This window comes from Papaver somniferum, unplaced genomic scaffold, assembly GCF_003573695.1.
Source record: "Papaver somniferum cultivar HN1 unplaced genomic scaffold, ASM357369v1 unplaced-scaffold_118, whole genome shotgun sequence".
NCBI lineage: Eukaryota > Viridiplantae > Streptophyta > Magnoliopsida > Ranunculales > Papaveraceae > Papaver > Papaver somniferum.
Window position 1 is genome coordinate 11120870 of NW_020620825.1, and position 72089 is coordinate 11192958.

The 72089-nt window shown below is 36.1% G+C and overlaps 3 protein-coding genes, 1 long non-coding RNA gene and 1 pseudogene across 5 annotated transcripts; 2 read left to right on the top strand and 3 right to left on the bottom strand.

The window, feature by feature from the left end:
• Positions 1 to 38: 38 nt before the first annotated feature.
• Positions 39 to 3262, bottom strand: LOC113330396. Of its 2 annotated transcripts, none has more exons than XR_003350239.1 (3): positions 3145 to 3262; positions 2857 to 2930; positions 39 to 655 (listed from the first exon to the last, which is right to left on the bottom strand). It is a non-coding gene; the product is annotated as an uncharacterized LOC113330396 (long non-coding RNA). The 2 variants fall into 2 exon arrangements; XR_003350240.1 differs by lacking the exon at positions 39 to 655 and adding an exon at positions 698 to 1403.
• A 5677-nt stretch (positions 3263 to 8939) lies between these two features.
• On the top strand, positions 8940 to 10295 carry LOC113330493. The gene is made up of 3 exons (XM_026577298.1): positions 8940 to 8959; positions 9369 to 9598; positions 9763 to 10295. The coding sequence occupies exons 1-3, from the start codon at positions 8940 to 8942 to the stop codon at positions 10293 to 10295; spliced, it is 783 nt and encodes a 260-aa protein (XP_026433083.1).
• Positions 10296 to 15647: 5352 nt separating this feature from the next.
• LOC113330494 lies at positions 15648 to 39822 on the top strand (annotated as a pseudogene).
• A 2668-nt stretch (positions 39823 to 42490) lies between these two features.
• Positions 42491 to 43847, bottom strand: LOC113330495. Its single transcript, XM_026577299.1, has 3 exons — positions 43304 to 43847; positions 42783 to 43066; positions 42491 to 42694 (listed from the first exon to the last, which is right to left on the bottom strand). The coding sequence occupies exons 1-3, from the start codon at positions 43845 to 43847 to the stop codon at positions 42491 to 42493; spliced, it is 1032 nt and encodes a 343-aa protein (XP_026433084.1).
• A 688-nt stretch (positions 43848 to 44535) lies between these two features.
• LOC113330582 (probable apyrase 1) lies at positions 44536 to 48783 on the bottom strand. Its single transcript, XM_026577395.1, has 9 exons — positions 48041 to 48783; positions 47756 to 47884; positions 47590 to 47646; positions 47317 to 47409; positions 46550 to 46755; positions 46293 to 46384; positions 45462 to 45679; positions 45159 to 45348; positions 44536 to 45062 (listed from the first exon to the last, which is right to left on the bottom strand). The coding sequence occupies exons 1-9, from the start codon at positions 48335 to 48337 to the stop codon at positions 44947 to 44949; spliced, it is 1398 nt and encodes a 465-aa protein (XP_026433180.1). The 5' UTR covers positions 48338 to 48783; the 3' UTR covers positions 44536 to 44946.
• Between the last annotated feature and the right edge of the window lie 23306 nt (positions 48784 to 72089).

Genomic DNA, 72089 nt, shown 5'->3' on the forward strand with positions numbered 1-72089 from the left:
AATCTTGTATAGTTTAGCTATTAATTTGGATTGTTTACAGATATTGTACTCTCTCATGAATGAACAAGTAAGATACAGAGATATCATCCCTTTGGAGATGCGAAAATCAACTCCATCCAACGATTTATGTTGATGTTTCTGGTTTTCTTCTTCTTTGCGATTCTAATATTTTGTATAATTCTGCAGTACATATCGATATGTACTGAGTAAAACCATAGTACATATCAATATGTACCGAGTATCAGAACTACTGAAAGACTGACATTAGAAACTATGGATCTCCATTTTACAAGGACGTCATTGTGCAACTTCTGCAGGAATGATGAGAGTGCAATAAATTCCCCCATATTGTTAAGTGCACTATCAAAATGAGTCGCTTTTGCAAAGAAATGAGGGAGAATGTTGATGCAGTCCGGAGACTACTAGATAGAACAAATTCTGCAGTAGATATTTATGTCCACAAATTTTGCGAGTATTTCATTCCTATAAATAAACTGTGCATTTATCTGAGACATAACATGAGTTCTGCGGGCATCTGACGACGGGACAACATCCACAATGCTTCCATCTGTTATGACCACAGGTCGCAGATTCCTTGTTCTTACTACCACCACCAATCTGCCACCCACTACTTGGATATATTCAGAAAATTCAGCTGCAAAAACAAAACAATATCTAAATAAATTAACCAGGTAACTTTAGAAAATAGATGTCTTTCTAATGGTCACTCTCATATAGGTTCATAGCTATTGTAAGATATAACCCCTATAATAGGAAGAAATTCATATATTTGAAATCAATTTTTGAACAAAATCCCAAAAAAAATAATTAAATCAAAACAGAAAATTGCAGCACGTATACACATGTATTGAAGATATTGAAATATACTGAGTAAAACAAACTAGATAACAACTGCATATTAGTAAAACATAATCAGTTTAGTGTTACTTATAGATACATAGAAACTATATGAAAAATCTAATTCAAGACAAACATGATGCATAGAACCAAAGACAGTTTCTAAAGTGTGACCAAAAATAAAGGGTAAAATGAAACTATATTTAGTTCTGGAATCAAAATTGTCAAGCAGTGTGCAAGGGTTTAAGCTAGAATACCCTTAGAGTTTGAGAGGTTAATGGTCTAAATACTCACAGTAGCACTTGGAAGGATGTACATGGTATCACATCATTCTATTGAGAGAGCATGCATTATTTTAGAAATAAATGGATACTTATAACATATCAGACAACAGAAATTTATAGGACACAAAGAGTCAAAGCTTAGCATTGACACCGGTACATATCGATATGTACTGGGTAAAATATGGTACATATTGATATATCTGTTAGAGTCTACAACACCACCCTTTAGCTTCTTTTTCTTCTATTGGTTCTTTTTTTTTCCTGCAATTACAAACTGCGTTAGACCCAAATTTTTACCACATTATAAGCAAAATTTGCAAACTTCTTTAAGTTGATGAATCTCATATGATATAGCAGAATAATTTTACGACGCTGAAAACTCAGGAAGGCTACTAAAAAATATGGTATATCAGTTAAATCTCTTTAACAAGTGGTTTCAGTTCAATAACCTACAACCTTAATATTTTTGAGAATAATCACTCTACCACTAATTCAAATGAATATCAAAGTACATATATACATGTACTAAAGACAACAAGCTTTTGTGCACCAGTTGTTTCTAAGTTCGGCTCTACTACCACCTGCCTAATCATCAAAAAATTCTTCCATTGAACATGTATATTGCTTCTACCCACTCACCAGTTAAACCCCCACATTCCTACTAACGAAAATCCTATGAAACTCAATTTCAGGTAAACATAACCTCAATGATACGACTGCATATTATACATCAAGGTAAATATAACCCCCGTCTTCCTAATAACAATAATACAAAATCATTAGTTTCATTTCCTTAAAGGTTCATAGCTGCTGTAAGATATAAGCATAAATTCATGTCTGTAAACAATTTTTCAACAAAAACCCAAAATTTTCAAAATTAAAACAAAAAATTGCAGTACGTATGAATATGTACCGAAGAAAATAAGAAACGAAAGCCTAGTAGATATTGATATGTTATGAGTAAACACCTAGTAGATATCGGTATGTACTTAGTAAAAACTAGTAAATATTACATTACATATATACATGTACTGGGGAAAACAAAAATATCTACTGAATTGACAAAACACAATAGTAAAAACCTAATAGATATGTAGTTTGGAGGTTGAAATGAATGACAAACTTTCCAAGTGAGAATATTATATTCAGTACATACACATATGTATCATTTGATCATACATACGAATGCACATGTCTGGATCTGAAGGAGAAAATCTCAATTAGTTTTTTTTTTTACTTATTCATATAAGAACTGCTAAAAGCAACTCTTTCGGAACCAAAATCCACTACAAGCAAAATATAAAAATATACACATGAAAATGCACAGAGATTCTCAAATTAACAAATCCAAGCATAACAAAATCATTTAAAAAAAATTCTTCACATCCAATAACTTGGACAAGATAAACATATTTTAAATGAATGGCTACAAAAACCAAAATGGACAAACTCGGACAATTGCACTGAAAAAACAACAACCATTATACATATCATTGTGTTATTCTCAAAGTCGTAAATGCATCAAACTAGCAAATAATGATCATAAATAGGATTCATATGTTTGCATGTCATTAATTACGAAGTAAAAAAACCCCATCGGAATCCAATTGAGCATAAGAGTCTAAAATTTAACTGTAAATGAAAATTTTGAACAAAAAATTTTGAAAATTGAAGAAGAAGGTGATCAAAACAGAGGAAATGAAAAGATTATTACCTGAGATAATAAGGGAATTCATCGAAAGTAACATTACTATGTTTTCCATCAAGTCTTCGCGGATCTTGTTGGATCTGTTCAAATGATATAGTATTATTGGAAGAAGACAAATTTGATGAACTAACTAAAAAATTAAAAAATTTACACAAAATCTATGAGAACGTTTATAACAAATCTCCGCTCTAATTTCAAATCAGATAAATGAACCAAAAAAAAAATCAATTTTGATTTTTTTGTAAATCCTAAAATGAAATTTCTAGAACAATTCATTTTGAAACAACAATATACCTGAAATCAAAATTTGAGAGATTAGTGGAGGGCTTAGCTTTTTCACTGTTGTTGATGAGATTTTCTGATTTTTTCAGTGAGAAATTTTCCTCATTTCATACCCGGAGGTTTCTTCAAGAGCTACAGAGAAAGTAAAATAGAATTTGGTTATGCATCTTATTCTACGGAAGGGTAGTTTTGGCTTTTGAAAAATGCAATTTATATCACTCACACGTGAATAGGACTAAAAGATAAGTTTTCTGGTCCAAAAATATGTTTTTGGACCAGCGGATAATTTTGTTCTCGTGGTGGACTACACAATAATCGGTCTTGAGTTTTTTGGATTAACTAGTAATTCCTAGATAATTTCGGGAGTGGTTTTAGACCCGAATTTGGTACTTTGGCCTGCCCATGACTCAAATCACTCAGCTAATGAGGGTCAATATATGGGCGAGATGGTGTTTGGACTTTGGAGGCCTATCGGGTTTAATCCCGTATAAGAGAGCTCCATTCAAGCCTTCCCATGACCCGAATGAACCTGGTAAGTGGGATTGTCCATTGACTTCTACAGATTCAGTGATCTCATTCGTTAGATAAATCCTCGAGTTCAAAAACAACATCGAATAGATCTTCATCCTCGCCATCGATTATAGGCAACACTGGTTCTTCTTTACCTCATTCTGAAGCTCGTGTTTCAGCTGTACAAACACAAACTCAGTCTTGTTCAAAATCTTAGGAAGAAGAGATAAATGGTAGGGTCAATTTCCATAATGCCTTCAATAAAAGATTGGGTATTGATTTTGAAAAGCTGGTATCAAGAGAAATATGCAGAGACATGATAGTCAGTATGCACGAGTCTGAGAAGCAACCACACAGTGATGCTAACCAATTCGATGGACTGGAAAATTTTGATGAAGATTCTGAAGTGGGTGATTGGTCGGAAGAGGAAGCGAGAGGTACAATCTCTGTTTCTAATGATGTTTCTAATAATGTTTCCCCTAATATTATTGATCGTACAGATTCAATTTCACTGGATGATACTTCTAGGTTTCATAATGTTGTTAATGGATCATAAAATTATCTCGTGGAACATTAGGGGATTGGGTGATGAGTTGAAGATTGCTGCAATTCGTAATGCTATTAGAAGAAATAAGGCAACAATCGTAGCTATTCAGGAAACTAAGAAGGAACAAATTGGTTAGGCATTGGTAAGAAATTTGTGGGGTAATAACGGTTGTGATTATGTGTACTTACTATCAGAAGGACGATCTGGAAGGGTATTAGTGATGTGGAACAGATCAGTCTTGGAAATGGAGGATAATCTTATTGGGGCTTTTTCTGTTGGGAAAATTAGGCTCAGGCCCAACCCATGGATAACCCATAATATGAGGCCCTTAATTAAAAAAAGTTTAAATCTAGGCCCCGAGTTTTTAAAAGACCTTGATACCCTTATGCATATTGTCAAGCCCATAATTAAATAAAATTTAAATCTAGGCCCAAAATTATTAAATCTAGGCCCGAAATTATTAAAATACAGTGCGAAGGTGTAAACAGAAGTTACACATGCATATGGCATGTGTAACCAGAAGTTACACATCCTTATGATATGTGTAATGCAAAGTTACACTTGTATATATGCAAATAAATAGACATCAAAAAAAACACAAAAAAAAAGTTATTACTTTAATATTCATTTACAATAATTTCTTAGCATGTGTAACTAGAAGTTACACACGCATCTGTTTAGTGTAATTGAGAGTTACATATGTGTCTATCTAGTGTAACTGAGAGTTACATATGCATCTGACTTGTGTATTCAGCGTCAACTCCAGTTCCAGCGAGACCATTACCACGTTTAAGCAATTAGCTTTTATGAAGTTATCTAAAACCTGAAATAGAACAACAAGCAATCAGTATTTATACGATTAAAATGAACAGTACATAAAACAATGTATATTTCAGTTTCACAAGCATCTGACTAGTGTAGCTAGCGGTTACACATGCATCTGAATTGTGTAACTAAGAGTTACACATGCATATAACATGTGTAACTAGGAGATACACATTCATCTGGCTAGTGTAGCTAGCAGTTACACATGCATATGACTAGTGTAACTAGGAGTTACACATACATATTGATATGTGTACCCAAAATCAGTATGTGTAAGTAAAAGTTACACATCTAATTAACATGTGTAACTTGCAGATACACATGCATCTGAATTATGTAACTAGGAGTTACACATGCATCTGACTTAGATATGTCAACATAAAATCAGCAAATCCATCTCTAAATGAATAACACTAGCAAAAACGAGAGGTGACTATCAAGCAATTACCAGTCATAAAATAATACAGTTAACCTTGCAAGTGAATGAGAAGCTCTTAATTAAGATATCACTGCTTCAGCAGAAAGACGTTGTTAGCACTGTATTAACAGAAAGACGTTTTACAGCGCTAGTCTAGATGTACCTAAGCCATTTTCATATTATCGATGACGAAGGACATTTTAAGCAACAGAAAGTAAAGCTTCAGACAGTAATTATACTGGCAGAATAATACAAACACCTGGGAACCTTGTGCTAGCACATTAATATCGCAAAAAATGATCACACAACTGATTCAGCAGGGTATAGATATGAACCCAGGAAAAAAAATGCATGTGTAATCAGTAGTTACACATGTAAACAATAGTTACACATGCATATTAGCATAAGTTACACATACAATCATCATGTGTAACTAGAAATTACACATCTAATTATTATGTGTAACTATAAGTATAACCTGCATCTAATTAGTCTAATCTGCCATCCACTACTACTCCCTACTACTAGGACTTGATGTTCTTTTCTCAATTTCATAAATATAACCACTATAACATATCCCATCATTATACATTGTTTGAGGCATGTAATTGAGATCTAAAATGTGGTTTTCAAGAATTATCATCTCATATGAAGGACAAATGATTAAGTCAACAGGGTTGAGCTTTTACCTCTGAGGTGGCAACGACACACTATTCCCAGATATATGAATCCCATGCTTCTTATGAAACAATTCATCACCCTGAAAATTGCAGCACAGTAGTCAGTACCAGACAATACAAGATCCCTAAAATTTTCAAAGTGAAAACCAAAATCAATATCCGAATGTAAAAGCAATTCAGCACAAGAAACATATTCATCAAGCTCGCAAATGGAAATCAAAACATGTATGCAACATATAATGCGCATCAGAAACTCTTGGCGGCATATTATCCATCAAAATTTAACAGCAAAAAGTATATAACAAAGGCATATCCTCACCTTAGCTCCAACATCACCACCACCACCGGCTCCAAAACCTGCACATATACCACCACCCACTTATTAGCCAGAGGAGATCCTTCATACAAAGAATTTCACTAACACAATAATGTTACTCAAGATGAACACGCTAACTGAAACAGTTGGGTTTCATGGTGCTTATCAGGTACACATGTAATGGCTTATGCAAAACGGCAGTTACACTTGCATTATGGCTGTGTTAATCTCCAGTTACACATCCATATGCTTGTGTACTCAGAGCATATAAATTATCTTCATCAGCGCTAGAAACCAAGGATATCACATAGGAGTTGCTCAATAAATAAGATAAATGACACTTACAACATATGTGTATCTCAGCTTTAGCTTTCTCCTTCTCATTAAGCATTGAGTCTAATGATCTGGACTTGACTATGCTTCAGAGTCGCTTTTCTGCATTAGAAACTGCGAAACATTAAAACATATAAATCATTAAACTGAATATCCTATGCAACCACATGATATCATTTTTGCTGTCCAATGCATAATATGTAATAGTTATATTTTCTCATTTCATGTCATACAAGTTTCGCAGAATACGACATTACACAAACTTCCAAAAGAATTTACTTGCACGAAGCTATGGGACTGAAAAAGGATAAAACCATCTAGCAAGTGGAAGAATCATAAACTCCATCTTGAAGTTTTCTTGAGTATATATGTGGTTTACAGCATGTGTACACTAGCAGTTACACATCCATATAGCTTGTGTAACTACTAGTTACACATCCATATAACTACTGAAATACAAGCTCAGCAAGACCAGTGACAAAGAAAAAAAAACTAAGCATTACAACAATGAAAATAACCATGTAATCTAGAGACTCTAAAGCTACTACTTATCCAACCAACATAGCTCAAACCATGAAATTTTATGCTACACATCTATTACAACACTATGAAAACACACCAACTAGAATACCACTTGTGTTTCAAGAACACCATGTACTGAACAAATTTACTTGTTATACGAGCTTCAGACACTAATACGCCAGAGCAAAGAGCAGAAGCTGACTTATTATAGCTTGTGTAACAAGCAGTTACACATGCAATGGATTGTGAACCTGCAGTTACACATCTATATGGCTTGTGTAACCTGCAGTTACACATCCATATGGCTTGTGTAATCAGCAGTTACACTTGTATATGCCTTGTGTACTCAGAGCATATATGTTATCTTCATCAGCGTTAGAAATAGGGATCAAATAGAGCTACTTGCGTTCTTAAACAGTGAAGACTACTCAATAAATAAGATCAAAAAACACTTGATCAACTGAAATCCGGCATACTATACGTATATAACTAGCAGATGCTAGTGCAACTTCTTTTAATTCTGCGCAACTTAATTTATTAGGTGAAACAAGACTTTAACCAACACGACGGGTAACTCATGAATCAATGATGTACATTAGACAATGGGTATTTACTACTAAGTCAAACTAAAAACTGCCATGTTTTTCCACGGAGACAAGAATTTATCATTCCACACATGTGTTCACATGTTAGTATGAATAATTACCATCAAAGCCTAGAAGAGGGTAAGTCACCACATAAGCTCCTGATTTTGCTACAGCTCCAAGAAGAAAAGTTCACTGTATCACATAATAACAACATTAGGCACTTGAACTAGCCTAAACACAAAGATGATAATTATAATATTATCCAATTGACATAACACAAAGGAATTTAGGAAGTTGTACACATACATTTATCTCCGCAATAGAGTTAAAATCATTGAATTTTAATTGTTTCTCCAAATCAGAGTTGTTTTCACTTGCAACTACAAAACCTAGCTTCAGCAACATCTGCTCCTCCTTCACCCTATTAATCAAAGACTTGATAAGTTTCATTTTGAAATGAGCATTATGTATCAGTTTCATTTCAACTTAGAGATAACATATAATATCTGCGAGATTGTGAGATAGCATTATATAATATTCAACTTAGAGATATCATATAAAACAAATCTGGATCGAACTTAAAACAATCAATCAATAACAGTTAACGCTAGGCATGAGCTCAGTTTGAAAATCAAAGTAAATAAAATTCGTATCAAATAGATGGGTAACAGAGATAATAATTCACTGATTTTGAATCTGAAAACCAAATTTCGATCGAGATAAGAGATTAAGATATAGATCGAACTTTTTTCAAGAACCCTAAAAAATTCTTATAATTTTTCTTGAAATTTGTTAGTGATTTTCTCTCAAAAGTAGATTATGATTAAGGTGATATTATAACAGGATTACTCTGGAAATCAAACTTTCAAGAACATATACAGGTAGATATTTGCTTGAATCGCTTCGAAAATCGAAGTATAAAATTCGTAACAACAAATAAACTTATCTGCATGTCGATTTGATTCTGTAGATGAATCTTCAGGTGCAGTTGATCTTCTTCATCTTCCATATGATCTCTCTATATCAGATGTGGTTGACCTTCGTAACAACTGAGACTACAGAGGAATCGATGGAGAAGATGAAAAAACGGTGAAAAAAACCTAAAACTACTTCATCTTTGTTGCAGTAGAAGATCTAAAAGAAGAAGATGAAAATGAATCTCATAAGAACCCTAGAATATTTTTTTCTCTGCAAACGAGAGAGATAAAATGAGAGAGAAAGAAATTTGGAAAATGAAAATATCTACCGACATTCCTATTGTATTTATTGCAAAGGGTAGTTTTGTCAATAAAAAAATACATTAAATAAAATTATGGGCCAGATCCGAAGAGAATTTGATATTTCGGGCCTAGCAATATCATTTTCCTAAAGTATGGAGTTGATAGTGGAGGATCCATTTTGTGGGGCTTCTAAATATTGAACCCATATAGTAGGGTGGTTATAGTATTTTTCACTTTTCTGTTTCAATTAAATTTAGAAACTTGTCTGATAATTTCAGTTGGAACTTTACAGCAGTGTACGGTGCAACTGACCCTGCAGATTATGAAAAGTTCTGGCAGGAGGTTGATGATATTCGTTTGATGTTGACGGATCCTTGGTTGATAGGTGGAGATTGGAATGCAGTATTGTATCCCAATGAAAGAAATAACTCTGGTGGCTGTACTAGGAGTAGAAGGTGTTTCAGGAAATTTATTAACAATCACAACCTCATTGACATTCCTATGTCAGGTGAATGTTATACATGGATGAATTCACAAAATCCACCTATTTTGGTTCGGCTTGACAGATTTTTTTTTACTGCGGAATGGGAAGAAAGATGCATATCATTGGTGCAATACAGATTAAGAAGGCTGATATTTGATCACGCACCAATTCTTTGGACTGTAATGCAGGTAACACTTATAAGCCTCCATTTAGGTTTGAATACTATTACTTGAGTCATCCAGATTTTTTGGAGAACATGAGAGTATGGTGGAATAACCTAACTTTCTTTGGAAGTCCAAGTTTCAATCTAGCTAAGAAACTACAGGCACTGAAATTTTTCATTAAGAAGTGGGGAAGGGAAACTTTTGGTTCTTTGCAGATTGAAGTAGATAACTTGGAAAAGCTTATTGATGTTTACGATAGTTTGGAGGAGATAAATGCTCTGAATGAGGATGATTTTACATCTAGAGAGACTACAAAAGTGCAACATAACAAAGCATCTTTAAACCTTGCAAGGAAGTGGCACGCAAGAACAAAGGGACAGTGGCTTGCAGATGGTGAGAGAAATTCTAAGTTTTTCCATAAGAATGCATCTTACAATCAAACAGTGTATTCAATAAATAGTCTCTTGATAAATGGTGTAATCAGTCATGACAAAAACCTTATCAATGAAGAGGCTAAGAGGTTTTATGAGAATGTTTTTACTGAAAGTGTTGGTTAAAGGCCAACTTTTGATAATCTTGTTCTTCCTTCAATTAGTGTCCACAACAGCATCCTGTTAGAAAGACCGTTTGAAGAAGAGTAGGTAAAGAAGGTGATTTGGGGTTTTGGTTCTAATAAGTCGGCGTGTCCGGATGGATACACAATGGAATTTTTCAAGGAAATGTGAGATATAATTAAAGGTGATTTGCTAGCAGTAACGAAGGAATTTGAAACCACTGGAAGGCTTGATTGGAGATTAAATTGCACAAATATTGTGCTAATACCAAAGTGTGATGGGTGTAGATGGGAAAAAACGAGCCGCCGGTTTTTTGGGAAAGCGGAGAGTCGAGCGTGCTGTCGAGACTCCTCAGCATGGAAATATGTTAATCCTCACACAGATGCACCGCTGCAAAGGGGGTGCTTAGATTCGGGAAATCAATTTGTATGACTCCGGCCTAAACCAAGACAATGGCCGTTCCAGAGTCAATTCGGTCGCAAAGAGGGAGATAGGTTGATCTGTAGGAGGGAAGCTGAGAGTTGTGTGGGATCAGTGATGATCAAGGATTGTGGGTGTGTTGAAGTCTTCTGCAATATTGCTGAACTGCTGAAGTTGAGTTCTGTGAATAAGTTTATATCGAGTTGTTGACGGATAATGATGATAATCGATGATTGATGATATTCGATTGATCCTCGATGATGTCCTCGATTTAGACTTATTTATATTGCAAGAATGATGTACCACTGATCCCTGTAAGTGTGACGGTTTCTTGAGTGAAAGAGTGGGAAAGTGGGATATCGTGGTAAAGTCAGTTCCATGTCGTACGGAGACTTGACTGATCGTGCACGCACTACTTTGCTAACTCCTTCCACCGTTTACACGACTTACGCACATTTCTCATTGTGGATGAATCCAAGTGCCGTAGACCGCCAGACCAAAACCCTGAGTGATATCCCCCATTTGTGACGTGATTGAGATTTCACGAATCGTGGAGTCTGCAAGGCAGACGTGTATTAGTTGGTCAGTTGTTGACTGATTTAGACTGTGAGTCTAATTCTGTTGAATCGAGCATAAGTGGTGAATGCTCGGCGATTCATGGATTTAACATGTAGTTCTCTGAGATGTTAATGAATTACTGACTAGAGACTGAGCAAGTATTGCTCAACTCGACGAATTTCCGAATATTGAGAGTTTGTCGAGCAACTGAGCAAGTATTGCTCAATTCAACGAATTTGATAATTTTGGTGTGCAACTGAGCAAGTGTTGCTCAATTCACCAAAACACTGAATATTGATAATTTGACGTGCAATTGAGCAAGTGTTGCTCAATTCGACAAACTACTGATGAATTACCGAACATTGATGGTTGGATCAATATTCGAGCAACTGAGCAAGTATTTCTCAATTCAAAGAATTATTTACTGGTGCCGTGATCCAATAAAATATTAATCAAAAATATTTGTGAATTACCGAATATTATTAATTTGGATGTTGATTGCTGAATCAACAAAATTTTGTGTTTGAATTTGCTCAGAATGGTGATTCGTGGAGCGTTTGTTCGTAACCCTAATTTTTTGATCAATCCTTCAACAATTGGTGAATTGCTGAAAATTGGTCATGAGTGAAGAGGGACCGACCACATGGGATGATGAGCGTCCATGTGATGCACATTTCTCGAGTGAGCACGCATCAGGGTTCTCAGTTTGAGAGTTGGTGAAAGAACGATGATTAAATGTAGGTTTCATCATTTATTGAAATATTGTTGGATTCAGCGTTAGGTGACAAACCTAGGTATGAGAGATGAGGACCGAACAAGAGAGCATGGGACCGGCTCTTGGTGGTCATGGGACCAGTTGTTGGTCATTTGAAGGGTTCTCCAGTTGGTTGGAGAGAGTTCGGGCCCAGTATGAGCAATTGAACAAATTAGGTCAGAATTATGAAAACATGTGGGACCGGTTTTGTGCAAGCCCTAGGAATGACTCTGGTCGGTCATGGAGGCATGCACGTGTTTCCATGGTGTCCGTGTTTCCATACTGAGAGTTTCAGTATTTCTGATACGCGTTCGAGCAACATAGTGAATTTTCAGAAGAGTTTCATCTTGACTGAGAATTCTCGATTTTTGTTGGAATGAGCATGTTTTCTCAATTCATCAATATTTTGAAAATATTAAAATAAAAGTGTTTTAATATTTAAATTTGCCGTGAGAGGCTAGCCAGTCGTGCGACTATGTTGGCTTTTGGTTTTTCGTGATTTGAGCAATATTTGAGAAAATATGGAGAAATCATGAATTTTGCTCAAACCCAGGAGTTTCATGAATTGAGGAAAATAATAATTATGCATGATTAGGGATTGCAAGGTGTGGGACCGACCATGGCTAGGGCATGGCCGGCCGGCTAGGTTTCCCGGTCCCGCACACCTTTCCCTATTTTATTATTTTTCATGAATCCTTGAAGTTATGGAGAATCCACGAGTTTTTGTTGAAACGGAGGAGTTTCGTGAGATTAAGGAATAATAATTATAAAAGGCTAAGGATTGTGAGGTGCGGGACCGGTAACGGCTTAGGCATGGCCGGACGGTTAGGTTGCCCGGTCCCGCACACCTCTCCTTATTTTATAATAATAATATTTCGTGAATCCACCAAGTTATGGAGAATTCACGAGTTTTGCAAAAACAAGGAAAGTTGCTAAAACCAAGTAGTTTTCGTGAGTTCACGAAATAACAAAAAATAACGGGAGAGGCACAGACTGACCATGGCTAGGGACCACCATCCGGTCGGCTGGTGGGCCCTGCCTTGGGCGCCTCTTATTATTTTATTAATATTCATTGTTTTCTCCTGTTTTGCGAAGGATTACTCATTATTTCATATTTTTTGGACACTCGTTCGTGCATCCGGGTGCTCAATCGTGCATCATTGTCGAGTACACTCGCACCATTTTTGTGGGGCTTACTCAGTGATGGTCTGGATGCCCGGTTGTTGGGTATTTCTTACTGATTTATGAAATTCAGTGGAGAATAATTCATGAAACTGAGGAATAAGATGAGTAGTTATTTTATTATCAATCCATAAAATCATCAGCGGATTGGACTATGGATTCAGAATAATAAAATGATAATTTCATCACCATCTCATGGAATCGCAGATTTGACCATAAAATCGGAGTAATGAAATGGGCGGTGATACCACCATTTCATGGGACCGTGGTGATTCGACCACGAAATCGGAGTAATATCTATTACCATTTCATGAGATCAGCCGTGGATTCGACCATGAAATCGGAGTAATAAAATAAGTGGTGATATTACCATTTCATGAGATCAGCCGTGGATTCGACCATGAAATCGGAGTAACATCTATTACCATTTCATGAGATCAGTCGTGGATTCGATCATGAAATCGGAGTAATACATTTATCTATTACCATTTCGATCATGAAATAGGAGTGATGAGATAAGATAGATTATCTTCTAGGAATTCAGTGGTGAATATGACCTAGAATTTAATCTCTTGCGTATAGTCAGTAAATCAGCGAGTGTTCTTAATGTCCCAAAGACGTTTTGCCCTCTCAACATTTCATGTATGGAGGACCGCCTGAGTCTATACACGGGTCTCTCTACATAGTCGGGAACCGTGAGTATCACCGTACTGAAGACGTTATTGCTCTCAATCTTACGGAGAACCGCCCAATTGTTCTTCTATGTAGAGGAAAATTCCTCTATGTAGTCAGGAAACAATTAGTGTCACCGGTATCCTGAAGGCGTTAAGCTCTCAATCTTACGGAGAACCGCCCAATTACGTTATTCTACATAGAGGCTATGATGAAATGCCCGGTGTCGAACGCTCCGGAGAGGCCTTTCGAGCGACATATGCATCATAAAACACGAATCGTCACATGGATCTCTGAAGCCGTGTCAGAAACATACAGTATCATGATTTTATGGTTTTGACCTTTGTTGAAGATCCCCCATCTACAATGGGGCGACAAGTATGCACAACTTCAGGCCAATAAGTCTCATTGGTGGCATTTACAAAATAATCTCCAAGACACTTACTGAAAGATTAAAAGTCGTGATGCCTTCCATAATATCTGAATTTCAAGGGGCATTCGTGGACAGCAGGCAGATTACTGACGGCATTCTTATTGCGCCGGATTGATGCTAGAGAGAAAACTAATGTGCCTGGTTTGGTGGTGAAGGTGGATTTGGATAAAGCGTTCGACAACATCAGCTGGTCCTGTCTAGATTATACTTTATCAAGGTTTGGTTTTGGTATGGTTTGGCGTAATTGGATTAAATGGTGTCTATCTACTGCAAGATTCTCTATGGCTGTAAATGGTACAACTTTAACAATGTTCAGAAGTGGCAAGGGCGTTAAAAAATGTGACCCTATTTCTCCTTTTCTTTTTATCATGATTGTTGAAGTGTTGTCTGTCATGATCAAGAAGGCTGCAGATATGGTGATAATTGCTGGTTTTAAACCATCTGAAAATGCCTTTTCTATCACACATCTTCAGTTTGCATACGATTTAATAGTATTTTTAGATGATAGTGTGGAACAGATACATAATTTAAAGAACATTTTATTGGCGTTTGAACTGATTTCTGGACTGAAAGTAAATTTTAAGAAGAGTGTTGTTGCTGCAGTAGAAAATGCTCTGAATACAGCTGAATGTGCATTATTGTTTGGTTGCCCTATGACTTCCTTTCCGATGAAGTATCTAGGAATTCCACTTGGTCATAAGTCAAAAGAAGTTGGAGTTTGGGATATCATTTTACAGAAGTTCCAGAAGAAATTGAGCATTTGGCAAAGAAGATATTTAACCAAGGGAGGTAGACTGATGTTAATCAAACACGTGTTATCTAGTTTACCCGTCTATTATTTATCTTTGTTTCAATTACCTGTTTCTGTAGAAAAACTGATGGAAAAGATTGTGCGACAGTTTCTATTGGGTACTTATAACAACAAGCCAAAGAAGGGATGGGTGGGCTGGAGTAGGATTTCATTTTCTAAAGAAAGAGGAGGAGTGGGAGTTAAGAAGCTAAGGTTGATGAATAGATCTTTATATGAAAAGTGGATATGGAAGTATGGAATGAAGAAAAAGCTTTATAGAGAAAAGTAGTCAATCACAAGTTTGCAGTAAATCCAAAAGCTTTGTATCCTTCATCTTCCGGTAAGCCAGTGGGGAAAATCTTATGGGCAGGTATTTTAAAAAGAAATTCAATTGTGATTCAAAATTCTGCTCTTAAGGTTAATAACGGAGACAAGGTCTTATTCTGGAGGGATAACTGGTTAAATGGTCACGCGCCAATGTCTTTGTTTCCTACATTATTCAAACTTAGTAGGATTAAGGAAGCAACTATTTAGGAAATGTTAATGATGTCTAGTGATTACAGTTGGAACTTTGCCTTTAGTAGAATGCTGAATGATCAGGAAATTGAAGATGTGGCACATCTCTTGAATCTGATTCCGTTTATTAACAGCAACAGTGGTAGTGACCAAAGGATTTGGCTGGCAGGTAATAAAGGTTTCTCTATGGCTTCATGTTATAAGACGTTAGAAGATGATGGTTTGCTAGTTTTTCCCATATAAGTGCGTATGGAACCCGAGAATCCCACAGAAAGTCAGCTTTTTTGTATGGACTCTTTGTTATGAAGCAGCACCTACTTTAGACTCATACAGGAACACTATAATGGTCAATGCTTGTTTGTTGTGCAAGAAGGATGCAGAATCAAACCCTCATATTTTCTTACATTGTGAAACTACCAGATTGGTTTGGTATTGTTTTCTGAACTTTTATAATCTTAGTTGGGGTTTTCAAGCTTCAGTTAGAAACACAATCTGAGAATGGAGGAAAAAGAAGATAAATAGTTCCACACTATAAGGAAGGGAATTTGGGATATTTTTCTCTTTGCAATTTGGTGGGCGATTTGGATCGAGAGAAATCCAGTTTGTTTAATAGGAAATACAAAGATCTGGACACTATTATTGACATTGTAAAGGATTATGTGTACAATTGGTGTACATGCACAGATATTTTTCAAGGATTCTCTTTCGACATTGTTTTAAATAACTGGGATGCGGTAATGCGATAGTTGGTTGTTGTTTTTATTTTTTCGAAAACTCTACTATAATTGAGTTTTCTTTTGTTCTCTCAATCATTTTACCACTGTCTTAGTGGTGAGTTGATTTTTCTCTTAATATATTGCCCTTTTTGAGTCAAAAAAAAAGTAATGCTGCCACACTATGAATATATATCACTCGAGTGGCGGAACTGGAAATTTGGTGTAGGGATGAATTTGTGGCTGGACCATTTGTAGACACCTGGCTCAAACGTGTTAGTTTAGACCTAATTCAACACCTCAACCGAAATAAGTAGTGAAATAAATGGTTATTTGGGGTTTTGGGGGTGGTTCAAGCCAGAACAAGCCTGGCTGTAGTTCCGCCCCCTCGAAGCCTTCTCGTGCAGGAAACAAACCCAACCCCACACTCTCGAACCAATTACCTAATTGTGTAGGTGCTGTAAGTATTGCACCAACAGTGACCTCGTCGATTCTTGATTAAGAAGAACTTCATAACAGCCTTCTTGATTAATGTGTTATGTGAGATAACATTTGGCTTCAGAATTTAATCGAACACTTTAGGTGCCAGATAAGTAAAAAAAATGACGTCTACAGGCTATACAGACTGCTCTAAGGATGGTGGACATGTTTTCAGTAAATCAGAGCTCGATGTACATCGAAGTTGTCTAATTGGGTTTTAAAGTGAAAGAACCGATCCAAAAAGATAGTAATTTAAGTTTGGGTTTTAGTTTTAAACTTAGGGATCATATTGGTAACAAATGGGAGTGCCCATACTGTCGTAACCAGGCTTATGCAGCACACGCAATTCTCACATAATAAAAGAACTATTTTTTAGGGTACCATGGTTTTTTTGGGTCCATGGGCTTATTAAGCCAACCTCCCTATACTTATAAGGGATGTCCTAAAATTAGGTAAATACACATTTACCCTTTATTTTAATTTAAATCAAAACTAACCTAATAACTATATAAATCAAATCATATGTATCTAATCTAAGTGAATCTATTAACCAAAATCAAAAACAAAAACAGAGGGGAATCGAAATTTTTTAGTTTTGAAAAAAAAATTATTCTCTTCTTCTTCTCTCTTTCCTTGACGTTCCTCGTTCGATTGAAAAATGAGTATTAACCATCAAAATGAGTTGAAAATGGAAGTTGCAGAGAGAAGTTCGGCTAGGAATTATGTGAAAAACTTTATCGAACTAACCGAACCTAATAGAAATGATGAACATGAAGAACAGTTTTGCTATTTCGCAAAAATAATTCCTAACCGAACCTTAGTTCGGTTACATCGCAAAAAACATTTCCCAATCGAACCTTAATGGTTCGGTTAGTTGCAAAAAACATTTCCCAACCGAACCCTAATAGTTCGGTTAGTTGCAAAAACCATTTCCCAACCGAACTTTAGTTCGGTCATTTCGCAAAATATTTCCCAACAGAACATCAGTTTGGTTACGTTGCAAAAAACATTTCCTAACCGCACCCTAATAGTTCGGTTATGTCGCAAAAAACATTTCCCAACCGAACCTAAGTTCGGTTAGTTGCAAAAAACATTTCTCAACTGAACTTTAGTTCGATCATTTCGTAAAATATTTCCCAACCGAACATCAGTTCAGTTACGTCGCAAAAACCATTTCCCAACCGAACTAGTTAATTATGTTAAGGGGTAATTTTAGTTAACCTAATGATACAACTATTTTCTTTTTGATTATTTAGTTTAATTTTTTTTTTGATTTAATCTTGCACTAATCACTAATTATGTTAACCTAATGATACAACTAACTTAATTGAAATGGGTAATTTTTGGTATTAATATAAATATTTAGATAAGGGGTGACCTAGATTTACTTCTAATGTCTTACCCAAAATAAAACAATGGTCCCCCCAAAAAAGGATGGTCCCCAAAAAAACGTTCTAATAAAATGTCTTGTTATATCTACTTTGTTATCTACTTGAAGGATCACTTGTTGGGTGCAATAAAAAAAAATCAAATAAGCAAAAGTTATTGATACTTAGCTCATTTATAATGGAAGTGATCGATTTGACGAAACGGACCGGCTTCCCATATCTCCGTAACAGTAACAAGGCAAGACTTTAAAAAACAGATTGAATCACGTGTTCAATACGTTGTCCTTAAGACATTAATGCCCGGCTACACTCAAGAATGATGTTATAGCCCTCACCGGACGGATATTTCCAGGATAAAATACCCTAATACACCTACTACTAGCATATATAGTAGATGCTCAACTTGAGTTTGGTAACTTCGAAAAACCCTTAAGGAAAATCGCGAACGCTAAAGAAAACAATATAAAATATCTTCCCTTGGGGGTCTCTCTAAATTATAAAGAAACCCCTTTCCCATAGATTTTACAAAAGTAGAGAATTTGTTTTATAATGGAATAATACAACTTAAAAAGAGGAACTCCCCGATGTGGGACTAAAAAGTTTCATTCACAAAAGAAAACAATAAGTTATTATTTTTCTTAAAAACTTTAAAAATCAATTTTCTATGAATTGTTTTCCAACAATCCCCCACATGAATGAAAACCTCAATTAAACATGAAAAGCACAGATAGATCTTGGTAAATCAACAATCCAACCTCACGATCCTGCCTAACCGAAAAGACATACGGACCGCCTGTGTGTTGAAATCATACTAGTCATTTTTACGTCCTCTCTCTCACACAAAAGTGTGTTGACCCCAGGGTCATACTATGGATTGCATAAATCATAATAGTGTAGAGAGATTTCATCTTTAGTTTCTCACAGGTGAGACTAAAGGTTTCTTTCACCAAAATGAAAAAGCATGAACTAGTGAACCCTTAGTGACCCTTAGGTCCTAAGTTTCAGTAATACCAAAACCATCAAAATGAAAATCACATACAAAACGTAGGAAATACTATTTTAGGAAGAGGTGTCCATGAGGTCTTGAATATTTGCATAGTGATATATTACCAGAACTACTTGCTAGAGACAGTGAACGCGATGTCTTGAACTTCCAGCGTTTGATGTAATTCGCAATAACAACCACGGATGATATCTCCAAGGTTGCTGCCAAGCTCGTGCTGTTTTGTCCAATTTGGCCTGGACATATCATATTTCTCATAATGCTCTAGAGAATCAAAGCTCATATTCTCATAGGAAGCGGCCCCACTTCCTCATTCAGATATGTGAGTTTCATAAAGTGTGTTACTACTACACCCCACTTCAATCTTAAACTGAAACTATATAACTTATCAAGACTTCTTAAAAGTTATCCTTCACATGCAGTCACACTATCACGTCTACACCATAGGGAAGGGACAGAGAATGAAATTCTCTGATAGTGTTTACCTTTAACCACCACAAATTAGTTGTCTCATTTGAAACCTTGATCTTGGGATCTCCAGTCATCAAGGTTGCGTATCCTTCATGGAAAATTTAATTTATGAGCTTAAGCCCCACCCCCTCGATGCATTTTTAACTATCTCTTTGTACAAAACCTTTAGTCAAAGATTGTCTGATATTCTCCTTGGACTTTATCCAATCAATGGAAATAATGCCGATTGAGATTAGTTATTTTTAGATTTATCTATTATAGCTTGGCTAACACAATGTATAGATATAGATGGCACAGGCCTATGCCAGAGAGGAATGTCTTCTAAAAAACATCTTAGGCAGTCGGCCCCCTCTCGTGCTTTATCTAACGCAATACTCTCATATTCCATGATGAATTGAGCAATATATGTATGTTTGAAAATCTTCCAAAAAAAAACCCCTCCTGCTAGAGTGAAAACATAGCCACTCGTAGACTTGAACTTATCTGAGTCAACTATCCAGTTTGCATCACAAAGTCCCTCAAGGACAACAAGATACCTTTCATAAATCAAACAAAAGGTAATAGAGTATTTTAGGTACCATAATACTCTACTAAGTGCATCCCAATGCTCTTTTTCTGGACTACAAGTATATCTACTTAACTTACTCACAATATAGGCAATGTATGGACTCTTACAGCTCATTAAATTCAGCAAACATCTTATAACTCTTGAGTATTCAAGTTAAGATACTCCATTATCCTTATTTTTCTCGAGTCTACAAGAATAATGGTATGGAATACATGCGGGCTTACAATCAGACTGATTGTATCTTTTAAGTACAAATTCAACATAATGAGAATGACTAAGGCTATAAATGTTTGATTATCTTCTAATCCTCATCCCTAAGATTACATCAAAAGGGCCTAAGTATTTCAAGTCAACGTTCTCGTTCAGTGCATGCTTTTAGTGGAATTAATCACATATATCTTTGTATCAAGTATAAGCATATCATCAACATACAAGCATACAATCACATAGGCATCCTTAACAAGTTACTTGTAACTATACTTGTCAGATTCATTAACTTAAATCCACTACACATTATCACATGATCAAATTTTCCATGTCACTGTTTACGTGTTTATTTGAAAACCATACAAATATTTTTTCAACTTACAAACTTTTCCTTCATAACCTTTCACTACAAAGTCCTCAGGTTGGTCTATGTAAAATTTTTTTTATCTAATTCACAATTTTAGAAAGCTGTCTTAACATCTATATGATATATCTCCAAGTTTTTTATGGCAGCAATATCAATTAGCATCTCAAGAGAAGTAATTCTCGTCACAAGTGAATAAGAATCAAGAAAATCTACACCTTATTTTAGATTATAGCCTTTAGCTACCAACTTAGCCTAATATTTTTCCACAGTTCCATCTACCTAATGTTTCCTCTTAAAGACTCATTTACATCCCATGGTCTTACTCCCTAAAGGCAAACTATAGCAAGCTCCCAAGTCTGGTTCCTACGGGTTGAGTCTGTTTCACTAAATGAAGCTTCTTACCAGAATGGGGTTTCAGTAGATGTCAAGGATTCTTTACAAGTCTGGGGATCAGACTAAGCTAGGCATGTTATGAAGTTGGCTTCATAAGAAGTCTCAAGTCTAATTGTTTTACTTATCTTAGAATCAACCTCAATTTCATCTTCCTTTAAGATAAGTTCTGACTATTTTAAAATAAATCTAGAGGATCAACAACACATCTCCAATGAGGTACATGTTTAAGAATAAACATGTTCAAAGAACTCAGCATCCCTAAATTTTGTAATGATATTCACAACGAAGTCTGAAAAAACAGAACACACAACCAAAAATCTATATACAGAAGTGTACTTAGCATACCCTATATGAAGACAAAACTAACATTTTTGGTTTCTATCTAGTTCTCTTAGGAAGAGGAATGACAACCTTGATAGGGTGTATAATACATCGTATTTAATATCTATTCGTTATGCTTTCTTTGTTATTTTTCTTGTAAATTATGTATTTTACGCGTGTTTTGAGTTCTATAGGTACTCTGGAGTCACACGGATGAAAAGAAGAAGAAACCTCCCAATTTGAGCAAAATGATAAAAAGGTCATTTCACAAGCAAGTACTATTAGGAGCCTGGCTAAGGTTAAAGGGAGACTATCCTTTGGAGAATGACTAAAGACAACTGGCTAAAGTTAAGGGGTGACCATATGTTATAGGCACCCAGTATGGGGTGGTTCTTATCCCAAACCAACCTATTATACCCTAATCCTAAAATTTCGTGAGCCTCTCATTCAATCGCCTGCACCTGAAATTGAGAACGAGAGAAACGGAGGCACAACCATGGTGGATTCAGATACAGAGAGAAACTTAAAAGAAGATGGTTGAAGGTGATGAAATTCAGAGCTACAGAAAATGGTGATGCTTAATGAAGTCGAATTGCAGTAGAAGATTGATGAACCAAGGAAGGTTGGGTTTGATTTGAAATCAGGAAACTAGGTTTTGATGGCTGTAGTGGAATCGAGAATGGGTTTGATGGTGTTGTTGGTGGAACATGAAATACAGATGGGTTTGAATTGATTCCGCGAGAAAGAGGTGAAATTGAGAGACTGAATTGATGATGATGTTAATGGGTTTGAATCAAGAAAAGGGATCTGAGATTTATAGAAATCGAAGATGGAAGAATCTGTTTGAAGAACAAGAAATTGTTGTGATGGGTTAATGGCAGAAATTGAAGTTAGGGTTTTGCAGAGAAGTTGATTTTGTGTTGCTGTTGTTGAGAGGCAAAGCCACAGATTAGGGTTTGTGGTTACTGGAATTGAATATTATGATGGAATTGATGAATTCAAAAATTACAGTGAGATATGAAATGGAGAAGGGTGAAGACGAGGTGTAAGGTTTGATGCTCAGACATGGTGGTTCTGCAATAGGGTTTAGTCTGAATTCAAGGATTGGCTGACACAAAGAATGGACAAAGATATGAAGACCTGTTGCTATTGACGAAAAAGAACAAGGCTATTATCGATATGCAATTTTGGATGGAATTGAAATCAAGTTCTACAGGAAGATGGGTTTTGTGTTGGTGTCTGCAGTGAGTTGAGCTGAGATAACAAGGGAAGAAGTAATAGATAGTAATGTTGATGTTGTTGAAGCTCTGTTGCTAAATGGATTGAAGCTATTGATTAGATGTACATGGTGGATGAGTGCAGGTGAATGATTGTGGCCTAAGGCTGCTGTTGATGAAGGTTGTTACTGCAAATGAAGTTACAATAGATGTATGCTAGGTTTCTTAACAGGAGAAGACCAAAAATAATAGGCCTGAAATTGACCTGGAAATACACCTGAAACAGAGGAAAATATGTCGGATTTTCTACCCTGACGAGTCAACTCAGTGATGCCAGCGATCCAACTCAGCTGAGTAAGACCAGTTAGCCAAGTAAGATGCTGATTAGAGACTGCTAGTCTAACTGTTAACTTTAACAGAGCTGTGACAGAATATTCCGTATACGGAGAAGCATCTCATGTTGTCGGCAGTGACATTTCAGGTGAGTTCCCGGCCGGATTCCGGTGAATTTAAGGATATTTCCGGCGACCAAAATGTGCAGAATGTTGTGAAGAGTATTCTAGACTCATGGGTTTGAAGAATTGGGCTTGGATTTGGAAAGAGAAGATGGAAGATTTGAGAAAGACTTGGATTTGGAAGTTGAGTTACAAAGGGAAATGGATTCTATTCCTTGGAAGATTTGGAGAGCATTGAAGCCTATAAATAGAGAAGTTCTCTACTTTTCTACATATTTCCACACCTCTACACACACAACACTTCTCTTTTCTTTATTCTTTGTGTGAACTCCTTAGCATGTGTAGCTAATTTTATTGATTGAGGATGAATTCCTAGTTCTTGACATGTTTTGAGTTTTGTTTTAAATCTACTTTGAAGTTTTCACATTATTATCGTTTGTTTTTACTAATAGGAATGTTTAAACATTCGTGGTTGATTGATAGGTCATTTAGGATGCATACTAAATTGATTTGTTAATTGATCTAAATCTAGTGAAAGTTAGGGGATAAGTAATCGTTTCTTGACTCTTTACACAAGTAGCAAACACGAGACCTTGCGGAGGGATTCCGTGGAGCAATTTTGTGTGAAAACAACGCTAGAAAAGGACCAAGCGAACCGAGTTTAATTACTAGTACTAAACCTAAATTCATAAATTTTAATGCGTTCGGGGAATTACATCTTGTAAGCGAACCTCAAGGTGGTTTTTTTGAATAGAATCTGATAACTAAGCGGACATGTTACTCAATGAAATAAGGAGTTTTGAGGTTAGCTAAGCGAACCTGCTATCCTACGGTTGGTGATAATCTGTGACTAATAACATGTGGATGAAAAACATGACTTGAATCATTGTTTTGCAACGAAGAAGGATTCCTTGATCTAATCTCTCTTATTGATTTCAAATTTATCTTTGAATTGCTTTGTTTATTTTCTTTTGCTTTATAAACCCCCCCCCCCCCCCCTTTTGTGACAACTAAACAACTAAAACCTCTTGCTCCTCGTGGGACCGAACTTGTCTACACTATATTACTTGTTAATTAGGTAGAAAAATATTAATTAATTTGTTGTGGTTACGACATGCATCAATATTTGGCGCCGCTGCCGGGGAGCAGCGGACGATTTTAGTTGTTTTTATTTTTCTTTTTGCTTTATTCTTGCTTTGTTGGATTCTATATCGTATCTAACTTAGTTTTTTTTTTTTTTTTGAGAATCTTATTTCAGGTACCAGTTTTCCATGTATGGTGGACAAGAGCAAGCATATTACAACAATCCATACGGTTTTCAACCTCAACATTATTGCAACTTCCAACCATCCTTAGGATATAGACTTTATGGATATTCTCATACATATCAACAACCTTATGACGGGTATGTAAGTGAACAATCACTAGGAGGAGAGGATAGTTATGCTTCTAAATCTATGTGTGATCTCCTTGGTGTAAGGCAATCTAGTTTGAGGGAACTTGAGAGAAGGTTCTATCTATTGATCGATGAAGGCCTAGCATCGGATGAAGCAATTCTTGAAGCTAAAAGAGCTTTAAGAATGGAGCGTGAAAAACGTTATTATATGGGTTACGATGATGATTTTGAACCTTATGAAAATTATTGTAACAAGGATAAAGTTATTCCAACTCCGGATCATAATAACGATCCCTCACCTATTCAAAAGGAGGAGATTGGGTGTGACTTACCTATTGTTATAAATGGTGTAACACCCTCACAAGAAGATCTTACCATCTATACCGAAGAAGATTTTATGAGAGAAGAATGGCACGATTCCGATGACGAGGATGTTGAAGAGGAGATGCTCGAGAATGAAACCGAATTGAATGATATTGTGGAAGACCCAATTGAGCTTGCAAAAGATTTTAATGAAGATAATGATGCCGAGACTTTGGTTAAGGTAGAAAACGACGAAGAATGGTTGCAAGGTTTGATAGATGACCATGATATACAAGAGGTAAATAATTCACTTGACTTCTTTAATGATGAAGAGGATTCCGTAATGCAAGAAATTGTGCGAGGTTTGTCTAACCCTTTGCATATTGATTCTTCTCCTCTACCTCTTATTGGTTTGAATGTATGTGCTTCGAAAGTATTTTTGAATGATTTTGTTTCTAGATATCCACCATTGGAAACACTTGATTCTAACACTATGCAGGTTTTCCGAGAGAAATACATGGAAGTTCCCAAATTTTATGTTCTTTATACACTTCCAAGTGTGGACAAGACTAAGTGTGGGGTAAATTTCTATCGAGCGATAACATTATTATTATTTTCTTGTGCTAACATTTGTATGGAGTTGTTGTTTGCAAAACAGGTACCATGGGTGGATCCCCAAATTTTCAGATTGTTAGTATATGGGGAATGAATCTTACAAAAAGCTAAGTCGGGTCGTCGACTTTAAAACAAGCGCTTAATGGGAGGCAACCCATAGGTTTTGTATTTCTTATCCTTTTACTTTTTATTTTCTTTTTGTTGTTTATTTATTTTTCTTGTTCCATATCATACTAGGATTTCCCACCTTGACTTTACTTGGACGATTCAATTACATTGAGGACAATGTAAGGTTTAAGTATGGGGGAGTGGTTAAGCATATTTAAAAAAAATTGCATAAAACCTCCAACTTTTAGAGATTTTAGAGTCACTAGCATACTTCTAGGTATGTTTACATAGAGAATTCTGACCGACATAACTGAACTTGGAAGTGTTAGGGAACTACGTTCGGATTTCTTGCTTGTTAGAGTGTTAAATAATGGATTTAATCATGCCGGTGATGCAGATTAGGAGCAGGGAGACATGCATTATTAGAGTTGCTGATCAATCATTAGTGGAGACTACCCTATTTATATCATGCGAGGCACCGACCAGATTTCTTTATAAATAACTAAAGAGCTTTCTTTTGAGTGTGTGTCACCGTACGTTAATTCCGGGTAGAATGGTGAGCTACCCAACCTCCCACCAATAGAAGCACTACTTTTTGATCTATTGAGTGCTAATTTTGTCAATCATGAGGATGACGTCTATAGATGAAAGCCTCCTTCTTGTAGTTCGATTTGCAGTTAGCACCATTCTCTCTCTCGACAACAACGGATCCATAGAAACACCATCATCATCAACAAGGGAGCGACATCAAAATCTACCAGGAAAGTTGAAAACGTTCAAGGTTTACAAGCAATAGAACAAGAAAAGAGTAAATTTCATATCCAAGTAAAGCAACATATAATGAGCGGATTTTTATATATACATGTTGAAGACTTACATATAAGGAGCGTAATTTTGTATCCAAGTTGAAGACTTATTTACAAGAGCAAAGAAAAGCAAAAGGTGAGGATTAATGAAGTTTATGATTTCGAGACGATACAAGTTGTGAAGAATCAAGCGGTAAAATACTTTTCCCACGGCCATGGTTTGTTTTATTGTCACTTTGTTTTGTATTTTATTTCTCTTTAACAAAAAAAAAAAAAAAAAAAAAAACTACAAGAGAAAAATGTATCAATGTTTTTATTTTTTATTCAATAATACGTGGGGAAGGAAAAATATATTAAGAATTTTCAAGCGACAAGGATTTTGAGGAAGAGAATTACAAATTGTTAAGGAATTACGAAGTTCAAGTGTTTATCATCATAGTTGAAGCCGAAGACCAAGACCAAGAAGATGAAGACGAGGAGTGGAATGCGTTTCTATTGGATGCCGTGGAGTGGTGTTATCATCATTGCAATCGGATGTGAAGGTGCGTAAGTAATCTCATCCTCGATAATAGTAGTTGATTTATTTTCCTAGAGATCGTCAGAAAAATGGTTTTTCAAAATATTAAAAGATGTGGGTTTTTTAAATATTTCGGAAGTTGTCCTTCCCAACATTCAACGTGTTGCAGGAATTCTCTCTTCATTCCTACCTGCAGACATGTGAGACCCATAAAAAAGTCGTCTTATTGAGTGCAATTATCAGAAAATCCTTTTTGGTGAGGCAGGAGTCGAGGCGAAATGCTTATTTATCGCCTCTCAAACATGCGTTCTCTCATTATGGTGTGGTTATTTCTCACTCAACATTTAAGAATGAGAATATGTTCTTTAGTATTTCTAACTTCTTATTACTAGCATGCAGAAACTCTATGTCTTCATATCTCTTTGGATGCTTGCCACGCTGGAAAGCTTTGAAATTGGAGTGGATTTTAGTTTGATTTGCTCGAGGAATAACAAAGTCTAAGTGTGGGGAATTTGATAGGGTGTATAATACACCGTATTTAATATCTATTGGTTATGCTTTCTATGTTATTTTTCTTGTAAATTATGTATTTTACGCGTGTTTTGAGTTCTATAGGTACTCTGGAGTCACACGGATGAAAAGAAGAAGAAACCGCCCAATTTGAGCAAAATGATAAAAAGGTCATTTCACAAGCGAGCACTATTGGGATCCTGGATAAGGTTAAGGGGCGACTATCCTTTGGAGAATGATTAAAGACAACTGGCTAAAGTTAAGGGGTGACCATATGTTATAGGCACCCAGTATGGGGTGGTTCTTATCCCAAACCAACCTACTATACCCTAATCCTAAAATCTCGTGAGCCTCTCATTCAATCGCCTGCACCTGAAATTGAGAACGAGAGAAACAGAGGCACAACCATGGTGGATTCAGATCCAGAGAGAAACCGAAAAGAAAATGGTTGAAGATGATGAAATTCAGAGCTACAGAAAATGGTGATGCTTAATGAATTCGAATTGCAGTAGAAGATTGATGAACCAAGGAAGGTTGGGTTTGATTTGAAATCAGGAAACTAGGTTTTGATGGCTATAGTGGAATCGAGAATGGGTTTGATGGTTCTGTTGTTAGAACATGAAATACAGATAGCTTTGAATTGATTCCGCGAGAAAGAGGTGAAATTGAGAGACTGAATTGATGATGCAGTTAATGGGTTTCAATCAAGAAAGGGGATCTGAGATTTATAGAAATCGAAGATGGAAGAATCTGTTTGAAGAACAAGAAATTGTTGTTTAATGGCAGAAATTGAAGTTAGAGTTTTGCAGAGAAGTTGATTTTGTGTTGCTGTTATTAAAAGGCAAAGCCATAGGTTAGGTTTTTGTGGTTACTTGCATTGAAGATTATGATGGAATTGATGAATTCAAAAATTACAGTGAGATATGGAATGGAGATAGGTGAAGACAAGGTGTAAGGTTTGATGTACATGGTGGATGAGTGCAGGTGAATGATGGTGGTCTAAGGCTACTGTTGATGAAGGTTATTACTGCAAATGAAGTTATAATAGATGTATGCAAGATTTCTTAACAGGAGAAGACCAAAAACAATAGGCCTGAAATTGACCTGGAAATACACCTGAAATAGAGGAAACTCTGTCGGATTTTCTACCCTGACGATTCAACTCAGTGATGCCAGCGATCCAACTCAGCTGAGTAAGACCAGTTAGCCGAGTAAGATGCTGACTAGAAAGCTCACTCTCTCCTCCCTTGACCCCATTGACCGTTAGAGACTGCCAGTCTAACTGTTAACTTTAACAGAGCCGTGACAGAATATTCCGTCTGCGGAGAAGCATTTCAGGTTGCCGACAGTGACATTTCATGTGAGTTTCCGGCCGGATTCCGGTGAACTTAAGGATATTTCCGGCAACCAAAATGTGCAGAATGTTGTGAAGAGTATTCTAGACTCATGGGTTTGAAGAATTGGGCTTGGATTTGGAAAGAGAAGATGGAAGATTTGAGAAAGACTTGGATTTGGAAGTTGAGTTACAAAGGGAAAGGGATTCTATTCCTTGGAAGATTTGGAGAGCATTGAAGCCTATAGCTAGAGAAGTTCTCTACTTTTCTACATACTTCTACACCTCTACACAGACAACACTTCTCTTTTCTTTATTCTTTGTGTGAACTCCTTAGCGTGTGTAGCTAATTTTATTGATTGAGGATGAATTCCTAGTTCTTGACATGTTTTGAGTTTTGTTTTAAATCTACTTTGAAGTTTTCACATTATTATCGTTTGTTTTTACTAATAGGAATGTTTAAACATTCGTGGTTGATTGATAGGTCGTTTAGGATGCATACTAAATTGATTTGTTAATTGATCTAAAGCTAGTGAAAGTTAGGATATAAGTAATCGTTTCTTGACTCTTTACACAAGTAGAAAACACGAGACCTTGCGGAGGGATTCCGTGGAGAAATTGTGTGTGAAAACAACGCTAGAAAGTGGACCAAGCGAACCGAGTTTAACTACTAGTTCTAAACATAAATTCATAAATTTTAATGCATTCGGGGAATTACATCTTGTAAGCGAACCTCAAGGTGGTTCTTTTGAATATAATCTGATAACTAAGCGGACCTGTTACTCAGTGAAATAAGGAGTTTTGAGGTTAGCTAAGCGAACCTGCTATCCTACGGTTGGTGATAATCTGTGACTAATAACATGTGGATGAAAAACATAACTTGAATCATTGTTTTGCAACGAAGGAGGATTCACTGATCTAATCTCTCTTATTGATTTCAACTTTATCTTTGAATTGCTTTGTTTATTTTCTTTTGCTTTATAACCCCACCCCCCCACCCCCCCCACCCCCACCCGCACCCCCCCACCACCCCTTTGTGACAACTAAACAACTAAAACCTCTTGCTCCTCGTGGGAACGAACTTGACTACACTATATTACTTGTTAATTAGGTGGGAAAATATTAATTAATTTGTTGTGGTTACGACACGCATCACTTCTACATAAAAATCACCTTTCTTATGAAGACTACACTTAGATTTGTGTTTGATGTTCTTACCTTTATCATTTTTAGAAGACTTGTCTTCATACACATGCGCCTAGTATCCATGTTCCTTTTCAAATTCATGTCACAATCTTCATTTATACTCTAACCACAGACACAATAATTCCCAATCACCTAATACACCACAACTCACAAACCTTAGTTCCAAATCGGAAAATAAAATATGAGTTTTGAAGATAACGTCTAGATCCACAAACTTCATTTGAATCACCATTTCAAAAAAAAAAAACTCATGGTGACCCCTTTAAAACTATAGTTTAGTCAACAACAAATTTCTGCTCGTCAGAATTTTTCAGAAATGTTTCTCTGTTTAGTAAAATTTCAAAAAAATACTTTTACAACTCCAAAAATTATGAAATGTTGTGTGGGTATTACATTATATCAAAAGGGTTCATCGAAATTCCTTCTAGTTTATGAGAAACATTTGAAACTCTACAACTGACCAAAAACTAATTTTTTGTTTTTCACTCCACAATTAACATTCATGATAATGACAAATTCTAATGTCTTAAGATTGTTGGGTGCAAAAAAAAAAAAAAAAATCAAATAAGCAAAAGTTATTGATACTTAGCTACTTTATAATGGAAGTGATCGATTTGACGAAACGGACGAGCTTCCCATATCTCCACAACAACAACAAGGCAAGACTTTGAAAAACAGAGTGAATCACGTGTTCAACACGCTGTCCTTAAGACATTAGCGCCCTGCTACAATCAAGAGTGATTGTTATAGCCCTCACATGACGGATATCTCCAGGATAAAAGTTATTGATACTTAGCTCCTTTATAATGGAAGTGATCGATTTGACGAAACGTACGAGCTTCCCATATCTCCACAACAGCAACAAGGCAAGACTTTGAAAAACAGAGTGAATCACGTGTTCAACACGCTGTCCTTAAGACATTAGCGCCCGGATACACTCAAGAGTGATGCTATAGTCCTCACCGAACGGATATCTCCAGGATAAAACACCCTAATACACCTACTACTAGCATATATTGTAGATGCTCAACTTGAGCTTGACAACTCCAAAAAACCCTTAAGGAAAATCGCGAACGCTAAATAAAATAATATAAAATATCTTCCCTTGGGGGTCTCTTTAAATTATAGAGAAACCCATTTCCCATAGATTTTACAAAAGTAGAGAATTTGTTTATATAATGGAATAATATAACTTAAAAAGAGGAACTCCCCGATGTGGGACTAAAAAGTTTCATTCACAAAAGAAAACAATAAGTTATTACTTCTCTTAAAAACTTTAAAAATCAATTTTCTATTAATTGTTTTCCAACATCACTTGTTACCAATCCATTTAGCGAGGTATCATTTTCTTTCCTAGAAAAGGAGGGAGTATCTACCTGAAGGGTCGTGATTTTAAAAAGAACAATTAATTGGGGGATACATGAATTATATGGGGATATTTCGCTATAGTTGCCGGAATGGTTTTTAAAAAGGCATTGTCTTGTAGATTTATATATAACTTTTATAAGGCATTATCTTCTATATTTATAATAACTCTTTCTTCACACGTACTTTCTAATTTGGGACTAATAGTGGTCAAATTTGTTGAAAGTTCCCAGGGGTTATCTTCTAGCAGGTTTATAACGGGGCTCTCTATAAAACTTGAAGTCTTCAATGACCCTTAAACTAAACGATAGTGCAACATCAAGTGCCTTAACAATCTTTGAGATACATGTAAGAGGATCGAATCTTCGGCTTTGCTTCAATTCTCTAAAAATTGTGGATAGAAATCGGTGTTACTCATAAAAACACTTCGATACTGAAGTCAGAGAGAGAGTTTTAAGCAGATGAATTGTGGAGAAAATGAGTAGAAATTATGTATATCATGAAAGATTCATTCTTATCTTGTCAAGATTTGTATATACAATAAATCTTGAAAATCTATGTTTATCTTCACAATATTTGTGTATATTTTGGAAGATCCATATCTATCTTATCAGGGTTTGTATATATCCTAGAAGATCTATGTCTATCTTGCCAATATTTGTAGTTATCCTAAGATACCTATATCTATCTCTTTAAGATTTGCAGCTATCATAAGAGATTTATTTCTATATTTTTAAGATTTGTATTTATCTTAGGGTAGTCTTTACAATAAGCTATTGGGACTTAGCTTCCACAATAATCCATAGGTTGTTTCTATAGTAAACCATCGGGCTTCCAGAATAAGCCCCATTTAGCGTCCACGATAAGCCATGGTTGGTTTCTATAATAAACTATCGGGCTTCCATAATAAATCAGGGTTAATTTCTTTAATAAACCACCGGGCTTCTATGATAAACCATCGGGCATCCACAATAATCCAAGGTTAGTTTCAAGATATACCTTATATGTGTCTTATTGACATTTCTACAACTAGAAAAAAAGGAGAGGACAGACATGTACCAAGTTCATATGCTAACGTGACAACGAGTTTCGGGAATTGCACCATAGTGGTGCATAATCAATTCTGCCCTGGTGCCCAATGGAGTATTATATATCTTAGTAGTACAATATTTCTTTTGGCCAGCCTCTCACTGGCGTGATTCTCCATTGTGGTACAACATCGCACTTAGCCTGCCTCCCACTGGCGCGATGCACCATTGTGGTGCAGATTCTATTTTGGGTCAGCATGTCCTAAACGTGAAACACAAGCTTGAGATGAAGTTTTGTCTCATTCAGTGACGCATCTTTGAACATCCAGCATACGAAAAGTGTGGGTGTTACAAGTTCATACCATTTAGTTCAGATACGATTGTAACTTTCTCGAAACAATTTATATGGTCGTTATGAGGAAATAGCAGTAAACCCAATAGTTGTTTATACTACCTTGAAAGATAATTGCAACATCTTCGAGGTTGTTCATATCATCTAATGAGAAATAAAGAGATGATTATTAGATGTCGTTGCCAATTCATATCACAAAATGAAACTTGGAGATAGTTGTTTCCGTTTAGTGGCAATTCATATCATTTATAAAGGAACGGTTGCTGGTTGGAAGTTCATACCATTTAATGGGATATAATTGGCACTGCCACCAAAAGTGGATGTACCATCTGCGATGGACACACCTTAACTGGAAACCCACCACACTGGTAGTTACCAGAAAGACCATTCTGGGAACGGTTACTTGAGATTAAGAATGATCATCCCTCATTCATTTAAAATGGCGTATGTTGTCAGGACGGCTAGAATCCCCACCACCTCGATGGATACCTGAAAACGTTTTTGGTACAGTGTCGTATATCTGACTGCTCTAGCAACGATATGATCCTTAGATGAGGTTTCTGTTCAACAAAATATCAATTTCAAAACTCTGATAGCTTGGAGACAATTGTCACTTGCATAATGTGATTCATATCATTTCGTTGGTTTAAATAAATATCAACAATGATATCTAAAATCATACAACAATTTGATGGATTCGATAACCACTGGAAATGAAAATTATGTTATTCTGCTTATAAAGAAGTTTGGGATAATTGATGAATAATCGTTATGAATGATGAAATCTTCGGCCAAATTGGTAATCAAATTCCTAATTCGATAAGCATTTTCTTGATAAAATCGAATTGGTCTAAATTTTTTGAAACACCGGTTTTTCAAATGGCGTACCGGAAAGTAGGAGCATGCCAAGCGGGTCGAAATCACACCTATATCCCACATATAATCAAGTAATTAAATACATGGATTATGTTGATGTCGTATTTACGAAGTTCAAATGATAAGCGTTGTACTTGTTAATTCAATATAATTCCTTGATACTTTAATCATAATGCTATGACCAAGTCTAATGACTAGAGTGTCATAAATATAACTTCGCATGTTATGTTTTCAATATAAAGAAACTTGAACGATACGTTAGTAATGGAAACAAGATCATGTCAATATTACTAACCTCAAGAGGAATGATGATGTCTTCATTGCACTCGTTACTTCTTCACTTTCTTCAGGTCTTCAGAGTAATACTTTTACGTCTCACCATTGTTATACTTTCTACTCTAACCTAAAGGAAGTTGACTCTAGTAAATAATCAAGCGACTCTATATGAGTTTTGATACTCAAATATGACAACCAAACTTGACGTACCAACACTTGGTGGGTTCAACCGAGCTATGTTATAACACTCTGTAACTAAAAATAAATATCATACCGTATAAATTCGTAGTACAACTTTAAACTATGAATTCAAACTTGATGTTCTTCAAATCATTAGCTTGTAACTGTTGGATTAATTTGAGAAAAGAAAAGAAAACCTGAATGATGGACAAGTGACACATTTTCATCAGATGTAAGTGTATGGATAATTGAGAATAACCCCCTTGTTTTATGAAATCATATCTTGGTCTTCAATGCCCATACACTTGCATCTAATAGTGGAGAAATGAAGTACATGATTAAGTCAGGAATTTTAAGTCAGGGAATCGGATCTCTTTTACAAATGTTCAAAAAACAAGAGTATTTCCTTTACACAACTCACGCTATAACACACTTTAAACATAATTTTTTTAATAAAACCTAAAGGATGACGAAATTGAACCTAATATATTTGGGATATGTTCCTCTTACCAATCTCTACGTTTTTACTAAAAATGTGAATATTCCGAGACATATAACACCTTCGGCTACTACTTTGAAAATCAATCCTTGAAATCAACGAATTTTTAACTGTTAAAATTAAGATTGGTAGCGACAATATGGGACGATGTAATTTCCCCAGCTATAAGTTTTTATGGGCATAACATACCCACCTATAGTTTCAGCTTAACCTAAAAAAATACATGCTTAAAAAAGAAAAAGAAAAAAAAATGCGAATAACAATGTCAGTCCGCCCTCTTTATTAGCTTGGCTTGATTGGGGTATACCTAAATTACTTGGGGTATACCAAATGAGACAAAATAAGGTTATTTTGAAGTAAAACACAAATCCCCTTAACCATATATTTACAAAAATGTCTAATCTACCCTTAATTAATTAACACTAATAAATGTGATTAGGGTAATTAATTTAGTTAGTTAATTAATTGATTAAAATTTTGAAATTATGTTTTATTTTAGATTGAACTCATGGTTGTGGGTAGATTTTTTTTTTTTTTTTGAGAATTCTATTTGTAATGAAATTAAATCATACTACCCAGACACTTATAAATATGGGATTATAGAGCTGCTGGGTGATTTTATACTCAAAATTATAGAAGGAACCAACATTTTCAGTTCTGAAAGTATGAAAAGTCGGGAAAGTCGAAAAATAAATACCTTGCCGACTATAAGATTTTTGACATACAGAAAAAGGTGTTACAAATGCATGATTAGTCGGCAGGGTATTAATTTCATAACCTGCCGGCTAAACTATAGTCGGCAAGGTATTACTCTAATAACCTGCCGACTAAAATATAGTCGGAAAGGTATCGAGATTGATATCTTGCCGACCCTATAACTGCTAATTTCAGAGATGAAAAGTCGGTATGGTATTCAACTTTATACCCTGTCGATTATTTTAGTCGGCAAGGTCGACAAAAAATACCCTGCCGACTTTTAATTCGTTTTGATTCTTTGTTTTTTTTTTGTTTTTTTATTTCACATGTATATTTAGAGTGTAGAAGAAAGATTTTGATTTATTTTTTCATAATATGTTTTGGTCGACATGGTTTTTTAGTATGGAAAATTTCGTCTTTTAACACCTTTTAGACACCCCTTAACACACTAGTTTGGATAGGAATAAAATGAGTATACCCCAATTAATCGGGGTATACCCCGATCATGTCAGGTTTATTAGAACAATCAAAATCTTGAAAAAGAAAGAAAAAAATAAAAGATTTTCTGGGTTGGACCGGCTTATACACTGACGTATAACTAGATCTAGATGTGGTACCGAAACGATCCGGCTCATGATTCTTCACAGGAGCAAATTTTTTAACAGCTGAAACTAGATGAAGACGTGTGAAGAAGTCTTACCTTTTTGCAATGCCCATCAGATTTTCTGCAAATCAAATTCTGAAAACGAAATCTAAATCCGAAAAATTCACCCAAAACTCATCCTCTTTGTGTCGTTCAGCGGTTAATTGATCTTGCCTCTCAAGGGAAATTCAAACTCAATCTCAAACAAGCCGTAGAATCCATAGACTTTCAGGGGGTTAGTCGTGGGAGAGTTCGAGAGATTTTAATGTATTTGGGTTTTCTCCTGTTAGTCCTGAGGGAGTTTGAGGGAGTCTCTCCAAATCCCCGTTAGTCGTGGGGGAGTTTAGAGGAGTCTCCTAAACTCCCTAGAAAACACCTGTTAGTCGCTGGAGAGTTTAAAAAAAGCTCTTGAACTCCCTGTTAGTCATAAAACCCTACAATACTAGGGAGTTGGTTGCTTTGGGGAGTTCGAAGGAGTTTTTAGTGTATTTTGGTCTCACAACAATCTCTCAAAAGAGTAGAGATTTTAGTGTATTTTGGTCTCACAACCAAATTTGGTTCAAAATCTTTCTTTTCAAATCATACGGATTTCTCAAATCTCACCAACAAAAATGTTGTTCCCAACATGATGAAATGATTGTCAGATGATGGCCATTATGATACGGTGAAACATTTCTAGGAAAATATTAGGATAGTGATCTAGAGTCCATGAAAACGTGTGGATATATAGATTTGTTTAGATCTACATATCCCGTAAGATGCACCAGCAAAAAAAAATGTAGAAGTCTTCACAATTAGCGCTTCCCTGAGTTGAATTACATTACCACTTCTGCAACCACCGTCAAAACTATTTTCTCACCACTACCATCACCACCTGTAACCAACCACTACTCCCTTAACCACCCCAAATAAGAACCCTAATTTTAGAAATAAATAAGATTCAATAAATGCTATAGCTCGGAGAAAAGATTTTAATTCCATCACAATACGTGACACATTTGGTCGCTCTCGGTGGACAGTTAGTAAAAACTTCAACAGGAAAATGTGGAAAAATGTTCGTGAACAAAGGGAGTTAGAATTGTATGGAGACCGTTAAATTGAAGGGAAAAAAAATTATCTCGTTGCACAAAATAACATACTATTGATACAGAGATATGATCATTTTCATTTATTTTTTTCTTTTGATTAAAGATCAATGTTATTTGCAAATGAGGGTTTATTGTTTCTTAAAAGAGAATGAGTTAGGAGTGAACTCTCTCAAACTCCCCCAAACTCCCTCTAATAAACTCTCTCAAACTCCCTACACTCCCCCAAACTCCCTGAACTCAAAAACACCAAACTCTCTCAAACTCCCTACACTCCCCCAAACTCTCTCAAAATTCCTGAGATTTAAAATACACTCAACTCCCCAGAAATCACTCGAGGACTAACCCCCTGTTTATCTCAAGAAAAGGCATCAGATTAGACTCTCAAACAGTTACTTTTCTTCTCCAACGTTGTGCGGAATCTAGATCACTTAGAGAAGGGAAATGGGTTCATCTTTATTTGGGCACTGGAAGAAAGCGACCCACAGCATTGTTATCAAACCATTTGATCCATATGTACTCTTGTTGTGGCGATTATAAAAGCGCTCGTAAAGTGTTTGACAAAATGTATATTAGAAATTTATATTCTTGGAATAATATGCTTTCTGGTTATGCTAAACTTGGTTTGCTTGAACCAGCAGAGAGGCTGTTTGATCGAATGCCAGAAAAGGATGTCGTGTCTTGGAATACGATGATTATTTCATTTGCAAAGAATGGTTTCCATGGTAAAGCTTTAAGTTACTTTGGTCATTTGCGTCGTTCTTCGATTGAATTTGACCACTTCAGTTTTGCTGGAGTGTTAATTACTTGTGTGAAGTTGGAAAATGTGGGTCTTACTCAGCAGGTTCATGCGCAGATTTTGGTAGCTGGGTTGCTATCAAACATGGTACTTTCGAGCTCTACGGTTGATGCTTATGCAAAATGTGGATTAATTAAAGACGCCTTCAAATTGTTTAATGGCATGATGGAAAAAGATGTTCTTGCATGGACCACCATGGTCTCTGGGTATGCTAACTCTGGTGATCTTGAATCAGCTCGGGAATTGTTTGCTCAGATGCCTGAGCCGAATCCAGTATCGTGGACAGTATTGATTGAGGCCTATGTTCGGAATGGTCAGGGGCACGAAGCACTTAAGCTATTTGAATAGATGACTTTGAGGGGTTTTCGACCAGATCAATTCGTTTTCAGTAGTAGGGCCGCACATGGGTCGGTTTGGGTTGGGTTTGGCCTCACCCACCACCCAACCCACTGATGGTGGGTAACATAAGTTGTCACCCGCAACCAACCCAACATTATAATGGATCGGTTTTCATCTGACCCACATTACGGTGGGTTGGACCGGGTGGATGGTGGATTACCCACCATAAAATACAATGAACATTACACTACAATTACAGACTTACAGTTTTACTGTTAAACTTACCTGTATACAAATAACTAAGACTCTTACAGATTGGATGTAATAGCTTTTATGAAAAAGCTAACCCCAAGTCAAGTGTATACAATTAACATCATAAGAAGTTACTTAAAAGTGTTTACAAAATAAAAATCCAGAGAAGTAAGAAGTAGGTGCAAAGTTGCAAACTGCATGCAAAGTGATAAAGCTAACAATAACAAGAAATGAGTTCAACTGTTCAAAGCTCAAAAGATAAAAGAGTGCATTACTATTACCTACTAATACTAAAGCCTAAGATCATATAAAGCGACCAGCAACAACTCTCGAAAAGTGTGCATTATATATCATTACTTCAACGACTGTGGTTCATTTAGGATAGGTAATCTAAGAGTTAGAATTAACTTAGAAATATTTACATGGGTGGGTGGGTTGGGTCCCCTCACCCACATTCGACCCACCATACGATGGGTTTTGATGTTGTGACCCATAGTCGACCCGCTCCTAGGTGAGTTGGGTCGGTTATGGGTAATTCCAGGCGGGTGTGGGTTGGATTGGTGGGTTGAGTCGGTTTTGTGCAGCCCTATTCAGTAGTAGCCTCTGTGCTTGCGCGAGCATTGCTTCACTTAGTTACGGTAAACAAATCCACACTCGTTTGATACAAATGGATTTCGTGCCCAATACAGTAGTTGTTTGCTCTCTCATTCAAAATGCGGGTGTTTAGATATCGCTAGGAGGGTTTTTTATCTTACTCGTAATAAAAAAGAGGCAGTGTTGTGGAATACAATGATATCAGCTTTAGCACAGCATGGAATCGGGGAAGAGGCAATTGATTTGTTTCTCGACATGTTGAAAGCAGGAGTGAAACCAGATAAAACTACCTTGGTTGTTCTTCTTAATGCATGCAGTCACTCAGGACTCGTGGATGTAGGAATCGAGATTTTCGAGGCTATGACTGTGGATTACGACATTGTTGCCGACCAAGACCACTACGCATGGTTAATTGATCTCTTAGGTCGTGCTGGACGACTTGATGAAATGGAGTCTCAGCTGCAGAAGATGCCATGTAAGCCCAACACTAGAATTTGGAATTCCGTCCTTAGAGCATGTAAGGTCCATAGAAATGTAGAATTAGGAAGAAAAGCTGTAAAACACCTACTTGAGTTGGAGCCTCAAGACTCTGCCGCTTTTGTATTGCTTGCAAATTTGTATGCCTCAGTTGGCACTTTGGAATCTCTGGAGAAGGTGTGGGAACTTATGAATAGGAGACGAGTGAAAAATGAACGAGCAGTTAGTTGGGTGGAAATAGAGAGTACGGTTCACATTTACTGTGTCAGGTCATTCTCATCCTTTGGAGAATGAAATATTCTGGGTATTCCAACAGTTAAGTGGCCAAATTGAAGATGAACGTTTTGGTAGATGGCAAACACCGTAAAGAGTGTAATTCTTGTAATTTTTTCATTTGGCTTGTCAAGGTTGGTGGCTTGCTCAAGGGAACTTGATAAAGGAAGAAAATAACTTGTAGAGATGACTGACTAATTCAGCCCTGGAGTCTCGTGTAGTGGGAGTAGTAATTGCTTCTTATACAGTTATTTATTTAAACAAGATACAGCTTGATTTGGCTACTACCTTGAAGGCGCATTGCTTTTTATGTCGCTACTTTGTACAACAAAATTTTGGTAAGGAGGATTCCTTCAACAAATCATTTTTGTTCGAAATAATCTTACTGCTTCAATCTGTTATTGAGCACAATCAGTGAAATGCACTTTTGTTAAATAGCGCAATCAGTGAAATTCATTTTTGTTGATGGACGTCTAATCACCTATTTTCTGGAGTATTTGATCACTCCCCAGCCATGTTTGATTGCTAAGGCCCCTTCCTATGGGTGTGGCAAACCTAAGAGTTTGTCATTTAAGCACCCACTATGGAGGGGACAAACTGGCAAACTGGCCTGGTTAAGTGGCAAATTACTTAAGTGGCAAATTACGGTCGAGTATCGACCGCTCGGTCCATTCTACACCGTTAGGTGTTAACTACACCGCTGGCGGCTCCTTTAAGATTGGCCGTTTTAATTTGCACCGCTGAGTATAATCTGATCCAACGGCCATAATTTTTCCCCCCTATAAATATCATATTCCTCTACCATTTTAACTCACACCTTCTCTTCTCTATTCTTCACATTTGTTAATCTAAAACAAATTTCATCATCTAACTATTTCATTCACTTGTATTGTACAATTTCTTTAATATGTCTCAATCTAATACTCAATCTAAACAATAAAAGAAGAAGATTAAGGGTCCAAAATTTACCGTAGCCGAAGATGAAAGCATTTGCAGAAACTATGTGTTCTTTACACAAGATAGTATCGATGGTGCCAATCAACAATCTACCAAGTTGTGGGATAACATATTTGCTAACTTTCGAAACAAAACTATGAACATCAACGAGCGTGATGCAAATGGATTGTCCGGTCGCTTTGTTACAATCAACGCCCAAATTGCCTTGTATGCCGCTGCTCTAATGCAAGCTGCTCGTGGTCGAGAGAGTGGTCTTGTCGATGTTGATGTCGAACGAAAGTGCCGAACTGATTGGCACCATAAACATGGGAACAATTTTGCTTATGAAAGTTGTTATCATATTTTGAAAATTTTGCCTAAATATAATCCAGAAGTGTTAGCAAACATGCAGAATGTACCTGCAAGTTCACCATACACTTCTTCACCTTCAACGCCAGCTTCACAACCATCTCAATCATCTCATCCCCATTCAGATAATCCATTTTCTTCACCAGAAACCACCAGAAACAACAATTCCAACTTGAATGTCAATACTGCAATTAAGAGAAAATTATTAGGAAGAAATGGAGCAAGAGCAGCGAGAAAAGCTGCCCAAGAAGGAGAAGCAAGTGAAGGAGGTAGTAGTACTATTGAAACTTTGATAGAGCATCAGAAGGTCGTCGAAAAACAAAGAGTTGTAGATCGCAATTTCTTGACTAAGGAGATGAAAAAACATCGACTAACTCAAGAAAAATTTGTTTCAGACTATAACAAGAATAAGATTCTAAATGCAAACACCGAAAAAATGAATCCCAGACAATTCATGACATGGGAGATGGAGATGGACAGGTTAACAGAGGAATTGGAAGATAAAAGAAACAAGAGAAACATGGAAAAACAATTTGGGATTCAAGCTGAAGATGAGGATGATGAAGACGACGATGAAGTAGTGCCACTTAATTAATTAATGTATCATATTTAATTAAATGAATATGTAGTAGTTGGGTTATGGTTTTTTCATTACAAATTCTAATTTTTGAATGAAATAGTTCTGGTTTTTCATTACAAATTCTACTTTTTTCATTACATTAAAACTTAAACAATTTTTTTTGCAGTACATTAAAACTTAAACTTGACAACATCCATGAAAACATTATTAAGCTTAACATCCCATACGAGTTATTAAAAACTCCTTAAGAATTTGGAAATACGCTTCGTATTCGAAATCTTTTCGTTTCCATCTTCGCCACTCGTCTCGAGTTCGTATTCCCAATTCAGCATTAGTCTCACCTCTAAGACGGTATCGAGTGACAATCCTTTTCATAGCTATAAAATCCACAAGCTCTTTTTTGATATCCATGAATCGGAAATACAAAGCAGCAGGATCCCGGTTATGAGGATTACATGTCTCTGTGCAGAAGTCATCATGAATTTTACCCAAATAACTCATACTAGGTAAACCGTTCATCCGTCGTTATTCACCTCTCTTAGGGTAGTGCAGTACATAGTTTCTACAAAGAGATAAATCTTCATCTTCAGTGATCCATAATTTAACCAGAAAGTAAAGAAGTTTTTGTAGCGAAGTGATGTGTGAGTTTGAGATGGATGAAGTGAAGGATTTATAAGGAATGCTAGCGGTTGAGTCTAGACCGCTAGCGATGAAGTCTAAACCGCTACTTTTAATGACCATTAAAAAATTTAAACTTAAAAAGCAACTACAAAACAAAATTATGGAACAACAAATGAAACATAAACAATTTTAAAAAATAAAAATAAATAAAAAATGAAACAATAATAAAAAAAAACAAAAACAAATGAAACAAACATTACTCAATTCGTCCCCCATCTCTTTCAAACTCAGCCCACAGATTCGCTCTGAGATCTTCCCTCAACCTGTTATACAAAGTTTTGTTCTCAATATGACTGGTCATTTGCGCATAGTTTCTTGCAGGTAATCCTCTAGCTGGTATAATCTCAGGCCTTAAGTCTTCATCTTGATGGTTAGTCCAATTCTTATTACGACGGGTCTCCTTGATAAGCATGTTATGCATAATGATGCAAGTCAGCATAGTCTTATGCATTTCATGAGCACTTAAACCACGATAAGGCCCACAAAACGATTTCGAACTTCCGCTTCAGAATTCCAAAATCCCGTTCCACATCTTTTCTCTGATTCATTTGTTTACTATTGAAATACGAGTATGAATAACCCATTTCACCGGCAGGTGGATGACGGTAACATTGAACTAAAGTTGACCATTTTGGATAAATTCCATCTGCAAGATAATAACCATGAGTGCAGTGATTCCCATTGATACTCAAATTTACCTGAGGAGAAATTCCATACTTTAAATCTTCAAACAAAGGCGATTTTTGTAAAACATTTATATCGTTTTGAGATCCTGGGAGACCAAAAAAAGCGTGCCATATCCAACAATCATAAGAAGCAGCAGCCTCAAGGATCACCGTTGGTTTTCCGTAGTGACCCTTATACTGACCGGCCCAATAGGTAGGGCATTCGGTCCATACCCAATGCATGCAGTCAAGACTACCCAGCATTCCAGGAAATCCCCTTTCCTGATTCTGCTTTAATATTTCTCTAACATCTGTATCAGTTGGTTTTCGTAAATAGGTAGGACCAAAATGATTAATCATTGTTTCGAAAATCAACGCAAGATACTTGTATGCAGTTGTTTTGCCAATGCGAAGGTACTCATAATTAGAATCTGGAGGTCTTCCATATCCCAAAATCCTCAAAGCCGAAGTAACCTTTTGTTCAGGGCTATGACCCCTAATATTCAGTGCATCATACTGATAATTAAATTGAGGTTCTACCTGACAAAGCTCACCAATAATCTTTAGCACCAAATGTCTGGGCATGCGGAATCGGCCTTGGAAATTTTCATCAGAGAACACACAGTCAGGAAGAAAATAATTGTGCATCAGCTTCTCGTGCCATTCATCCCGACCGCGGTATGTATATCTTCTTGTGAAGACTTCTCTTGGCTCTGGATCTCTAGGTATTTGCCCCGATGAATATAGCCGCATCAAGTTGTTGGTTGGTTCTTTATCTTCATCTGACTCATCATCAATTTGATTCAACACCTGAACGAATATTCGTTGTTGTTCTTCAAATCGATCCATATGAATACGCACTTCTTCGTCAAAAGAATCCATATCCATTGAGTTGAAAAAAAAAATTAAACAGATGATTAAGGTACAAAAGAGTGAGTAAAATAGAGTTAATGAGAAAATTAGGTGTGATTAAATTGAATTGAATAGGATGAATTTATAGGGAACGTGGGGGGTTCATAGCCGATATTTCACTATTTGATAACCGACGACTACAAGACCGACCGGTGGTAAAAAGACCGCTAACGGTCTTCTTAAGGCCAGTCGGTCTTTTCTCAACCGTTCGGTGGAGACTCGATCGCTTATGTTTTCTCCCATAGTGCCTCGGCCAGTTTGTCAGGCCAGCTGGCATGGCAAATGGAGGGTTTAGCATGTTGCCATAGGAACCGGCCTAACAGTGTTTTAGTGCCGGAGTTGGAATAACCTAACAATTGTTGTAATTTGGGATTACTATAGGTTGTGTTTGATAAGAAAAAGGAAACAATTCCAAGTCAAAAATATATTTTAGACCTTGTTTTTTTGCAACTTTCATGGAAAAAAATTTGTAATCAAACGACAAAAAATACGAGTTCTATGTAATCAAGTCTTAGTGTCAAATACTAGGGGACAATGACATAGGAAGCTTGGGCATGGTGAACCCGTGCAACCTGTTGTCACATGTGGAGGGTTTACAGGCACAGTAGAATCCTGTCCACCTGTAAAATGCTCCAAGACTAAATAAAGTCAATACTCGTGCGATGAAAATAAAACTCGATCAATAATCTTCTTTAACTGAGATACGTAGTAACATTTCATTTTTTCTGCCTACCAGAAAGAATACGCTAAATTTACTCTGAAGTTAAAAAAAATGACATTTTCGTGTAAGAATTAAATTACAAATGGATAATGAATCATACTCCCCTCCTCTACTATATCTCAAAATTAGACACCCAAAAAAGAAAAAAGGAAAAATAAATCTACTGGAGGTGCAACTGCACCTGAGCGAAGATGAACCGGAACGGTGTTGCCAGTCAAACTTGAGACTTTGGAGCATTGCACAAGCATGGTTTATGTTGTCATGCACCAACAGCCAATTTGCTGCAATAGACGTCGTCCTTGTCACAAAAAATTCTGAACAATAAAGGCAGCTTAAGTATCAATCTGGATCTATTTATTTTGATGCTGACGCAACTTCAATAGCACTCCCTAGAGGCCATGCAGCTTCCACCAAAGAATTCCCATATTTCACTTGCTTCACCAACGTGATGTCTTGCCATGGATCTAGACCTGTTTTAGGAAAAGGAAAAAAAAGGTTCAGTAGCCATTCTGCCGTGTATCAAGGAACCTACTAGAACGATTACATGTTTGTGAACTTTAACATACCAAACCCATCAACGAGCAATGTGAACTGATACACAAGGTCCATGCATATATAGGGCAAGTTACCCTCCTCAACACGAGGGTAAGTAGTCTTGGCATCTTCTAGTTTCGTTTCACAAGCACGCTTAGCAGCTTCCTCAAAGTCAACGGGCCGGACTTTAGCAACCGGCAAGTTGGAATTAACAAAACCGGCCTGTATGTGGGAACATGATTTAGTCAGCATGTATAAGTAAAATACTTAAGTCTTGGGAATCAGCAAGTTGAATAGACGAAATGGATCAAGCATCCAGATCAGGGGAATGTTACCTCAGCTGCTCTGTCGAAGAAAAATGAGGCAACAAAGAGGTTCTTTTGTCCATCCCCACCACCACCATTCCATATCCCACCAAATGTACACTTCATGTGAGTACATGTTGATTCATTAACTTGGAGAGCCTTGTAGGCTGCTCTCCTACACTTGTTCATGTTGGAACCGGAAGAAGTAGACGATGCATCAAATTCTGCTCCACCGTATTTGTACGAACCTTGGGGAAGAATTAACCATAACTTCTTCTAAGATACTAATTGAGGAACAGTCGAAACCGAAAGAAAGATAAAAGGTTGCTGCATTCACCAAGTAGTAAAAAGTCTAACTGCTCCTACATTTATGCTTTTCTTTTAAATCTCTCATGCAACGGTTGCAAGTGCTTGAAAAGAACTGGTTGCTTAATAATAAGGAACTAAGAAATGGGAAGAAAATGAAGCACCTATACTCTAGTATATATAAGCATATTTAATCCCATAGATTGTGCACCACGTGAAACCAATAGGAAGCGGCTTTAGACCTTTAACAGAATATGGCTTTACAGGAAGATCCAAACACAGGTAACTGAGGTAAGTGGACTAACAAATGTGAATCTGAGTCCAGATTAGGACCTCATCATGGATAAGGTGGACAGACAAAACAAGATACTGTGAGCACAAATTGTTTTCTCTAATTTCAGCTAATCATAGGATGGGACTGTGCATCTTATTTCATCTCATATAAAATGTAAAGATATTCCCTCTGCCCATCACATGCATTGCAAAATTGAAAATAGGAAAGCTAACGATTAACCAAAATCATCATAAGAAATGACGTGCATGGAAAATACATACCGCGAGAGCCAGTCAAGATGCACGGATTGCCAGAGCCCTCTGCTGCCTTCAGAATCTCAGCTCGAGCTGCTAATAAGCCATAACGCAAGTAGCTGCAACAATTGAATCAAACATGTTGCCATCTTAAAACGACGGTTCCCAATAGAAGAAATAAGGTGTTTCCATGGTTTCAGAACCCCAGCAAAGAGATTAATAGTCTGACCACGACAAATTTACAATCAGCGAAACGGTGAAATCATTATAGGAAGATATAAAACCTGTGAACATAAAGGTAATATTTGGTTCCTTTAAGAAACAGTTCCTTCACATATGTATCCTCCCCATCTGACAATTTGGGAGCTTTTGCAGCATCTTTCTCTGAAATAGCATAAGCCATTTGAACAGATCCACCACCAAGATCAACGACTCCAACTGTGTTTGAGTATTCCTTTCCTAAATTCCCAAGCAGATAGTTTATGGTGACCTATGAAACAAAAAATTATGACGTAGATTTATACTGCGAACTGATTATGCTTTAGATAAGGTTCAAAAAATAGTGGAACAAGAACAGGCTTTTCATCTAATGCTAAAGTAAGATGAGGAATAGAAATGAAAGTTATATAATTGTGGTGGTCACTCGCATAACCCAATCATCCTATTCAAATAGTTTTGAGAACAACGAATCTTTTGGAAAAATGAATATTCATACATGCCCCCAGGAAACTACTGGTAGTTGTTTTCATTAGAATCAGAAAGATGTGAGCAATCATTTAGTTAGTGCATATAAAAATATGAGGATGCACCCGATCTTATACTCTACGTTTTGTGAGGGTCACTTGCTATCTCTTAACTATTTAGTTACAACTCAAAATCACTATTGCTTCTATTTCTAAAGCATCTTTGACAGTCAAATTACCAATGCTTATTGGATTTAGATAAATAGACCATATAAGACCAAAAGAACATGAAACGTACGAGCTATATATGATATTTCAATTTCAACAACTAAGAAAATTGGAATCACAAGTAAATGTTGAAAACATACCCACTGAAAAGCACCTTCCTGAGTTCCATCCAGAACTGTGACCCAATCAGGTTGTGATTTCAATGCACTCTTCTCTTGAAGATAATCCCTCACCTGCCACATGAGTTATTTTAGTGTTACTAGTTATCAATCTTTCGGGATGGTGAATCCTTCGAGGATCTGTAAGCTAAGCACATGAGGATCTGTAACACGATTCTGATGACTGAGATTTTGAGAGTATTCAAAACAAGGTGAAATAACAAAGTTCCAATGATAAGACAAGAATGCACTTACCGACTGCAAAATCCTATCAGATGCATCACCTTCTAGTTGCCTCAGACCTGCTGTCGCCTTTGCAAATATCATCCAATGTCAGTATACTATACAGTGATACATTCTATAATGAGGGGGAAAAGATGAGACAGTTTTGTAAATTGTTTCAAGGAAAATCAAACATTACCCCAACTCTAACTGGTGTTTTACTACGAAGCTCTTTTGGTACAGAATTCTCAGCTTGCTCAAGTAGCGACTGAAGTGATTCTGCCGCTTCACGAGGATCACTGGCATATGCACTCAAACCCGGTTTTTTCTGAAAGAATTACACAATTGAGAGCATAAGACTCCAATTCAAATTAGAACCACATTGTTACCCAGGGATCCGAAACAAAATCACATTCAACCAAATTCGAGAACAAAGTTAATCATGCCATTTCATTCAAACATGAAAAGTTGAGGTGTTATTTACCTGTACGAAAAGTTCGAGTTCTTTGCCAATGGGGACGAGATTCAAATCATTATCAAAACAGTAAACATGAACTCTACTACCAGAACTACCAGCATCAAAGATGACAGCATATGATCTACTACCACCGCGATGGTTAGGAGTGACGAAACGATTAGTAATGAGGGCATCAGAGGAAGAATGGGGCATAAGAAAGAGAACAAAAGTGATGAGAAGAAGAGGAATTGACACAATTAAAATAACACCTCTGTATTTATGGATCTTATCTGAGAATGATTCTTGTCTTGTTCTTTTCAACATTTTATCTAATTGTGAATCTAGATCTAATGAATCTACTACTTGATTATTATGATTATTGTGATGATGATCTTGTTGTTGTTGTAGTAAGTAATTTTGACCTTCTAGTTCTACAGATGAAGGTGATCTGTACCGGATCTTTCCGTTACCCGGTTGTGCCTTCAATGAGGACTGAGTCGTTGTTTCCTGTGAAGGCTCCAGTTCTTCCTATCTTTATATCCACTCTCTCAAAAACTTCGTCTCTCTCACTCTAATTCTCTGTAATTGGGAGAGAAAATGGGGGAATTGAATCTAAATTTTGATGAAAACAGTGAGTGAGAGATGGGAATTGGTTTTTGTGGGGGCTTTGGATTTTTGAAACGTTTTACCTGAAGACAGAGAGAGAGTTGCCACTTGAACAAGAAGAACTTTTTGGTTGTACCAGTCAGTCTATACACGACTCCTATCTTCTTTTGGATCCACGCGGCATGTCTTTCTTTTCATTTTTTTGTATTTCAGTGGCGTGCACTGGAATGCACCGGTCCTTGTGGTGGAAATGATACAAGTGTACTTGTCTGAAATGATCAAATGAGCTTCCAAACTCCAGGAATCCAAACTCCAGGAAGAGAGCTAGACCACTCTCTATACCATTTCCTCTGAAGAAACAAATTCTTACATTTTTTATTTTTTACAGCAAAAGGGAAAATTTAAATTAAAAAGTTTTTGAGTTACCAAAATACCAACATAAAAAACACACAATGTTATATAAATGAGTGTGTAACTACATCCCAATTACGAAGCAAATTGGACACATATGGTATTTGTTTTTCCTTGGATTTAAGATTATGGGGATTTAAGATTGGAGCAATTTTCCCATTTAACAAACATATTTCCAAATATTATCACAACCGAACATATGTAAAATAGTTCGTAGTGATGCTGTAAGTGCTAGATCATAAATATTGAAGCAGGCCGCGAGCAAATAAAAATTCATACTGAATTCAGATAGTATAACTTATGGAGCATATAATGTCGCACCCATCTCCAGAGAAAGGTGTATGTTATATTGTTGTCTTTCTTCTGTGTTTTTGGTTTCTATTAATTTTTGTCTTTATATCTATTTATGATAGTTCGATTTTTTAATATGTTTTTGGAAGATATTTAAATCTGTGATTGACTTCATTTATTATACTTCCTACGTTTAAAAAAAAAAAAAAAAAGAAAAAGATACTATCACCTTTTTCATTTTGTATTGTTTAGCATTTGCACTTGTATGCTTTTCTTTCACCGTAGATCGTACATAACTATCTTAATTATTTAACGAAGCACATGCATATGCTTTAGTTATTTAACGAACAACAAGCATATGCAACTAGCAAAATATAATAGTAATCCTAGTGTGATATCTCAAGTATTGTTATGGTACATATTCTAGATTATATTTATGAATAATAATTTATTTGTCATAATTACAGATGAGTTATTTGTGTTAATATAATCCAAGAATATCAAGATAAATCTAATTTCGAATATGTGCATTAAAGTGTATTTTTTAACTTCGGAAATGATTTGTTTTGTTGTCATAACAAGCCTTGGTCGTAACATTATAATGGAGTCTTATATTCTTACAAACTCATCCCAAAACAAGTTGTGTGGAAGTTGTTGCCGACTGTTAGTAGCCTTAGATTAATTTCATGAGAAACGCGATTAACTTATTTAAAGACTTCTTTCATATCAAGAAACGTCGGAGGCATCGTTGGTGGGAAACTATATTGCAATTTACAGGGGGTTAGTGGTGGGAGAGTTCGAGAGATTTTAATGTATTTAGGTTTTCTCCTGTTAGTCCTGAGGGAGTTTGAGGGAGTCTCTCCAAATCTCCGTTAGTCATGGGGGAGTTTAGAGGAGTCTCCTAAACTCTCTAGAAAATACATGTTAGTCGCTGGGGAGTTTAAAAAAAGCTCTTGAACTCCCTGTTAGTCATAAAACCCTACAATACTAGGGAGTTGGTTGTTTTGGGGAGTTCGAAGGAGTTTTTAGTGTATTTTGGTCTCACAACAAATCTCTCAAAAGAGTAGAGATTTGGGAAGGAGTTTGGTGCGTAGAAAACCATAGGAGAAAGAAGAGGAAACGTTTTTTTCCAGGTATGTTTTTTTCTTCTTTGATCTCCATGATTGTTTATAATAGTTTGATTTGTGTACTATTTTGATTGTATTTCATATCTTTGATCTCCATGATTGTTTATTTTGATTGTGTGTATAGTTTTTTTTTGTGGGTACTCTGTCTCTGTCAAAACCCTTGTGGTTCAAAAGATCTTGGTAAGAAATTGCATGATTTGATTATAATGATATCTTTAAATTCAACCGTTGGAATATGATGAAATTTGAGTATGTCGTAGTTTACCTTGTTATAGAAGTACAGTAAAAGTTTCACGCAGATCAGGTCACGTTTGCTACTGCAAAGCTTGCACAATATATGACTATGGTCTGCTGAGTTTAAATCCCGAATAGGGGACTGATTCCTATTTATCTCATTCTTCGCTTATCGGACAAAGCTGAAATTTTAGTATGATGTTTGTATATATGAAGGTTACCTATTGTAGAAATTTCATGAAGTTCTGATCACTTTAGGTACATCAAAGTGTGAGAAATCCGGAACTGAATTCTGTATGCACGTATTGAAAGTAGTCGGGTTCTGAGTAATGTATATTTTTAATGAACCGTTGGAATGCTATGATTTTTGAGTGTGTTATGGAATATTGAGTTGTAAGTGTAACATAAAAATTTAAGTAGGATCAGGTAAGTATTAGTACTGCAAAGATTGGACAATCTGAAACTGTGTTTCGGTGAAACAGAATTCCTTTACAGCTATCTTCATAATTTGTTATGTCATCATGCATTAATTAGCTTGCTACTTTGCATGGGTGTCATTGAGAATCACTATCACTTGTTAAGTCATCTTATTTAGACACATACTTCTCTTCTATTCTATATGCCAAAGTTCAATACAGCGGCGTACTTCATTCCGTATTGGCGTGTTTTAGCCAATTCATACGGTGCTTTTGTTATAATGATATCTTTAAATTCAACCGTTGGAATATGATGAAATTTGAGTATGTCGTAGTTTACCTTGTTATAGAAGTACAATAAACTTTTCACGCAGATCAGGTCACGTTTGCTACTACAAAGATTGCACAATATATGACTATGGTCTGCTGAGTTTAAATCCCGAATAGGGGACTGATTCCTATTTATCTCATTCTACGCTTATCGTACAAAGCTGAAATTTTAGTATGATGTTTGTATATATGAAGGTTACCTACTGTAGAAATTTCATGAAGTTATGATCACTTTAGGTACACCAAAGTGTGAGAAATCCGGAACTGAATTCTGTATGCACGTATTGAAAGTAGTCGGGTTCTGAGTAATGTATCTTTTTAATGAACCGTTGGAATTTTATGATTTTTGAGTGTGATGTGGAATATTGAGTTGTAAGTATACCGTAAAAATTTCAAGAGGATCAGGTAAGTATTAGTACTGCAAAGATTGGACAATCTGAAACTGTGTTTCGGTGAAACCGAATTCCTTTACAGCTATCTTCATAATTTGTTATGTCATCATGCATTAATTGGCTTGCTACTTTGCATGGGTGTCATTGAGAATCACTATCACTTGTTAAGTCCTCTTATTTAGACACATACTTCTCTTCTATTCTATATGCCAAAGTTCAATACAGTGGCGTACTTCATTCCGTATTGGCGTGTTTTAGCCAATTCATACGGTGCTTTTGTTGCAAGGAGTTGCTAAGGGATTTTCTTTGATTAACAATTTGGCTAAGTAGCTCTGCGTGTTAGTACTGTGTAATCTAGTATCACATTTTTTTTATCATGTTTACATTAGACTGTTTGGTGTTATTACTATCCTTGCTTTGTTAAGTTCTAGTATTAGTCTAAGTACTAATGTAGCTAACATGTCACACCATAGAATGGAAAAATCCAGCCAACCTGCTGAAAACAACAAGAAGAAAAAGAATGTTAGGAAGAATAATAATACAGAACCGGAAACGGAAGTGACTACGAATTGTAAACCGACGATATTGTTTAACACCATTTCGTGGCCAACGTTATCATTTGAAAGAATTTTCCGGTACGGGTAATCATGCGAAAAAGGCTAAAGAATTATTTAACATGCGTCATGCTTCTTTGAGGAATGTAGTTGAAAGATTTTTCAGTGTTGTGAAGTCTCGTTTCTTGATCTTTAAGTCTCAACCTCCATTTCCGTATCAGGTGCAAGCGGAGATAATGACAGCTTGTGCAGGCCTACACAACTTCTTACGAAAAGAATGCCCTTCAGATGAGTTTCCGATCGAGGAAGAGGAAGATATCCATCCATCAACGCTTGTAAATGACGATGAAATTTTGACACAACAAACTCAAGAACAACAACGTCAAGAAGATAATGTACGGAGAAAGAGTATAGCGGATGATATGTGGGAAAATCTTCGTGAACAAAGGGAGTTAGAATTGTATGGAGACCGTTAAATTGAAGGGAAAAAAAATTATCTCGTTGCACAAAATAACATACTATTGATACAGAGATATGATCATTTTCATTTATTTTTTTCTTTTGATTAAAGATCAATGTTATTTGCAAATAAGGGTTTATTGTTTCTTAAAACAGAATGAGTTAGGAGTGAACTCTCTCAAACTCCCCCAAACTCCCCCAAACTCCCTCTAATAAACTCTCTCAAACTCCCTACACTCCCCCAAACTCCCTGAACTCAAAAACACAAAACTCTCTCAAACTCCCTATACTCTCTCAAACTCTCTCAAAATCCCTGAGATTTAAAATACACTCAACTCCCACGAAATCACTCGAGGACTAACCCCCTGTTAGTTTTTCTTTGATTACTTTTTTGTGACTAACAAGTAATTTTCTTATGTATAACTTCTTGTTTTTTTTAGGGTCCCTCTCTTCTGAAGTAAGGTCACTCAAGAACTTTGAAGATCGAATTATATGGATTCAAGTGATTTAGAATCAGTGGATATATCTATTGTTCTAGTCAACATCAACATACTATGTTTTGTGTGTCAATCAATAGATGAATCAAGTTATTTTGCAGATGTTAAATTGAAGACTCCGGAGATTAAAGACTTTGATACAGAGATATTAGTTTGAATATCGATCTGTTAGAGTTGATTGACTGGTTTGTAACGAAAAAACCCTGGAGATCAACAAGTAGTTTATTTTTTGTAAATATAAAATGGAATGATGAAGGTATAAAGTACACCACAATCTTTCGTATCAACCTACTATAGACACAATTTGTGTAATCTTACGGAAACGATAACTACCAAAAACATTATTTCAACAAGTTGTAACTTAATATATAGCTTAAGTTCGTCGCCGAACCAATCTATGGGACGGTAACAAGTTTGATTAACGTAGAAGTGTTTTTACTTTAATCATAAGGATAAACAATATAATATGGAAGTGAAGTAAATAACATTATACATAAGATTTGGTTAATGAGGAAAACTGCAAGGCCGAAAACCCTGGGCCTAGTCTAGTATTGGATACTCTCAGAATTAAGTCGATATATAGATTGACTAACGAGACATTGTATATTTGAGACCAATTAAACTACTCATACTTACTCAGTCCCTTCAGTATCCCTGTGCCTACAACTAATCCAATATACGCACGTGAATCCCAAGATACATTCCATTATCTCAAGTTTCCTCACCTGCTGAAAACTTCTCCTCTCTAATCTTATTTGGGTCATAACCCGAAATGGTAAAGGACTAACCTTTTTCAGTAGCCATCTCACTGTGTCCTCCCAAACCCATCAATGGTCAGACATAACATTGAGTATAAAGGTTCTTCCGTTTAGTAAAACTAAACTTTTTTGGTTAAATATCAAACCAAGATAAAGACTACAAAAAGAATTTATCTCAAGGAACAAGCTCTATCCAAGCAAATATACAAGGAGAAACAACTAGATAGTTTGTTAGATCTTTCTAAAAGTCAGATGTTGTTAGAGCATTGCTCGGTCTAACTCGCATGCGTTACTATCTCAAGCATGTTTGTCAATGTTAGTGATCAAAACTATAAGTCTTGATTTCTAGTCTACTATAGCTAAGTCTCGGACTAGGATAAAAAGTGTAGTTGAGCTCAAGGACTTCATGGCGATTCATCATACAATAAGAAGAACTTCTCAAGGAACCGGTGGAACTTCTCGACAAAAAGGTATGTGAAGACTTGAACTTATCTGTCACTCAAAAGTCTATCTACTCAAAAGTCTATCTACTCTATCTCCTACTTCTTGAGACAAAAAGTCGTATGTTATATATAGACTTAGATTATAAACATTTGGTATTTCGAGCCGAGTATACCTCGCCTATTTATATCTCGAAATATGTGTTGGTAAGCGTTTAGCTTCGATCATGTTTATCTTTACCTAGTGATGAAAGTCATGATATGCTTCAATCACTTTGAAAATTGCTTTGACGAGAAATGGTGTAACAACTATATAACGTCCTCTGAGAATGTTTCAGTGGTTAGAATGAGAGTTTGGATTACATAACTAATGATGGACATAAGTATTGTTGTGGAAACACATATGTGCATAAGTCATATCCCTTGAACCAAAGTTTGCGAACTTTGTCGATCAAGAGAAACCGGAAGAATGGCTTGTTGCCAAGTCCGCGAACTCAGTCCACGAACTGCCGAACTTCTCATCCGGAGAAATTCTGCTGGAGTTGACAAACTAGCTGAGTTCGCGAACCGGCGGAAAGTCTTTGCCGAGATTTTTTCTGTTGGAGTTTATAAACTCTACCTGGTTGCTTAAGTCCGCGAACCTAGTGTGCGAACTTAAGAAGGTTATATATTTGAAGATGATTTCTGAACTTAAACTTATAAAAACTAAGGAATGCAAATTGAAAAAAGTGGCTATAAAGTTCATGAACCGATTCAAGTGAATCAAATCATCTTCGCTTCAATTGTGTCTTGTGTAGTACATAAGATTTCCTTGCAATTTAACAACTCTCTAACTAGTTCATTTGAGTCATTTGAACTAGTTATGGTGAAGAAGAATATGGTTGGTATGAAATGATCATATGGCTAACCTTTTGGTTAACTATTGTTGAACCAACAATGTACACGTTTGGGTACGGTTAACAAACCTAGAAGCGTGCATTTCATTTGTGTATAACAAGCTAAGATTTCAATCTAACGGTTAAGAAATATTAGCTTGAATCTAAATCAGGTTTTCATCTAACGGTGGATATTGTTTGCTTTGTGACCAAGGCGAAACCCTGATTTGAAATACTATATAAGGGGACATCAAGAAACTCTGCAAAACTAATACCAACACCTCACGTGTGATACTAGTTTGCGTGCTAGAGTCGTTTCTCCTTTAACCTTTGGTTTTCTTCTTCTAAAAAAAGTTTAACGACTTAAAGACTTCATTGGGATTGTGAAGCCAGATCGATACTACTTTTATCGTAGTTGTGTGATCTGATCTTGCATCTTCTATCGTACGAGTACAATCAGATTGATTGGCTTGAGATTAATATCTCTAATAGGCAAGATATAAAAGTAGTCACAAACATCTTCGTCTTATTGTTTGTGATTCCGCAACATCTAGTTTCGCTACCATACGATTAAGATTGTTGTGAGGTGATTGATTTATCTAGGTTGTTCTTCGGGAATATAAGACTGGATTATGAATTGGTTCCTGTTCTTGTGGGAGACAGATTGATCCTTTGATAGACTTGTCTGTGTGTGACAGATTTATTTATTGTCAAAGCCTGCGATTTTGGGTCGTAGCTGTAGCGCCCCCAAAGCTAGCATCTGACTAATCCAAGAGATTAGCTAAATAAAGAGGCACTAAGAATCTAAAACATGTACTTAAGCATTCAATTAAGAAATGCGATACAAAACTTAACCCAAAACTAACCCGCTCTGAAACATGTATATACAAGAAGTCCTCTCAAATGATACATATACAATAGTCATTTGGTTTACAAATACAATATGTAATATAATAAACATAATAGAAGTTAACCAACTAACGAAAACAACCCTTGAAGCTTTCATTGCGCAACTCTGATCTGTCTCTGAAACTGAAAGTGGGAATGGGTTAGCACATCATCCCTAAAAGGGGTGCCCAGTAGGAATAACATTTAACTTTCAAGTAATCATGGCAAGATTTGGAAAACAATAATGTTTTCCCAAACATTAAAAAGTGACCAAGTCACTGAAATAAACAAACATGTATATGGACAAACTCCTTGTTCAAACAATGTATAATATTCGTGCTAACCACATTCAATAACTATTGATATCACCAAGACCATGATGACCCACTCTAAGCAATAAAAGCTGAATTCATGTAGGTATAAATGTGAATGAGCATATCCTATATACCATAAGTGGAAATTCTCATTTCCTATAACAATTCATAATGACAAACAAAACATTACAAGTCCTTTCCAAATCGTGGAAAGATTCACAGAATCAACAGAATTATCATAATGCAATTTAAACAAAGCATGAAATGCACGATCAGACAATGCATGAGTTTGTTAAGCATAAACTTTTGTAAAAGCAACAATAATGGTTACAAAAGAGTCAAAAATATTCTCACCTCTTTTTATGACAAGCCACGCCTACCTTGAGATCTAATGGTTCGTCCTTTGAATTGATCGTTGTTAATAGAGACTAACTGTTCACACAAGAAGTCTAAGAATCTAGCCAAAATGGCTCATACAAGAATCATACAAGTCTATCTAATTATTATAAGCCCATTTATGACTTTATACCTTTTCATTAACCATCTCTTGCATATCTAAAGGTTTAATAATTCGATAAGATAGACTTTGTAGTTCATTATACATGTCTTATGAATATCTACAACTTTGCAGAATGAGCCAAAGACTAAGTTGGACCATACGAGATCCAAACATCAATCCAAGATAACTATCCCTAAGCCCAAGTCCACTTAAACAAACCTATTACACAGGACCAGACCCAACTGGGTCAATCTAACGGTCACTGACGGTCAAAGGGGTCAACTTACAGTCCACGTCCAGTCAAGGTCAAGTCCAGGGTAATCAATCGGTCAAATTCCACTGAGTCGGCTCTGAGTCAAACCGATCCAACTCAGATTAACAGGGTTAACTCAGTTCAGTCAGATAAACTGAGTCAGCTAAACAAATTGAGTTAGCTAAACTGATTGGGATGACTAGTAGGTCTAAACTCTATTTCAGTTACAAGAACACAACTAAACTGGTTCTACTCAGTTGATCAAAACACAATTATTTATTCTAAAAGAATTCCACAAATTTAATACAATTGTAATACAAGTTTTACCTTGAACTGCATTTGCAGGATTTCACTAAGATCACACAGCTAACTGCACTACAATCAATTTTTTCCCAAACATACCATAAGTACACTCGAGTTCAGTTCTACATAAACATTGGATCCTTTGCTTACACTTGTATCTCAGACAGCTTCATTACTCAATCCAAACTACAAGACTTGTACCTTCACCTAATACATCTCAATTGCAATCTTTCATTACCACCATCCACTCAGCATCAACAACATCTCCACATTTATTCCTACAATTCAATATCGCATACATTCAACTGAATCTCCACCAGATCCATTAACCTCAATAACAATATACCACTGACCATCTTATTTCACCTACAACATTTCATTCCTCAACCTCAACTGAATAAACCCACACCAACTCCTAATTGTCTCAGCTCAAACAAAAATCTCTAGCATCCATCCACGTTCTTCTCTAACACATTTCCTAACAACAACAAAATCATCACTATCTCATTCTCTGCATCTAATTATCAAAATTCTCAAGAACAAACCCAACCGCAGCTCTTCAGTTCATCATCATCACCAAATAACTTTAAAACATCAATTCATTCCATTGTTATCTCAATCTCAGTTTCAATATAACTTCATCAACATCCATAATTCATAATTCATTTGAATGAAATCAAAAAGCTTTACTGAGATACTAAGAATTAAATTACCTCCACAACAGTTCCATGGGTTCCCTTGTTCTTCAGACTCATATCATCAATTCCACCAACACAATTAGCTCTATCATCACCAGCAGCAGCAACAACACTAGTTCCACTACTAAACAACAAACACCAGCAGTTTACCCATGCTCTTCCATAATTCCATAATTCTCCTCAAATCCCAAATATCCTTAATCTTTCTTATTCTCCTTGAGTTTGATTCAATATCTGTATCAGCATCAACATCAACTCAATCATCTTCTTGCTAGCAGATCCAAACCCTAATTTCATCGATAATTTCAAATCAACCATTACTTGAGCTTCAGTATCATAACTTCAACCACAACTATCAATTTTGCGATGTCCATCAACCTCATACCCTAATTCAGTACAAACCCATCTTCTAGCTTCTTCTTTAATCAACACCTAATCGAATTCCAATTGATTTCACAAAAACCCCAGTTTGCTGTTTACTCAAATCCTCAATCATCTCTTCAATTTCTTCCTTAAACAGCATCAATCTAACAAACACATCCACTGATTCCATCTAATTCTTCCTACACCACCTCTTCAGGCGAATCTTAATTCAATTTCCAGAAAACCCTAAATCTTAATTATTCCAAAACAGCTTCAAAATATTATTTAAACTTCAACCCTTCTTCTTATTCATCACTAATCGTAATTCCAGTTCATATCAGAAATCCTAACTTACTCTTATCTAAATCATCTCTTTTCTCGAGTATGAATCATCATAAGATAACCTCGCCATCACCATCAATCATCCCATGATACTCTCCATCTTATACTGACCACAAAGGCTCTCTTTTGATCTCTCAAACATGCCGGAGAAGAAGAACATGAGAAGAAAGAAAAGAGAAGAAGAAAGAAGAAGAATGGGAAAGAAAGAGAAAGAAGAAGGCTGAATGAGCTTATCTGCTCGAAATGGATCTGATAAGTCCAAAGACAAAAGATAACTGCACCCAAAAAAAATGATATGGGCAGCCAGGTCGATCCAAAATATGAATGTTACTTTTCCCTTCATACGTATCGGATAATATCTTCTTCATCCGATATCTGATTCACACGTTCGAGTAGTCCATTCCGCGTAACTTTTCTGAGACTTATTCAACGGTATTAGTTTCATAGCTAAATCGTTGTTAGATTAATTCCTATTAATTAACGTTGGTGTTAAACTAATAGATTTATTATCGACTAATTCTTCACTTGACTGTTCTAATAGCGTGACGAGCTTGAGGGTCTTTACAGTAGCAACTCTTAGTTGTGGGTGAGATCAGCTAAGGGAATCAAGTGCGCAGTATCCTACTGGGATCAGAGGCGTAGGTAGTACAATTATACCTTGAATCAGTGGGAGACTGATTGGGGTTCAACTACAGTCCAGTCCGAAGTTAGATTAGAGTAGGCTAGTGTCTGTAGCAGCTTAATACAGTGTGTGTTCAATCTGAACTAGGTCCCGGAGTTTTTCTGCATTTGCGGTTTCCTCGTTAACAAAATTTCTGGTGTCTGTGTTATTTCAGTTTCCGCATTATATTGTTTTATCTTTATAATTGAAATAATACAGGTTGTGCGTTAGATCATCAATTAGAGTAATCCAACCTTTGGTTGTTGATTATCATTGATTGATCCTTGGATATTGGTCTTTGGTACCATCCAAGTCATTCCTTGTGTCTGATTAAAGACTCACTGATTTCTATTAGTTTGAGTAAATCAAAACAAGAGAGAGATATTAACTCCTCGATATACTTTAGTTTATATTGAGTCTGACTGTCTAGTTGATTCTATAGAAAGTATTTCGGAGTTAGTCCATACAGATTGCTAAGCGAAATATTGGGTGGTGTTGTTAGAACCACGCTTTTTCAATTGGTATCAGAGCATGCAAACACGTTCAATACCTTACAGGTCTGTGTTTGTAGCGATCTGACTCTATGGACAGAGGTGCTATCTCTATTAACGTACCACCAGTCTTCGATGGCTCTAATTACTTATGGTGGAAAATTTCTATGCGAGCTTTTCTTCAAGCGCGTGATTTTCAATCATGGGTATATGTTGTTAATGGCTATGATGCTCCTGTTGTGGAAGTTGGAGACGTAAACGTTCCCAACAATATTGGTGAATATAATCCTGCCGAGATACTTGCTGCAAAGCAAAATTCCGACGGTTTGAATGCCATCATAAATGCCATTACCCAAAATCTTCAGCACCACGTGTCAAATTGCACTGGGTCTAAAGGTTCTTGGGATATCTTAGAAACCGTATTTGAAGGAAAATCCAGTGAAAAGGAAGTTAGGCTTCAAAACCTTAATTCTGATTCGGAGAACCTTCGTATGGCAGATGAAGATACATTTGATGAGTTTAATCACAGAGTGTCTGAAATTGTTAATGCATCTTTTGCATTGGGTAAGACTATTCATGAAAAAGACACTGTGATGAAAATTCTCAGATCGCTGCCATCTAGATACGAGTCTAAGAAGCATGCCATCGTTGAGGGAAATAACCTTGATAATATTTCAGAAATACATTGGTTGGAAAGCTAAAGATATTTGATCATGAGCATACATCCAAAATCAGAAAGGATGTTGTCTTTAAAGCACAAAAGAACACTAAGTTACTTGATAAAAGTAAAAGTGTTTATGTTTCTGAGGATGATCAGTCTGAGGGTGATTTTTCGGATGAAGATCTTGACAAATCAGTCTCCTTGATTACAAGACAGTTTAGGGATCTTCTATTGAAGAGAAATAAACGGTTTTCAAGAGACAAACCTAGGTCGTAAGATAAACCTCACAATCGCGTCCCTCCTAAAACAGGGATGCTGACGAGGCTGATGACGAGGATATTCCACAGTGCTTTAAGTGTAAAGGTTTTGGTCATTTTGAAAACGAGTGCCCAAATCGTAGAAAATATATTGGGAACAAAGGTCTTGCTTTAACAATTGATGAGATGTCTGAGATCTATGATTCTGATGAAGATAGGAAATGAAGTGTTGGTCTTCTATGTGAAAACATTGATTTTGATAATTGTAGCAACACATATATCAACCTTGATGGTTTCCATGAAGAAGAGAATCCAATCAAGCTGGAAGAATCAATTGACCCATCCTTTGGAAACTTTGGTTGTAATGTTTCAGGATCTACTATGTGTCTGGCTACTTTCACACCACAGATGCCTGAATACTATTCCAAGTTTGACGTGCTCGTTTTTTATCAGAAGGGTCATGAACTATCAAGATGTTACAAGTACAAACATCAAGTGAGACACGCCAACAAACTTCAACGAAGATCAAATCAATTGGCAAAGAAGCTTAAACTTTCTCAGAAGACTGCTGAGGTATGTAGGATTTTATCTTCGTCTAAGAAGTTAGTTTCCAAAGACAAAATAAGACCATTAGAGAATAAAGTATGGTCAAATCACTTTGATAGACAGAAGTCTGAGGATTCCTCTCTAGAGGAAAATGGTGGACAAATGGTTGTTCACCACAACATAAATTGATTGTGTTGTTAGGTAAATCTTGTCTCATGTGCCTGATCGAAAGAGACAAGGTTGTGTACTAATCAGGCTTTAGGAAAAGTTTTTCTTCTTCTTTTCTTAAGATGTTTGTCTATCAAAATAAAGTAAAGGGTTATTATCGACAATTATACTCTTTATAGGGTTTAGAATTGGGCGTCTACGAACCTGCTTAAAGGTTGTGAACCCTACATTCCTTTTTCTTCTCTGATATCTTTTATATATTAAGACTGCTTGATGAGATTGTGAATTCCACTCACAAAAACCAGTTGTTTATAACTGTTCTCTAAGCATCATGTCTTTGGATAGAAAATATGTCAATATGATTGTTAAGCCATCAATCAAGGAAAAAGAGAAATCTCCAATAACTTTTTCCTTGAAAAGAAAGAGTAGGAATACAAGAAAGCCAAGGGCTGTCCCTTCTAACTCTCAGAAGTTTTCTGATGTTCTTGATGAGTTGAAGGAAGTAAGAAAGGAGATTAGTGAAATCAAGGCTTGCGTTTTAAGATCTTTGGAAATTCAGAAGGCCCTGGTTCGACAACATCAGCCGAGACGGTTTGTTGGTATTGACTCCTTCCTCCATGAACCTTATATTCCAATGGTTGTTGACGACAAGGAGTTCGGGAATGATAAGGAATTTCTCAAAGATATTGTTGCCTAGTATGTCTTCTTTTTGGTTTAGTTGGAAGAATAACCAGTGCTTGAATAGCAATTTGTGACTACACATAGCTATTATTTTCATCTTCTTGTTCCTTTTTAGGTTTATTGGTATTAAATTCTAAAAATATTTGGAGGATGTTGGTTTGTAGTATTTAATCTTTAGGATTTGTTATATTGCAATTTGTTATGGGATATTGGTGTTTACGTCCGTGAACTATGTTGTCCCATATTTTATCAAAAGTAAAGTCGTTCATGATCAGTATTCATGTATTGATTTAAGGATGAATAGACTTTTGACATACACAAAAGTTAAGCCTATATTGTCAATTCTTTGATGAAAGATAGGTTAAAATCTTTTGTGTTCAAGGATTATGTCTATTAAAAATCGTTATGCAAATAGTGATGGAAGATAGAATGAATCCTTGTGTATACCACAATATTGATCTTCACTGATCCATATTTTATGTAATACTGTGAGGCTCCTTAATGTGTCTTATGTTGAGCACGATACAACCAAGTTGATTAATTTTTTATTAGCTTTGTTAGTTGTTCCGTAAGGTACTTTATGTTGAGCATTTTTGAACTAAATTAATCATCTTGTTTGGTTATTTAGTTATTGCTCCATAAGTCTTTTTATGTCGAGCAAAACAAATGACAATTAAATTGATTACTTTTGTAATTATTTTGGTTGTGTATTCCAATTAGATTAATTATGGGTTCTCTTATAATTAATCTAGTTGAGTATTTTCTTACTCCGTAAGATTCCTCTTATGCTGAGTATATGAACGACTATCCTATTCATTTTCTAATGGGTATGTTAGTCGTATGCTCCATAAGTTCTCTGATGTCGAGCATAATCAATTAAGTTGATCACTTTTGTGTTTAATTTGATTGCGTATTCCGATTAAATTAATCATGGGTTTACTTGTGATTAATTTGATTAAGTTTTTGGATATAGAAGATCATTCTCATGGTTTTTGGTGTCCAATAAAATTCTTCTTTTCTTTTGAAATTAAGGTCGCTCTTGTTGTTTCCTTGGGAATGACATCAAATGGGGGAGAGTTCTTTTGAACTTGTGCTTAATGGTCATATCTTGAGGGGTGTGCCGCTGTGGAATTTTAAAGGGGTTATCTTGTATCTTCAAACTCCTTGATGAATGCTATTAGCTTCGGCTATATGATTGCATCTAAATTAGATGGTATGTATATTTTCTTTTAGTCATGAAATGTCTCTTACGGAAATTTCATTATGATCACGTTCTTGTACCTTTGCCAATTTTATTGACAAAAAGGGGGAGAATTAATATGTAGTTCACACTACAAATACATATGGTTTTCGGATCATTGTGTAAGGGGAAGTGGTTTCCATGTGAGATGGATTATTGACTAAGGGGGAGTGGTACATATCACCATAGTATTATTGTTGAAGTTGTGATACAATTGGACTTTGACACTGTGTAATAATACTATGACATTGTATAACAATGATCGAGACCGATGCTTTCTCATTGTTATAGCTACGGATCTTCAACAACGGTGATGCTAAACTTACAACCTTTGGGATCATTGGAGTACTTGGAAGTGACGAAGATTTCGAGGAATGTTGAAGATTAAACATGTGGACTAGGAGCTACTAAAGTTTCTTTATCTTTTTTATATTCCATATGTATTGATAGTTTTTCACTAAAATTGACAAAGGGGGAGATTGTTAGAGCATTGCTCGGTCAAACTCGCATGCGTTGCTATCTCAAGAATGTTTGTCAATTTTAGTGATCAAAACTATGAGTCTTGATTTCTAGTCTACTATAGCTAAGTCTCGGACTAGGATAGAAAGTGTAGTTGAGCTCAAGGACTTCATGGCGATTCATCATACAATAAGAAGAACTACTCAAGGAACCGGCGGAACTTCTCGACAAAAAGGTATGTGAAGACTTGAACTTATCTGTCACTCAAAATTCTATCTACTCTATCTCCTACTTTTTGAGACAAAAAGTCGTATGCTATATATAGACTTAGATTATACACATTTGGTATTTCGAGCCGAGTATACCTCGCCTATCTATATCTCGAAATATGTGTTGGTAAGCGTTTCGCTTCGATCATGTTTATCTTTACCTAATGACGAAATTCATGATATGTTTCAATCACTTTGAAAACTGCTTTGACGAGAAATGGTGTAACAACTATATAACGTCCTCTAAGAATGTTTCAGTGGTTGAAATGAGAGTTTAGATTACATAACCAATGATGGACATAAGTATTGTTGTGGAAACACATATGTGCATAAGTCCTATCCCTTGAACCAAAGTTTGCGAACTTTGTTGATCAAGAGAAACCGGAAGAATGGCTTGTTTCCAAGTCCGCGAAATTCCGAACTTCTCATCCCGAGAAATTCTGCTGGAGTTGACAAACTAGCTGCATTCGCGAACCGGCGGAAAGTCTTTGCCGAGATTTTCTGCTGAAGTTTGTAAACTCTGCCCGGTTGCTTACGTCCGCGAACCTAGTGTACGAACTTAAGAAGGTTATATATCTGAAGATGATTTCTGAACTTAAACTTATAAAAACTACGGAATGCAAATTGCAAATCGTGGCTATAAAGTTCATGAATCGATTCAAGTGAATCAAATCTTCTTTGCTTCAATTATGTCTTGTGTAGTACATAAGATTTCCTTGCAATTGAACAACTCTCTAACTAGTTCATTTGAGTCATTTGAACTAGTTATGGTGAAGAAGAATATGGTTGGTATGAAATAATCATATGGCTAACCTTTTGGTTAACTATTTTTGAGCCAACAATGTACATGTTTGGGTACGGTTAACAAACCTAGAAGCGTGCATTTGATTTGTGTATAACAAGCTAAGTTTTCGATCTAACGGTTGAGAAATATTAGCTTGAATCTAAATCAGGTTTTCATCTAACGGTGGATATTGTTTGCTTTGTAACCAAGGCGAAACCCTGATTTGAAAGACCATATAAGGGGACATCTAGCGACTCTGCAAAACTAATCCCCACACCTCACGCGTGATACTAGTTTGCGTGCTAGAGTCGTTTCTCCTTCAACCTTTGATTTTCTTCTTCTAAAACCAGGTTAACGACTTAAAGTCTTCATTGGGATTGTGAAGCCAGACCGATACTACTTTTATCATAGTTGTGTGATCTGATCTTGCATCTTCTATCGTACGAGTACAATCAGATTGATTGGCTTGAGATTAATATCTCCGATAGGCAAGATATAAAAAGTAGTCACAAACATCTTCGTCTCATTGTTTGTGATTCCGCAACATCTTGTTTTACTGCCATACAATTAAGATTGTTGTGAGGTGATTGATTTATCTAGGATGTTCTTCGGGAATATAAGACCGGATTATCAATTGGTTCCTGTTCACCTTGATTATTATCAAAAGACGGAACAAAAACTTTAGGGTTTTTCTGTGGGAGACAGATTGATCCTTTGATAGACTTGTCTATGTGAGACAGATTTGTTTATTGTCAAAGCCTACGATTTTGGCTCGTAGAAACTCTTAGTTATGGGTGAGATCAGCTAAGGGAATCAAGTGCGCAGTATCCTGCTGGGATCAGAGGCGTAGGGAGTACAATTGTACCTTGGATCAGTGGGAGACTGATTGGGGTTCAACCCCTAACTAATTCCCTTTATGAAATAACTCTTCCCATGAAATAAAAATAACCACTTGAGTCAAAACCAGCACCGTCACTAATCGCTTGATCATATCGTTCTTTGCATGATCTCAAAACTCTCATTTGATCTCTCAAAACACTCGCAGGGAACAAGAACATAAGAAGAAGGAAAGAGAAGAAGAATGAAGAATGAAGAAGAAATAGAAAGAAAGGAAAGAAGATTTATCTTCTCGATCGGTTGGGGATAAAACCAACGACAAACGATAAATTAGCCAGTGCCAGTTAGTGAACTAGATTAGTTTAGCTGGGTTGGGTTGTGAGATAAATCGTAATCACTAAAAGCTATCAATAGTTAAAATAATTATTTGATTGATTGATTTGTTTGTTTATAATGAAGTAAAAATTATAGGTTAAACCAGTTACGATAGGAGTTTAAGATTTAATAAATATTAATAAGTTAGTATTTTGTTAATCCAGCACTGGGGAATAGTAAAGGTTGTGTTTTCTCTGTTCGTAGGAAGGAATTGTTGGGCTTGGCCAACCTTGACAGGGAAACTGCATTCAGAGATGACCGATCATAGAAGCTTAGTATAATTCTTTAGGAAACCGATAATTACAAACTCACTTAGAAATATACGTAGGATTCTCTCTTGTAATTAGAGACAGGTATTTCATAAGATAAATGTTAGTGTAAGGAACTTAGATTTTAAAATTTGATAGAACTTAAATCAGTGTAATTGAATCTAGAGCTACAAAGTTTAGATCTTAGTTGTAGAAAGCCATCTAGGTTTATGTTTTGCTTTATGTTGTTTGCGCTTAGGCAAGAAATAAGATTATTCTATAAGGTGAGGAGTTTTGAAGACCATAAGGATGGTTTGATTTTCGAGGACGAAAATGAATAAGGTGGGGAGAATGTAAGGACCCTCGAGCTAGTCAACGCTATTAGACTGGTCAAGTGTCGAGTTAGCCGATAATATTTCGATTAGTTTAACACGAATGTTAATTAATAGAAATTAATCTAACAACGAGCTAGATACGAAACTAGTATCATTAGATAGAGCTCGGAAAGTTACGCGGAATGGACTACTCGAACGTGTCAATCAGATATCGGATGAAGAAGATATTATCAGTTTTGTATGAAGGGAAAATTAGTCACTTTGCCTTAAACTGCCTGGTTGTCTTATTGTTTGTACGGGTTCCTTTAACACTTTTGGTCGGCCTTATCTTCACCAAAACTCGTTCGAAAAATTCATTCTTCTTCTTTCTTCTTCTTCTCCCTCTCTGCTCGTCCTTCTTCCGAGAGTCTGCGAGAGCTAATCGAGAGAATCTCTTGTTGATATTGATTATAAAGTGGAGAAGATGGTGTGGTTGTTAAATATGGAGAAAAACGGTTAAGGTTTGCATCTGAAATAATTAGAAGTTAGAGTTATTGATCAAATTTTGAATAGTGGTAAATAAGGTTGTCGTTCACACGGACTTTGTTGAGATTGATTTAGGATTGAATATACAAGATACTAAAAACAAAGGAAAATATACAAAATAAGGTCACAGGATGAAGAGATACTAGGACTCAGGATTTCACTACTTTTCATATTCTTGTGGTTCAATCATTAATTCTAAACAATATAGCTCAAACAAAAGAAGTTGTGACTCTAATTCTTTGCCAAAAATAGATTTCATAAAACATTAGTTGTAAGTTGTGAGCATGACGCATCAAAAGTAATTAAAACCAAGCATGCGACATCAAACAAAACAACAAATAATTAGTAGAAATCATAACGCAATTAAATCTATGCAAAAAGTCATATAAAGAATTAATTCATTTACCACAATCATGAAAAGTTGCTTCCTCCGTTGTCCCAGTAATGGGCTCTAGCTCCGCATGGTGAAAACACACTCAAAAGTTAATTTCATTGCTCAATAGGTGCTTACAAAGATGAGTAGAGTGAAAACAACAATTTGTAACGCTTATAATCGTTGCAATTGTCACTGTTACAGAGAATGATACAACTTATCTGTCACTGACACTGTAGCTAAACTATAGTTCTGATGCGTCTTATGTTCTTCGTGTTCTTCAGTGCACCAGCAGAACACAGTTTTCCTGCAACTTGATTTTCAGCTCTGTTGAAGCTCTAAACTGCTCCCCAAACTCTCCATCCCCTTCTCTGAACGTCCAACACCCTTTAAATACATAGCAGCACCACCAAATCTCCGCCATAATTCGAGATAATCCTCTCTTTATCACATTATTCTCCACTACCAGACATGAGAAATAATTTCCATTCTTAGATCTTTCACGCATATGCAGAAATCTAACATACTTCAAACAGACTCATACACGTCCTAGAAGAAGATATACATGCTCTGACCTCGTGCAATCTTTCCCAGGATAAAGAAAATCTCGAGAATAACTCATGGGAATAAAAGATACTCTATTTTCTTCCAAACCCACGTTGCATCCCAATTTTCTCGATTCTAACGGACTTACCGGTTCTGTTTAAGTGTAACAGGCCCAAATCAATCAATTGGAGCGTTTGAATCTCTCCAGAAATCTCCCGAATCAAATCCAGAAATTTCCGTAGTTTCATAGTATTTTCCCGTGAACATGTAGCTTTGTTTCCTTCTCAGAGATTATCTGGTCCAACTGGATTGAATCCAACACTACTACCATCTCTGTTAAGCTCAAATAAACAAATCCAAAGAGTTTCTACCCATGAATCTTTCTAAAACATAATCAAAACTCGAACCCTAAACCTCCCTGCGTCTGCACTATCTTCCCGCAAATTTTGAATTTTGAAATGAAGAAGAAGAGGTGCCCTGATCCAAAACACTGGCGCCTTTAACAGCAGGGGTGCCTGGGGAGTGCCCTTATCCAAAATGAGGGTGCCTTTAGTACTTTTTCGGGGGTGCCCCGAGCAACTTTTCGAGCCGAATTTTCCAAAAATGTTTATTTCCCAAAAATACCTACAAACACATAAAACACCATAATAAGTACGAAATCGAGTACCAACATCACATAACATTGAGGACAAATTAGACACCAAAATGTGTCTATCAGTTATAGAGTTGATTAGGTTCTGAAGTTTTAAGAGATGGAGTTAGAGCTGTGGTTGGATGAAGAATCATGGGTGGGTGTTTAATTAGAGATTTGAAGTTGTTCTGTTGATTGAATCAAGAATTAGGGTTTCCTGAGTTAGATTGGAAATCGATTTGAGTAAGGATTTGGAAGAGTTAGACATAATTACAAGATGAGTTTTCTTAATTGAAGAGTTTAATTAATATTTTGAGGTTGAATTCGAGATTGAAGATAATTAGGTTCATGTGTTCTTCCCCAAATTGAAGTTAGGGTTTGAGTAGAATCGTTGATGAATTAGAGTAATAGATTGATGAAATACAAAGGGGTAATTGGTTGAATTGATACTGTGAAGTTATTTAAAGAAGAGGTTGAGAGAGTTTTAAAAAACTCCCCACCTTATAGAATAAACTTAACTCTTGTCTAAGCGCAAAACAATAAGAAATAAAGCACAAACCTATATGGCATTCTACTACTAAAATTTGTGGCTCTAGGTTCAAAAGGCTAAATTTATATTCCATAATAGTGAGCTCTGATACCAACTTGTAGCGCCCCCAAAGCTATCAGCTGACTAATCCGAGAAACTAACTAAATACAGAGGCACTAAGAATCTAAATCATATACTTAAACATTCAATTAAGAAATCTGATATAAAACTTAACCCAAAAACTATTCCCCCTATGAAAATTATATATACAAGAATTCCTCTCAAATGATACATATACAATAGACATTTGGTTTACAAGGAATTAACCAACTAACGAACTGAACCCTTGAAGCTTCCGCTGCACAACTCTGATCTGTCTCTGAAACTAAAAGTGGGAATGGGTGAGCACATCATCCCTAAAAGAGGTTCCCAGTAGGAATAACATTTAACTTTCAAGTAATCATTGGAATGATTTGGAAAACAATGAATATATCAGATGTCGACCAATTCCTTACATATCCCATATTATACATTGATGATGAAGTCTATTGGATGTCGACCAATTCCTTACACATCCAATAACAAATCATATTTTTCCCAAAACACTAAAAACATCCAAAACACAGAATCAAACAATCATGGTATATGGAACTAACTCCTTCGACAAAACAATGTATTATTCGATGTCGACCAATTCCTTACACATCCAATTGTATACATTGACAATGAAATATATTGGATGTCGAACAATTCCTTACACATCCAATATTATACATTGATGTCGACCAATTCCTTACACATCAATGTTGGTGTCGACCAACTCCTTACACACCAAAATGAAGGAGCGTATTCTATATACTTTCGGAATTTAAATAAAACAATGCACAATCAGATAATGCATGAATTTGTTAAAAATAAACTTTTGTAAAAGAAAACGATAATAATTAAAAAAGAGTTAAATATAAATTCCAACCTCTTTTGATGACAATCCACGCCTACCTCGAGATCCACGATCCACTGGTTCATCCTTTGAATCGATCGTTGTTAATATAGACTAACTGTTAATCACACAAAAACTCTAAGAATCTAGCCAAAGAGGCTCACAAAAGAAACATACAAATCTATCTAACGGTTCAAGCCCATTAATGGTTCTATACATCTTCATTATCCATCTCTTGCATAGCAAAGAGTTTACTAATCCATTTAGATTGATTCTATAGTCCATAGCTAAGCCTTAAGAATATCTACAACTTTGCAGAAGAAACCGAAGACTAATTCAGATCACAAGTGGTCCAAACACTAATTAAGATTGCTGGCACTAATCCCAAGACCTTCGGCCTAATCCGGCACGTCCCACTAGTCTGGACCACTACACAAGGCCTGACCCAACTGGGTCAATCTAACGTCCATTGACGATCAAATGGGTCAACCAAGAGTCAACGTCCAGAGTAAGGTCAAAGTCCAGGTCAAAATGGTTAACTAGTTAACTCAGTCAACTAACTGAGTCAAAATGGAATCAAAACCAAATACTGAGTTCGCTCAACTCAGTTAGCTAAGAACAAACCGAGCCAGACGGAGTAAGCTCAGTCAGACATGCTAAGGTTCAAGCCTGAGACATTGCACAGGACAAAGAATACTAATGCACATTCATTGTGCAACACCAAAACTCTTAACTATAATTCAAATCACAATACATTTATCTTAAAACAAACTTCATATCTCAAATACAACACTCAACTAAGATTACCTGCAATTGCAGCTTTAGGAAAACTCTTTCTACAATCATTCATCTAACACTTTCACTGCAAACAACCTTGCATAAACAAAATGAGTCTCTACCAGTTCATTAACTTGAACTGTTACTGGAACAAAAGAACTACCAACATCCCCGACACACCAACACCTAATCTATACCAGTTCAACAAGCTGCAACCGTAACCAGTTCCATATTCACCATCCCCATCTCTTCACTGCCTCAATAATAAGTTCACTGTAATATAATTCCATCTCAAAACAGTTCTTAGACCTCCACCATACATTCATATCCCATGTAGCTTCATCCACACTACCATTACAGCTTCAAATGCACATCTTGGCTCATTCTCAGTTCCATAACCATCTCAAGATCACCTCACTAAACCCATACTTCATTCAACATCTCATTCATTCAAACCATCAACTGCACATCCATATCTTCACAATTGCAGCTAAGTAATGAACTCCCTCAGCCCAGTTCAATTACTACTAATCAAGTTTCAACTTCAATGCTCCCTGTATCACCGCCATCATTACAAATAGCAGTCTAAACAATTTTAGTATCTTAACAAACCAACAACTCCAGTATCAATTCATCACACATCTTAATTCATGGCATCTCATAACTTCAACAACTAGAAATTGTGATACTTTA

Excerpts from the sequence above, each read along its gene's own strand:
- LOC113330582 (XM_026577395.1), bottom strand. The coding sequence starts at position 48,337 with ATGTTGAAAAGAACAAGACAAGAATCATTCTCAGATAAGATCCATAAA. Across the intron at positions 46,385-46,549 it reads TATTACCTTTATGTTCACAG|CTACTTGCGTTATGGCTTAT; the intron begins GTTTTATATCTT and ends CAATTGTTGCAG. Across the intron at positions 45,680-46,292 it reads CATCTTGACTGGCTCTCGCG|GTTCGTACAAATACGGTGGA; the intron begins GTATGTATTTTC and ends TTCTTCCCCAAG.
- LOC113330495 (XM_026577299.1), bottom strand. The coding sequence starts at position 43,847 with ATGGATATGGATTCTTTTGACGAAGAAGTGCGTATTCATATGGATCGA. Across the intron at positions 43,067-43,303 it reads AACAATGATTAATCATTTTG|GATCTCAAAACGATATAAAT; the intron begins GTCCTACCTATT and ends TTGGTCTCCCAG. Across the intron at positions 42,695-42,782 it reads TGAAGCGGAAGTTCGAAATC|GAGACCCGTCGTAATAAGAA; the intron begins GTTTTGTGGGCC and ends ATGCTTATCAAG.
- LOC113330493 (XM_026577298.1), top strand. The coding sequence starts at position 8,940 with ATGGAGAAGATGAAAAAACG. Across the intron at positions 8,960-9,368 it reads ATGGAGAAGATGAAAAAACG|TTGGAACTTTACAGCAGTGT; the intron begins GTGAAAAAAACC and ends TGATAATTTCAG. Across the intron at positions 9,599-9,762 it reads CATTGACATTCCTATGTCAG|GTAACACTTATAAGCCTCCA; the intron begins GTGAATGTTATA and ends ACTGTAATGCAG.